The sequence below is a fragment of the Dipodomys merriami genome, unplaced genomic scaffold (genome assembly GCF_024711535.1).
Source record: "Dipodomys merriami isolate MVZ:Mamm:240054 unplaced genomic scaffold, mDipMer1.0.p SCAF_17, whole genome shotgun sequence".
Classification (NCBI taxonomy): domain Eukaryota; kingdom Metazoa; phylum Chordata; class Mammalia; order Rodentia; family Heteromyidae; genus Dipodomys; species Dipodomys merriami.
The window spans coordinates 18,538,239-18,610,327 of NW_027203048.1; the positions used below are offsets into that span (position 1 = coordinate 18,538,239).

The 72,089-nt window shown below is 38.7% G+C and overlaps 1 protein-coding gene and 1 non-coding gene across 2 annotated transcripts; one reads left to right on the forward strand and one right to left on the reverse strand.

Annotated features, from left to right (window-relative positions):
* Nucleotides 1-4,448: 4,448 nt before the first annotated feature.
* Nucleotides 4,449-39,196, reverse strand: Hnrnpll (heterogeneous nuclear ribonucleoprotein L like). The gene is made up of 13 exons (XM_070025407.1): nt 38,742-39,196; nt 30,539-30,657; nt 26,149-26,386; nt 24,246-24,326; nt 21,931-22,032; nt 21,775-21,847; nt 17,536-17,607; nt 12,343-12,560; nt 9,391-9,512; nt 7,767-7,968; nt 6,548-6,605; nt 6,366-6,464; nt 4,449-5,157 (listed from the first exon to the last, which is right to left on the reverse strand). The coding sequence occupies exons 1-13, from the start codon at nt 38,934-38,936 to the stop codon at nt 5,102-5,104; spliced, it is 1,635 nt and encodes a 544-aa protein (XP_069881508.1). The 5' UTR covers nt 38,937-39,196; the 3' UTR covers nt 4,449-5,101.
* Nucleotides 39,197-68,560: 29,364 nt separating this feature from the next.
* LOC138829344 (U6 spliceosomal RNA) lies at nt 68,561-68,667 on the forward strand. Its single transcript, XR_011372551.1, has one exon. It is a non-coding gene; the product is annotated as a U6 spliceosomal RNA (small nuclear RNA).
* The last annotated feature ends 3,422 nt before the right edge of the window (nt 68,668-72,089 follow it).

Here is a 72,089-nt window from a genome sequence, read left to right on the forward strand (position 1 = left end):
TTTTATTCACTAAAACTCCTGCTAAAATAGCAAAATTTAGTAGATTATTTAGTAACTCCCCAAATCAGCCTTACCTTCCTCAGAAAGATAAATAACACGTTTGTATGATTCTGAAACTAACATTTAGAGCAAATACATGACATGACCCCTGTAGGGACTCAAGTGGTGTTAATTTTGGCTCAAATCAATGAATATATTAGGCCTTTGTAGGACAAGTTTGGATTTCAATGGACAGAAATCCTATAAATGCTATTTATCCATCTAACAAATAGTCTGGCAGAAAAGCTCTACCATAATCAAGGTCATCAACATGGTCATCATTACTATCAATTATTTCCTACCGTGGGAAAATTTCAAGTTTCATCACATATCATCTTTAAGCACACAAAATACATTAGCTATCTCACTTAAGGTTAAAAAAAAAAGACAAAACCTTCTAGAAGACTTACAAATACATTTCACACATTAACACATTTTTATTCTACTGAATTCCTCAGCAAGATTTCAAAGCACCTATGTATGCTAGAATAGGGTCAAAATTGAAATTAAACTTGGCAGGTTAAATGAAGTAGCCCATGAATTTTTTGAGCAAATCCATAATAGACCGTATGTCCTCCTCCTAATACTTACCTGCCTGAGCAAGGTCCCAAGTTTGATCTCCAGAACCATAAAAAATAAAATCTTGAAGATTAATATCCAAACATGAGGTCAAATTTAACTTCATTATATTCCTTCCTAATAGGCTTAAATTTGGGCAGATCACAAAATCTGAGTCCTATCTAGTTTGTAATTTACTACACCTGGAAAAAGGACAAGGAAAGGGAGAAGGGCAGAGGTGTATAATTCTATAATCCTTAAAGATTATACACAAAGATTCTAGGATCAAAACAACACACATAGGTATTTATATGAATATCTATTGCAGTGCTCCAAGTCATGTACAACCAATAGTTCTTCCTAACCATGAAGTGTTTTTAGTGCCTTCTCAACAAAAGCACATTCCTAGCTAGGTGCTGGTGGCTCATGTCTATACTACTACTGGGAGGTTGAGAACAGGAAGATTGAGGTTCAAGCCCATCCATGCAGGAAAATTCTTCATACCTTTCTCAATCAATAGCTGGGCACCGTGGCTTACACTTGCCCTACTTTTGTGGAAGGCCAAGATTGGGACCATCAAAGTTCCAGGCTAATCTAGGCAGAAAAGTGTAGTCTCAGAAGCACTTGTCTGCCAATCCCAGCCTAAAATAGGTAGGTTGTGATCCAGTACAAAAATAAGGCTGCAGGTATGGCTCAATGGTAGGGTACCTGCCTAACAAGAACAAGACCCTAAGTTTAAACTCCAGTACCCAAAATTTTAAAGAGTAGCCTGATACACTACCAAAAATGCCCCTGCATTTTTGCCCCTTAAAAGGTACTTCTCTTAAGGCACAGTGCTAAAAATAATGGACTAAGACAATTAGGCTCACTCAAGCCTTTCTCTATGAATCTGGGTAGAGACAAGATGGATAACTAGTAATAGCCAGCATTACTAACTTCCTAAGAAGTTAAAACAGAATTTCAAGTGTTCTCCTAGACTTTTACTAGTTAAGCCCGTTGCATTTGTTCAAGTTCAAAGCCTGCTAAAAGTAATGTTAAGAGTGTTAAATTTATAGTAATTTACACATTTAAGAAGGGGATTTATGATCGTTTTAAATTTTTGTATGCCTGTGGATGAAATGCTAAGTTTCAAAAAAAAAAATCAGAATCATGGATTCAATATCCACTAGACTTAAAATCCCTAATAACCTTGGTCAGCACTGGAAATCATGTTGAGGAATAGAAGCAATGAACCTTCGTTTTGTTTCATCTAATAAATTACTTTTTAAGGCTTACCTTCTATGACTAAATGTGGAGTACCAAAGGCTTGCTGAATCTTCATGGGGACCCTTAGTGAACTGTGTTGCTCAAGCCAAATAGCCGTAAGAAAGCTACTGATATTCTTACAATGAATTTTCTCACCTAGGGAGGTTTTGTTTTTTTTTGGGTCCGGTCATGGGGCCTGAACTCTGGGCCTGGGTGCTGTCCCTCAGCTCTTCAGCTCAAGGCTAGCGCTCTACCACTTGAGCCATAGCACCACTTCCAGCTTTTTTCTTTTTGCTTATGTGGTGCTGGGGAATCGAACCCAGGGCCTCAGGCATGCAAGGCTCTACCACTGAGCCACCTTCCCAGCCGAGAGTTTTTTTTTTTAGCAAAGGTCCCCGGTTCTTTAGATTTTTAATCAAGAATGTTCTTGATTCAAAATGTCTTTATTCCAGAAAAAGATTCAAGGATCACTGACAGCTACTAAAACACCTAGTTACCTAGCCAATCCATTCTTACAGTAGGCACTACAAATTAAAAAAATAAAACATAACTGACCCTGTTTGATTTTTGTTCCAGCAGTTCATGTAACCAAACTCAGATGCTCTCATCAGATGCAGTTGCAAGTTTTTGGTTTTTTTTACTGCGGGATAGAACCCTCAGGAGGAGAGTGCAGCTTTTATTAAAAGGAAGCTAGCATTCCTAACAGCCTGGCAGATTTTTTTATTAGCTAAGTAATGAGATTTGAATGTGGATGTAGAATTTCCATATTAAAGTCAAGGCCCATTCACATATTTTCTTAAACGGCTCTGAAATGTGTTCTTCAAAGCAGAATAATAATGTGGGGAAGCCAAGGAAAAAGGAATGGGTTGTTCAAAAAAGCCAACTCCATTCACAGCAGGAATGCTTTAGGCAAATTGTCAAAGCCCTGCTAGTTCCACAGTTGAGCGCACACACACACACACACACACACACACACACACACACACACACACACACACACACACCCCTTCACACACACACACACACACACACACACACACACACACACACACACACACACACACACACACACACACACACACACACACACACACACACACACACACACACACACACACACACACACACACACACACACACACACCCCTTCTCAGTGTCCTTTGCCTGTAGTGGGGTGAGACCTCAGAGTAGAGATGCTGCCCCTTAAGACTTTTTAGCTCAAGGCTAATGCTCTACCACTTAAACCGCCGGTCTGCTTGCAGCTTTGGGGTGTTTATTATAGTCTTCCAGATTTCCTGGCTGGGTTGGCTTCAAATTGCGATCCTCAGATCTTAGCCTCCTGAGTAGCTGGAGTTACATGCATGAACAACACCACCAAGCAAAAAATTAACTAGTAAATTTAAAAAGTTTTTGTAACAGATAACTAGTTTTTAGAGAATGGGAAGTAAACAATTATTACATAGACTTATAAATTATCTTTTAAAATTAAAAGCCACTTAAATTTTGTAATGAAAGTATTTAAGGAGGGGGAAAACTATTGTAATAGGTAAACATACTTTCATTAAACTGAGATTGAATAAGAAACACACATAACCCAATATCCTACACTTACATATCATACCACCAAGTTACACTTGGCTTAATTTACTGGGATCCATGATGAAGGTCTAAAAAAACTCTAGATTTTTGAGTAAAAAAGGGATCTATTGCTGTCAAAATCCAATGGGAAGCCAGGTGCTAGAGGCTCACATCTATAAACCTCGCTATTCAGGAGATCCAAGGATCTCCACTAGAAGCCAGTTCAAGACTATATCTTCAATTAACCAGGAAAAAAGCTGCCAATGGCAGATATGCCAAGTGACAGTGCATGGCCATGAATTCAGGCCCCAATATATGAAGAAGAAAAAAATTCAAGGAGAAATAAATGTTACTGTGTTTCCAGTTTCCATCTAGCTTTTCTATTCAACAGCTTAGTTTTCAATTCCTGCCTCAATTCCAAAAGGATTAAGACGATTTTTAAAAATTAGAATTAGAAATAAAGTAGTAAGACTAAAATGGAACTTGAAATTTGTTTAAAAGTCTCAGGCTCACACACTGCTTCTGCCAGTTATCTAGCTAGATCAAACACATTCCTTCTTCTTTTAAAGATGAAAACAAAATAGCTATACCATTTATTACTGAAAAGCTGTGAATTTTGTAATAAATGCACTAATAGTTCCTACTTTAATATGCTTAGTTTTTAAAACTCATTTGCCTACATATAAGGTTATGTAAAAAGAAAAGAAACAGATATGGTGGGAGAATATTTAATAAATGGTGTTGAGACAAATAACTACCCATTTTGATTAAAAATAAAATTAGATCCTTAAATCTTGTACCATATAGAAAAATACACATATTATGATGGATCAAAGAGTGAAAATGAAAATGTAAATAACCAAAATTCTACACATAATTTTTGGGGCTCATGAGCTCTGTAAAAGCTATCCATGGATCTTAGATCTTCATATAGATGAAGAGTTAATTATAACCTCTACTAAAATCTCAAGGCCAGATATATTTTCAATATTAGGTCACATGCAACAAATGAAGATGAACACATTAACTCATTATTATAACTTTATAAAATCTCCAAACTGCAACTAGAAACAGAAGCATGTCAATACAAATGGACAATGACTTAAAAAAAATACATCAATTTAAATAAGTTTGAGTGCATACTGTACAAGTGTATCCATGTCTATTAGCCTTTCAAAAATATAAAATCAGCTAAATCTATAGATCTTAAAAGTCAGCATGTTCAATGTTATTCTCAAACTTGATTAAAATAATAAATACAAGTTATGTTTAATGTAACATACTTCAACATCTAAACATATGATAGGAATTCTATATTAAAATGCAATACCTTCACCTGCATTAATCTCACACAATGGAAAAATACTTGCAGATAATTAGCATTAAGAATGCAAATATATTTTACTGTGGAAGAAAAATTATAGTAATACAGTTAGAATCATATATGTATGTAATCTACAATGAAACTGTAGACAGTCTACATTATGATACTCTATCTTAAAATGAAAACAATATTTAAGTTTACAACCAATTTACTTGAGGCAAAATATGTTTATTACAGAACAGGATCTTAAAGTAAGCAAGGCAACAATAATTAGATCAACCATCTTAGATATTTTTTTAATTGTAGCTTCAAAACTGTAATAAAGATGAACATAAATTCTAACATGCTCTTCTCTTCTTATAAATGGGATGATGTAGAAAAGCAAAGCTTCAGAGTATAGGGATTGGAACCATCTGTAAAAAAATAAACAGTTTAATCACTTCAAACTTTCAAGATCATATTGAATTGGCAGAGTAAACTATTTCATTATTTTACAGTTTTAGAAACAAAAATTCAAAGGAGAATTTATCTGTACCATAAGGGGAAGTCTGTACAATAAAGGGAAGATTAACTACTAATTTACTAGAAAGTGAGTTCCATCAAACAGGCACTTTGTTCACTGCTACATTCCTAGTGTTGAAAGCCTTAAGAGATATTCTTTAGTGAGTTCATATTACAAATAAAAAAAAAAACCATGATTAAGTAGCAAAGTCCACTTTGCAGAAAATACATATATTTATATAAAAGCCAATTAAAAGACAAGAAGAGGGGAAAATTACAAAATACATTAAGATATCTATGATTTCCAGAACATTGGTTTTTGCAGGCTAGAAATCTAACCCAAAGCCTCACATGTGATCTAGCAACTAAGCTATAACCCCAGCCCAAAGGTTTGCTGTTTTAAGCTTCTAAATTTTATGGTAAATATACAGCAATGGGTAGCTAATACAAGGATGACATAGATTGTGGGATTCTATACTTTTTTTTCTGTCCGTCGTGGGGACTGAACTCTGGGCCTAGGTACTGTCTGTCCCTTAGCTATTCAGCTCAAGGCTAGCGCTCTACCACTTGAGCCACAGTGCCACTTCTGCTTTTGTCTGCTTATGTGATGCTGAGGAATCAAACCCAGGGCCTCATGCATGCAAAGCAAGTATTCTACCACTGAGCCACCTTCCGAGCCCTGGATTCTATATTTTTTGCCTCTCTGTATTAAAAATCTTGGGTGCCAGGTACCAGTGGTTCACACCTATAATCCTAGATATTCAGGAGGCTGAGATCTAAGGATCATAGTTCAAAGCCAGCCCAGAAAGTTAAGTCTGTGACTCTTATCTCCATATAACCACCAGAAAACTGCAATTGGCTCTGTCGCTCAAAGTGGCAAAGTGCTCTAGCCTTAAGCAAAAAAGCTCAGGGACAGTGTTCAGGCATTGAGTCCAAGCCCCACAACCAAAAACAAAACAACATCAACAAAAATTCTTCACAGTACAGCATACACATAGAATGTGCAAGGTTAATATCCTATATTCCCTCCAAAATGCTTTCAAATTATTGTCTCATGTTTCTGAAGATAAAGTCCCATTGAATAATTATTAGACACTCAGACACTCAGTATTGTACTTACTCGGGACTCTGATCTGGTAGTGATTAAGTGCAGTAAGAGCTTCTACTGCATCAGTTTTACATTCCCATTCTAATAGTCCGGAAAGTGTTTTGGCAGAGGCTAAAACAAAACATATGCCCAATTGTTATTTGCTTATCCTCAATTTATCTAGAAAACTTTTTAAAAAGTGAATGTTCACTTACGTTTTGCATCAAACACTTTATATTTGATAAATGTAAGAACTTCATGGTCATTACACAACTGTCAAAGAAAAGCAAAACTTTATTAAAAATATGGTCCAAATAAATAGCCTACCTTCACTTTTCTGAGTACAAAATCAACTGAATCCAATGTGTATTTTCAGGTTAGCATAAATTCCTTTGAGAAAAGAAATTTTTAGGGCTGAAAATGTGGCTTAGTGGTAGAGTGCTTGGCTAGCATGCACAAAGCCCTGGGTTCAATTCCTCAATACCACATTAACAGAAAAAGCCAGAAATAGTGCTGTGACTCCAGTGGTAGAGTGCTAGCCATGAGCAAAAAGAAGCTCAGGGGCAGGGCCCAAGCCCTGGGACTGGCGTAAAAAAAAAAATTCTAATAATGAACCTTCATAAACTATGTAAATACATTCATGCTTTACAATAAAAACAAAGTTTTTTTTTCATGTTCTCAGGGTTGGCCTGAGAATATATATTTAGTATCTAAGGCAAGGAGTCCAGAAAATCAACTATTTTCTGAAGCATCCCTATATATGGAAAATGACAAAGATGGATGAAGTTTTGTGTGAAGCTTAAAGTTATGGTAAAAATAAGTTTCTGAATGCAGAAGTAAAGGTATCTCATTATCATTCCAACTCTCGGACTGAGCCACAAACCAAGAAAGATTCATGAAGAACATAATCCAGAAAATGTAATAGTGAAAGAATGGCTATCAAAAAGTGCCAAATAAACAAAATACTAGTAATATCAAAAGTACCAAATGTAGTAGCACACACCTACAATCCCAGAACTATGGGGATGGAGACAGGATTGAAAGTTTAAGGTCAGGGCTGGGAAGGTGGCTCAGTGGTAGAGCGCATGCCTTGCATACCAGAGGCCCTGGGTTCAATTCCTCAGCACCACATAAGCAAAAAGAAAAAAAAAAGCCGGAAATGGTGCTATGGCTCAAGTGGTAGAGCGCTAGCCTTGAGCTGAAGAGCTGAGGGACAGTGCCCAGGCCCAGAGTTCAGGCCCCATAACCGGACCCCCCCCCCCAAAAAAAAAAAGAAAGTTTAAGGTCAGCCTAATTACACAGTAAGACCCTGTTATACCCACACATACATACACCCACACCTACCCCACCCTCCACACAAAACAAACATGGGCATTCAAAAGATACAAATCTTAAAATAGGAAACATCAATACACTACAGATTTCAGCACCTACCTTGGTGAAAGTCTCTTCTGTGACGCACAGTGGAACATTGTAATAATGTAGCACACACGAGGGTGGTTGGATTATATTCTTAGATGCTTGGCCAGCACTTGTAAAGCGATTATTTTTGCTCATGGCAAAATCTTTGTAGCTACTTGTACCATCCTCTAGCTCAAATATTTGACTTGGAACAACTGAATGTTGCTTAGACACACTGAAAATTGGAAAGGAAAAACATACACAATATATTGTTAGGTAAAAAACAAAATGCTTGCATGAATCTTAACAAAAGAAGGCATTTATGGCTTAAAGTATATTCATTTACTGTATCCTTGGGGATATCCTTTTGATATTCACGGGTATCAAAAATGCAAGTCCCTTATATAAGTGGCATACAATCTACATATAATCTATGCATGACCCCTCATGTTCTTTAAACCATAACTAGATTGCTTGTAACATAAAGTGCTATGTAAATGCTATAAGTAGTTGTTAACTATATTTAGAAAATAATAGTATGAAGAAAGTATGTACACCTTTTTTTTTTGAGTTTTTTTGTTGTTGCTGTTGTTTTTGTTTTTTTTCCAGATGGTCATGGAGCTTGAACTCAGAGCCTGGGTGCTATCCCTTAGCTCTTTTGTTCAAGGCTGGAGCTCTACCACTTTGAGCCACCAGGGCTGGCTTTGAACTGAAATCCTCAGATCTCAGCCTGAGCAGCTAGGATTATAGGCATGAGCCACCAACACCTGGCTCCCTGAGCATTTTTCATCTATGGTTAGTTAAACCCATAAGTATAGTTCCACACATATAACAGACTATTTGTATTTGGGTTATTTGTATCTGGTTTATAATCAATCATTCCTATAGTTTAAGGCATCAAGTGGAAAGAAAAATCCATTCTCATGTTTGAAAACATTTTGTGTCCAGTGGCTAGAACTAAGGTTTTTGGGTACTGTTTCTAAGCTTTTTCTTTTTTTCTTTTTCTTTTTTCTTTTGGTTGTGGGGCTTGAACTCTGGGCCTGAGCGCTGTCCCTCAGCTCTTCAGCTCAAGGCAAGCACTCTACCACTTGAGCTACAGCGCCACTTCCGGTTTTCTAGTGGTTTATTGGAGATAAGAGTTTCACGGACTTTCCTGCCGGGGCTGGCTTTGAACCTCGATCCTCAGATCTCAGCCTCCTGAGTAGCTAGGATTACAGGCGTGAGCCACCCGTGCCTGGCTCTAAGCTTTTTCTTGTCTTTCTTGTTTTTTTTCTTCAAGTGTAGTGCTTTATCACTTGAACACAGCTCCACTTCTGGCTTTTTTTGGTGGTTTATTTGAGTTAAAAGAGTCTAATGGATTTTCCTGCCTAGTAGCTAGGATTTCAGCATGAGCCACCAGCACAAGGCTCATGTTAGAAAACATTTAAAATAAATACTTGCCTATTTTAACATGCTGTTGCAATATCACAGAAGTAAAACCTAAGGATATGTGGGTAAATTCTGAATTACATTAACTCTAAAATTTGTCTATAATATAAAAACTACTACTGCTTATTTCAGATTCTGCTATTGTAAAATAGTCTAAAATTGAAATTAATGTCTTTAATAAAAGGACAAAAATTTTAAATATTTTTAAATAATCACTTAAGATAATTACCAAACATTAAGTCTTTTCCCAAATAATTTAACATTATTAAGATGTGTAACAGCTCTTTCTACAGCATACTCATCACCCATTTCTACCAGTGCTGTGCCAGGAATAGTCTTCATAAATTTTACCTGTTAACACAAAATCCCAAAAGAGACCATTTAATTACCTTTCATAGAAACAATTTCTAAAAGACAATATGATTTAAGTGGTAAAAGTAAAAAACAGAAGATCACCCAGATCTGCCATGAATAAGATACTCATCAAAATTTAATAAGGTTTAAAAAAAAGACTATAACTATATTCTATATTCTGTGCACACTGAAGATGAGCACTAGCTTATCCTGGCTCTTTTAATTGTTAATTATATAATTTGGAGACAATTTACTTGAGATACTAGCTAACCCTATAAAATGTGAATGACTAGATTTTTTTCACTATCCATTTATTCAATAAACAAGTATCTAAAATATTTTGATAAGCACTATGTTAGGTACTAGAGATTTAGTAATAAGCATACTCTTCCTAGTACATGGTCAAAAAATTTTAAGTAAATAAATAATAACTTCAAACTGATTAGAGGTTTCTGTTAAGACAAAATGCTCTGTAGTAAATAGCACAAAATAACACTGAGGCAGCATGGTCAGTAGGGCAAGTGCAAGATATGGGCAGTTTAAAAATAAGTAATGAATTTTCATGTCCTTAGGCAAAGGTCACACTTATTCTCTCACACTATTTTTTTTTTTTTGTCGGTCGTGGGGCTTGAACTCTGGGCCTGGGCGCTGTCCCTCAGCTCTTCAGCTCAAGGCGAGCGCTCTACCACTTGAGCTACAGCGCCACTTCCGGTTTTCTGGTGGTTTATTGGAGATAGGAGTCTCATGGTCTTTCTTGCCCGGGCTGGCTTTGAACCGCGATCCTCAGATCTCAGTCTCCTGAGTAGCTAGGATTACAGGCGTGAGCCACCAGCGCCCGGCTACTCTCACACTATTTTAATTATAGAATAATACTGTAAGAATTGGATGAGATAATTGGTTAAATCATTTAGCCTTGTCCTTAGAAAATCCTCAGGTAAACTAGTAAGTACCACAACTAACATGATACCAACTAGCTTCTTACATGTCAATCTCAAGAGAATACCAAAAACCTAAGACAAATCCTTATTGCTATCACTTCCATTTCTCATTGTAATAGGATATCTAAGTACTTTGCACTATACGTACACTTAAAACTTAATAGTACCAGAATTTTCAACTATACTTGAAGTCAATTTATCTTTATGGGCAAATTAGCTTAATCAGTAATATCTAACAAATCTAATAGTGACTAAATTTACAATATGTAATTCCCTCTAATATATGTAAATCTCCCTTAAAAAGTTAGGAAAAATTAACTCTCTCGATAGGTAAGTATCATAATCCTTTAAAGAAGTATAACTAGATTTTTAGATATATAGATCTATGTCTCTACATCTTTATTATATATAATATATATTATTTTTATTATATACAGATATGCCTATATCTTCAAGATAGACATATAGATCTATATCTCTATATCTTTATTATCTGTAATACATATTATTGTTATTAAATATCTGAAATGATTAAAAACAAGGTGATAGTGAAACAGATTAGAATTAGTCATAAGTTGTATTGGTTTTTTGTGGTTTATTTTTTAGTGCCTCTACTGTGCTTGAGCTCAGGGCCCTGCACTTTCAATTTGTTTTTTTTCCCTGAAGGTTGGCATATCATCACTTGAGCCACAACTTCACTTGCAGTTTTTTGCTGGTTAACTTAGAGATAAGTTTCATGGATTTTTTTTGTCCAGGTTGGCTTTGAACTTGATCCTCAGATCTCAGCTAGGATTATAGCAACTAGTGCTTAGCTTTGGAAAATTTAAATTTTATTAGAAAAACAAAAATATTTGGGGTTTCTAAATCACCTGAAACAGTTCATAACATAAAAGACAAAAAACTACTGAAGATATCAAACTGCCTAAGTCTGTTTTTATAGAAAGAGCATAAAGAAAAAAGACGCTATGTAATGAAAAGTTAAAATAAACATTAAAGCCTAGCTACCAAATATTCAGTTTTCAGACCTCAACTAAATACCTAGCTAAATACCTAGCTCTAAGATAAATACCTACGCCTTTTGATCTACTTAATCCAATGCTGTAAATCTATCTCACATATTCTTGGGCCAGTATATAAGAAAAACAATTCCAAATTTTATCCTCAGACCAAACAACATTCTTCTTCTTTAATACAATAGTTTCAGAGTTCATAAAAGCTGTTTCTACTTCAAGGAGACTTTAGAATTAATAAACTAAGAAGAACACTCAACTTTCCAGGCCATGTTCACCCTCCCATATTCTAGTGACTCAAATACTTGTATTCTGGTTTTTAATCACTGTGAAAAAGAACACTAAAATTTAAAATAAAAAAAAGTAATATTACAGTACTAACATTCTACCTAAGCAGGTCAGTTTCAAACACTAACAAAAAAAAAAAAAAAAAAAGCAAATTGTTCCTCAGATGGTAACTTACAGCATTTACAAGAATGCAAAAGCCCTAAATGTTTCCAAATTCAAGACTTCTGGCAAAGCTATGAGACGTGTGTGTGTGTGTGTGTGTGTGTGTGTGTGTGTGTGTGTGTGTGTGTGTGTGTGTGTGTGTGTGTGTGTGTGTGTGTGTGTGTGTGTGTGTGTGTGTGTGTGTGTGTGTGTGTGTGTGTGTGTGTGTGTGTGTGTGTGTGTGTGTGTTCTACTTTGGGTCATCTTAAATATTTTTATCACAATCTATACTAATTACTTATCAAAAATATAATCTCTGAAGTTCAGGCATATTGGATTTTTAGTTTATGTGGATCACAATACTGAAGTTAGATATTCCCAATGCAAGAAGATGTATGTCTGCATCCTTTTCAGAATCACTAACAGACATTCTAGCAAAATAAACCTTACCTTTTCAATATTTCCATATAAGCAGAATAAGTTGAAAACTCTTGAACAATTCATTTTTAGTTGATGTAATCCACTAACCATTACAACTGAACCAGAGGGATTTCCTCCATGCATATAAGAGGAAGATGCTTGTGGTAATGGATATGCAACAAGCTCAGGTGTATCTCGAGAGCCCATTCTGTAGCGACTCGGTAAAGGCAACAATGGACTATGGGATCCTACAAAAATGACCAAAGTAAATTAAGTAAGTAAATAAATACCTCCATTTGTAAATACTTTGGTAGGTTAATTTCAACATATATAAAAACTTTTTTTTCCTCAGTATTGGAGATTGAACCCAGGGCTTTGTGCATAAGGCAAGCACTTTACCAACCAATCCTCTAACCCCAATCCTCCCCAACCAAAATAAAACTCAGTATTAGCTAGGTTGATGTACAGACAAAACCCTTCAAGTATATGAATATTTAAGCATAAAATAAAATCAGTATTTATTTGTATCAGATACAACATTGACTGTACCTATATACACCATGCTAAAAGTTATTTTTTTTGTTAATTAATTAACTAATTAATTAATTTGGGGGGCATTGTCCCTGAGGTTTTATGCTCAAGACTAGTGCTCTGCCACTAGAATAATAGCTACACTTCCAGCTTTTTTGTGGTTAATTGAAGATAAGAGTCTCATGGACTTTCCTGCCTGGCTGGCTTTGAGCCATAATCCTCAGATCTTCACCTCCTAAGTAGCTAGGATTATAGATGTGAGCCACCAATGCCCAGCTTAAAAAAAAAAAATTTAAAAACAGTAACTGAACAAAAAAACTGTTAGATTAGGCTACAGAGCTGCAAGGGAGCCAATCCAACATTCTGGGCAATATATAAGTTATTCTATAATCTTACTATACACATAAATATTAGCTCAAATTTTAAAAACTGCGTTTTTTAGAGGAATAATATACAACAAAATCTAGAAAGCTATCTCTATACAAATAGAACAAATATCTTGAATATACTGTAATGTACTCTTAGGTTAGTATTTATTCTTCTAACTTAGGAAAACTAAAACCTATTAATATGCCTCATCTATACATAGCTGTCTTACTATCTCCAATCTCCATTTTTTGAAACATCAAGAAAACAGCAGGAAATGGTTCAATATCTACAACTATTTCCCCCCCCCCCACACACACACACACACTTCAAATCCTCATTAAGAGTCAATTCACTAACTTTAAAGTAGTTCTAAACAACTTCATATGATTTTCCCATCTTTGACTTGGGAGTGGGGTTGGGGGTGGGGGTGGGGGGAGGTGTACCCCCCAGTGCTTGAACTCAGGGACTGAGTGCTTTCAGGGACTCAGAGCTTTTGTGCTTAAGGCTAACACTCTACCACACTTGAGCAACAGATCCACCTCCAGCTTTTTTGGTGGCTAATTGAAGCTAAGAGTCTTATAGACTTCTTGCCCAGGCTGGCTTTGAACCATGATCCTCAGATCTCATTTTCCTGAGCAACTAGGATTACAGACATGAGCCACTAGCACCCAGCCCATCTATGACATTTTCAATCTTGAACTTTTCTCCAAGTTTCTTAACAAACAAAAGTAAAGTATGGAAGAGAAAATAAGTGTGGAAAACTGTGATACTCAAAATTAGGCACAGGACATCTTTACAGCATTAGAAGAAAGGTAGAAGTTTAGAAACTCCAAGAGGTTTAGAAACACACCTTATAAATCATAGGTCCTTCTGAATTTATGAATACTGAAGCACAACCTAGGATGCATGCAAAAGTCTTCATGATGTGCAGTCAATCAATAACAAAAAAATTTAAACCCAAGCCCTTTTCTCTTTTTTAAGGAAGAATATAGCATTACTGATGCTCATTTTTATATAGGACTAAGGGATAGCTGTCATCTACTAAGTATTAGTATTCATTACATGCTATCAGGGATTACAGTGAATTCCAGTTATTAGTATTTTAATAAAGCTTCCATTTATAATAACATAACACTATTGAGCACATACCAATACATGGAATTCCTGAAATTTTGGAGGAATATTTATCAATACATCATCACCAACTACCTTCATTTTAATGCTTTTTTTGTAATTCAAGATGTTGGAGATGGTACCCAGGGCCTCCCACACACTAAGCAAGCACTCTAACGCTGAGCTACACCCAAGCTTGCAACTGCTCTTCTTACCAACAACTGGTAGTTCATCAAAACAGTATAACTTATGGTGAAGTAAACTGTTAGAAATCATACATATCTTGGTCTCTAATTTAAACTGTTTTACATCTACCTAAGTTCCAACACCATGGTTTAAATCCCTATTGTAAAAGTACATCTTCATATTACATTGCCTACCAAACACTAACATTTGCTTACGTGCAGTAATGATACACACAATAATCACATTTTTTACCCTCATGGGAAGTCAAAAGATCTGTAGTACACTCATAGTACATTCACTCTGCTAAAGTTGTCTAAGGTCCAAAAACATTTGATATCCTAGGTAATAACCACTCAGTGCAAAGGTATACTTGTAATTATGACTTGACTACCAAGATTAAATGATCTACACTAAACTGTCAACTAAATTGTTTAAGATACGAAAATTTAGAAGTCTTCTGAAAATTCTCTGTCTTATTGCTTCTTTAAGTGAAAAAGACTTGATGTTTAAAAGAAAATGCTTCAGGTATTAAAAACTCTATTTGCATAGGGAAACAGTACATATATGGCATTACTAACGTTTTGAAAACATTTCCTGTATTTCAAACATAAACATCTTTGGTCCAAAAAAATGACATCCAAAGATGCTAGTGATGAATATATTAACTTTTCTTGAGCTTACAGCAAATAAATCTGTATTATATTTGTCAATGTTCAACATATGAGCCTCTACTAGTACTAGTTCATCTCACAGGGCTGAGCTTACCAAACAAGAAGATTTAGCTGGGTGTCAGTGGCTCACTCCTGTAATCCTAGCTACTCAGGAGGCTTACATTGAGGATCTCAGTTTGAAGCAAGCCAGAGCAGGAAAGTCCTTGAAACTCTTATCTCCAATAAACTACTAAAAAGTAGAGCTGTGGCTCAAGTGGTAGAGCACTAGTCTTGAGGAAAAAAAGCTCAAGAAAAGTGCCCAAGCCATGAGTTCAAGCCTTAGGAAGCACAAGCGAGGTGAGAGAAAGAGAGAGAGAGAGAGAGAGAGAGAGAGAGAGAGAGAGAGAGAGAGAGAGAGAGAGAGAGAGAGAGAGAGAGATTTTTTAAAGAATTGTGACAATTAGTATAGATATACTACTATAATAAAGCAAAAAATATATAATCTCTAATGGAAACTATGGATCTTGACTCATAATTTCTTCCATTTCCTCTTGCTTTCAGACCAACACATAGGAAAAACCGCCCATGATATAACTCCAAAATACAAATAAAGCTGTTTTGCCTAATTGCTGCTCTTGTGATCTGCAAAATTTATGAAAAGGCTCTAGATCACTATTTCATAAATCTTTTTTCTACTTCCTCATTTTATTTCTATCTTTTTATTCATGTTCTCTCTCTTCTTATACCCCATTCTGCTTACTTCTCTAGGAAGTAAAAACAAATCAAACCTCAGAGTCCAATACCTTAGTAACATAGCTCAGAATGGATACTCCTCTCTTACACAATCCACCACCTTTTCCCCTTTGCAGGACAATACAGAACTGCAATATCCCTATTTAACAAGTGCCATCCTGAAGAATTTTGCACTTCTCTTTATATAACCTTACATTATAAATATTATTCCCCTATGCAAAATGTTAAGACGTGAAGCTGTCAAAGATTTTCACAATTGACTTTAAAAAGTTCTTGTAGGGCATTTAATGTTATTCTATTTACCCATTAAAATATATTTTATATAGGTTCACAAACCTAAAAACTTATACCAAGAAAATAATGTTTCAGCACTAGCACTTTCTACTTCTTTGTCCATTTATTCTGTCAAAGATTTTTCTAGCCCTCTTTGACAAAACGTTTAACCAGTTTTTAGCATTCACTTGTCACTGACATAGTTAACTCCATGATTATACTACAAACTAGTATTCTTGTAACTTTCCTCATGCAAAGTACAATAGGTTCCAAATAGTTTCTTTACTACAAGACCAAAACAGCACAACAACCTATTTAAAATTTACTCTTACAGAAACAGCTAAGAAAAACAAGAAACATACTAAAAGAAAACTGTGCTTTGCCTATTGTTTTGACACTAGAGGTCTTTTCAACTCCTCTGCTATATACACTGACAGGACACCTTGAACAAATACTTCAGATGCACAATGAACAAATAAAATTTTTGGATTTTAAAAAGACACTAGAGAATAAGCCAAAACACTTAAGAAGGGCCATCGTTAAATATGGAAGAAACATTTAGGATAACAGACAACACCAGCAGCTCTGTGACAATAAATCAAAGAGTTCAATATAACAAGTTCTATTTTTTCTACCACTTCTAAGTATTGTTTTTCAATCTTAAAATAGAGAATGGGGGGCAACTGCCAAAAAAACCATTTTATTAAATTACAGCCAGCTAAAAACCCTTATTAATATCAATGTTCAGCATCTACTTATAAGAACAATAATCTGAAGCCTAACTCCAAGAATTACTCTAGGTTTTACTATATTAATATATTAATACTTGCAAACAGTAAAAGCCAAAAAGCCTTAAAAATAGAATTAAATACAAACAAATTTAACCAAAACCAAAGTATCAACTGTATAAAAGTCAAAACAAAAGTATGTATCCTTTTGTACAAATATCCCATTCTTTCTGCCTTCATTACTCAAAATTCCTGTCTGCTTATAATTGCTGAATGGAAATAAACTTACTGACTGACCAATACTCCTCCTCCTTTTTGGTCCTCTTATAGGCCAGAGCCCATTACAAATCAAAACCAAACCAAACAAAATATAACAGCAAAAAATTTTCAATCCCCAGCCAATTGCTCTGTTTATCTCAAGAATTATTTGATATATCATATCCTTAAAAAAAACAAGGGATTTTTGGACAACCTGAATACATTATAAGGGACTGATACCATAATAAACCACAACAGGTGAGCAGTAAAAATGCAGACAAGAAATGTGCCATTCTTCATCAGAAATACAAAAATTCTAATAGTTCATCTATACTACCTTCCTTCTGCCTTGACAAACTTACCATAGCCATCATGTCTAAACGAAGAAGGGTGTTCTCCCAAAATGGCTTGTCTCTGGCGACCCTTTCCTCTATCTGACACAAAAGTAGAAACATGGTTTTAACAATTTTGACTCAAATACTTAACAGAGTTCTCACATGGGAAACACCCATTCAAAACATCCATTATACTTCATAAAAGAAATAGGACTCCTGTTAGCTTTAAACATCCATTCATGTCCAATTTAAATACAAACACCAAAAGTTTAAGAAAATAATTCTATCTAACAAGTTCCACTTAACTTGAAAATATCTTTTTGGCAAATGTCAAATACAATCACACTTTCAAAATTAAGAGAATAGATACTTTGCAGAAAGTGAATGTACACAATGCTAGAGTTTGACACTGTACACAAGTTTTTACCAATACATGTCTTTAAAACAAGCTTTTAAGTGCAGTACTTTTGAAAGACAGTACCTGAATCATACTATTAGCTTCAACAGCAACACATTTTCAAAGTGGGCTTCTTTCAAGAAGTTTCAGCATAAGCCAACAACAACCTGTATTACATGGTTTCACAATCAGTAAACACAGAGTATTTTATATGTATATACACATATTTACAAACACCTACTGACTTGAGAGCTGAAATTTTGCACATCACTGGCTCATATTATGTTGTAGACAGGTCACTGTCTATAGACCTTAACATCAGGCAGAACTATGAGCAACCCCCAACGTTTAAATATGCCAAGATAAATATGCTAACCAAGGGGGCTACATTATTGGATGAAAATACTACAATACTCTAAAGGTATTTTTTATTCTAGCTATGTTTCCAAGAAAGACATGTCAATTTTCCCACATCTTGAGACATCAATAACAGTCTTCTAAAATATTACTTCCTATGTTGGTTAGTAAGTTTTTATTTTTTTAAAAAAGAATATGCTTTTAAAAGTTTGTTGATCAAATAATACTGTCCAATAATATTTTTTGCATATGTATCTGAAGACTCTAATCTTTGAAAATTCAGAGGTAGTCTTTCTGTTAGTCCTTAGTCACCTAAACAAATAAGGTTTATGGAAGATGAGAAATACTTTTAACTTTCACTTCAGTCTAGAAAAGTATAGTTTTAATTAATTATTCTAAGTATCCAAAAGGAATAAGGAGATCATCTAGTTCAACTTCCATTCAAAAACTCATTATCCCTACTAATTAGTCTCTACATACCCCAATACTTGGAACAAGAACCTACCTTAACATTTTCAGATATCTCTAATTTTAAGAAAATGTTTATAATCATAGAAACTGACTTGCACCCATATTACAATTCATTTGAAGCCTCATACACTTAGTATTTGAAAACTTTTCCAAATACTTGATAAGTTAATATGACCCTTCCCCCACTTTCCCAAAGTCACTGCATCTGTAGTTTATGCTGTTCCTTTTTGTTTTTTTTTCATATATGGCATTCAACATCTCTCATCATTTAAGTCTCAACTTTCTTGAATTAATTCATCCTGCTAATCCCTTCTGTTACTGCTCCTCTGCTTTAGCACAAGCCACCAAACATTGAATGTTTTTATCTGTTTCTAGAAATCTTAAAACTAAAACCACAATTTCATGGCTCAATTTTACTGATACAGTCAACAGTGCTATAAAGGAAAACAGAACTATGTTGGGAATCAGATGATTCTAATTTAATCACTAACTTGCTGCATAGACACAAAAACACAATCTTCATTCATAAAATGAAGAGCAGATTTCCAAGGTATCTTTCAGCCACTCACTCTCATTACTATTAATTTATATGAAACATTCACTATCTAATATATGGTCACATAAGCAAAGTGAACAGAACGAACACTGAATATTTCCATCTGTAAACAGTGGTTTGCAAGCTTTCACAGATTCAACTAATATCTGATTAAGCTATGCAATTTGTTAAAAAAAAAAAAGTTACACATATATAATATTTAACTTTTGTTTAACACTTTGGGAAGCTTCCTGGAGATCAAGTAAGGATTCTTTGTAGTAAAATGTAATCATATCTTCATATCTAAAGGACTTTTGAAAATAAAATTATGCTTTTTAAAATCCTATTTTTCTCATAGAAAAAGATATATGAAGGTTTTATTTGGGCATCGCAGACAACTTTAATTATCAACTTGACTTCAAGTTAAGATCACTTCAAAAACAAAAACAAACTCCTAGTCTTGTCAGAAAATTGTCTGTGAACAACTATTTTACTTCAATTATATTATTTAACAACCTATCGTGCATATTTCTAAACAGATCTCACCAGAATTGTATGAAAAACTAATCTAGCTTTGTGTTATAGTCACAACTTTTTCTGAACATGTTAACATTTAAAATCTAATCTATAAATGTCTTAAGATATTAAGAAAAATGCAACTAAAACTCACTACTTTAAATGAATGAACAAAACCCCAAACAAGTGTTTAAAACTGACAGAAGTGAGAGATTTCTCATCAACCACTTGTCCTGTTGTTGTTTGAGTGCTAAGGTTTTGTTTTCCAATAATGGATTCAACTGTACAAAGTCTAAGCTAAACAAATTTCCATTGAGTAGTAAAAATTTTGGGGTCTAGCCAAAGCTGTAGTACAAAACAAACTTATTTACAGCCTTAAGCAAATTACAAGATGATTTTCTGGAAATTGAGTTAAAGAAGCCAATCATCCTAAAGTCATTAATATTTGAATATACTAGGGACCAATACATTTTATTTTTATTTTTATTTTGATGTATGTATATGTACTAGATTAACTATGGCCCAAGATACTCTGGATGTCACAAATTATTTTTCTAGTTGAATTTACCTACTCAAGTTTTTCCAACATGGGTTCAAACACTGATATTGTAGTTGGGATGTAGCCAATACTGCAGCCCCCTTGTTTTTACAAGATCCGCATTTTAATTTGTATATTCCAGAATTGCCACACAGTTAGTTGAACAATTTTTATCACTCAAATCTACGCTTATTAAATTTAGCATTTATAGGTTTATATGTGAAAGTGCATCTCAAATGAAATGCTTACTTTCAGAGTTATCATGTTTAAATATATTCTACCATGAACAAACATGTTACTTTCACCTATATTTAAAATACCAAGTTTTCTAGTTACACAAACATTAAGTAATAACTTTAAATTATTACAGAAAGTGACAACTTATAAACAGCCACTTTACAAAAATCAAACCACACAGAAAAAAATCTTTTACATATAATACACTTTTTTCAATGTTAGAATTTCTGCTCAAGGTTAATAATTGAAGGGGGGAAAAGTAAACTTATATGCATCAAGTATGCACCTTCTTTTTTGAGGGGAGAGTGTTGCTGAGAATCACATAATCTTGTGCATGCTAAGCATGCTCTACCACTGAGCTATACCCCAGCGAAGTATACATCTTTCTAATCCACATATCCTTAGTATTTGTGTGGATTGGTTAAGCATTGTCAATTCCCAAGACCTATAAATAAATAATTGACCTTGGTTATTTTTCAATTAACAATTTGACTCTAAGCTGAAAACAGTTACAGTAATGGGCATTAACATTGTAAATAAACCCTAGTTTCCGTTAGTGAAGACTTAAATTCTACAACTGAAACTTTAAGGGAAATCAGACCAATATATACATACATATATAAATGGGCACAGTCTATCATGGTGTTCATCCCATGCAAGTCTGAAGTACTGTTAAAGTGTCCTCCTTTGAAAACGTGGGGTGGTGGTGCATGCAGTATGCAGTCAAGGTGAATTGCAAGTCTGAGTTTTTCAGAGGGCTTTTTGCTGATGCCGATGTTGTGCATGATGAAGTGTAGAGTCAGCCTGCTGGAGTCCTCTATCCTTCTTAATGCCTCGTCCAGCTTGGGGGGAAAGTCCTTTCCATGGAGAAGCAGTGTGCAAGTTTGCAGTTTGTAAGGAATATTCTGAAATCAGTTTCCTCTCCTCCAAAGAGAGAGAGCTGCTTGGAGAAATGCAAGTCCTTGAACTGCGCGCGTGCCTGTATGTGTGGGCACTTGTTGAACTAAATATAAATAGCTTAATACACACCAGTAGGGGGCACTAATGTTCAAGGTTATTTCCAGCGTACATGGCCTTTTGTAATAAAAGCATTCACCAACAAGATTTTCATTTGAATTAACTAGCCCATTTCAGAAAAAAGAAACCTAAATTCTTGTAAAAAAAAAAAAAATCTCAGCAGATGTAAGTACATTCTAAAATGTACAAAATACCTACCTCGTCTTCCCAAATATGGTTTAGTGTAGTCCCAACTGTCATTGTCATTCCTAATAACATTTAGACGAGTTGGCTGTTAAAATTGAAAATAAAGTAAGTTCAAATTATATACTTGAAGCATAAATATTTAATAAAGTATTGAAAAATAGTATTTACCCTTGCATATTCAATTTTTAGTGTGCAACATCCAGCATATATATCTGCTCCATTGAGTGCCGCCTTAGCTTTCTGAGCACAAAGGACTGATTCAAACATAAACTGTATTAAGGAAATGTAGTTTAAAGTATCCAATGTTTAATCATTTTTCAATTTCAAAGGATTAAAAATACTTCTGAAATGTTTTATCACATAAATTTTCACACAAATATGTGTGTATACACACACACACACACACACATACACAACACACACACACACATATATTTCTTCATTTTTGGTGGTAGTAGTACTACAAGGAGTGTGAACTCAGGACCCTCTTTTGCTAGGCAGGTATTTTTCCACTTGGGCCATACACCAGCCTTTTTGGTTTTCATTCTTTTTGAAAAGTCTCCTATTTAGGCCCAGGACTGGCCTAGGCTGTAATCCTCCTCCTTCTCCTACAGCTTAAACAATGGAGGCGGAGGCATGCCACCTTCTCCATATGTTATTGTTTAAAATTGAGTATTTAACTTTTTGCCCAGGCTGGCCTCAAGTCTCCCAATCTTCACCATCCTAACTATCTAGAAATACAGGCATGAACTACCACATCGGCTGAAGAATTTGTATTTAAGTTCAAGGGTACAAAAGAAAGCAGAATACAACCAAACTACCTACAATTTATCCGTCTAAGTCATAAGTACTATAAATTGGGGAATGAACAGGACAATGAAGCCTAGTTTTATTTCCTAGCAAAGGACAACCTACAAATTACAACAAAAAACCTTAAACCAAAATAAATACTTGATTTTTATATATTTCTTCTGAGCTGCAACAGTGTTATATAATCACTTCACTATCATAATTTTATTGTTTTTTTATTTTTTTTTTTGTCGGTCGTGGGGCTTGAACTCTGGGCCTGGGCGCTGTCCCTCAGCTCTTCAGCTCAAAGCGAGCGCTCTACCACTTGAGCTACAGCGCCACTTCCGGTTTTCTGGTGGTTTTATTGGAGATAGGAGTCTCACGGTCTTTCCTGCCCGGGCTGGCTTTGAACCGCGATCCTCAGATCTCAGCCTCCTGAGTAGCTAGGATTACAGGCGTGAGCCACCAGCGCCCGGCAATTTTATTGTTTTTTAAATGACTTCAAGGCCAGGTGCAGTGGCTCACACATGTAATCCCATGTAAACCCAGCTACTCAGAAGGTGGGTAAAAAAAATTAGCAAAACCTCATCTCATTAAACAAAGCCAGGAAGTGGTGATGCAACCTGTGATTCCCAGCTACTGAAAGGTGTAAGAAGGAGGCTGGCAGTCTAAGCCCACCCTGGACAAAAACCACAAGATCTTACCCTAAAAATAACCTAAAGTAAAAAGAGCTGAAAGCATGGCTTACGTCGCAACATTTACCTAACAAGCAGAAGGCCTAGGTTCAAAAACCACCAAAAAAAAAAAACAAAAAAACAAAAAACTCAATCTTAACAAGTAAATAAAACCACTCCAAGTGTATAAAATAATAAAACTAAAAACAAACATCTTACTAGAAGCAAGCACTGTTAAGGTTTACAATGAATCTCTACCTATTTCTATATGTGCCCATATAAATCTTTTAAAAATGTGCTTTATATTATGTATACAATTATATATAATATATATTATATATACACATATGATGTTGTAACTTGCTTTTTATCCAACATATTAACAAATTTAACAAATTTACCATAGCTTTTAAAAAGCAGATCTTACATTAATAATTTAAAAGAGCCAATAAAGATAAAGTTTTGCTACTTTTATACTATTTCAAGAAGAGTAAGAGAAGGTCATTTGGGTTAAACCGTAAAAATGCATGTGTACATGTTATGAAATAGTGTTACTTCACACTGGGTAGGATGAAGTACAGGGCTGTTGCATGATACCAAGTTATTCTTAACAAACAGTAACAACATCCTCTATGGGTACTGCAGGGTTTTGTTTTTTGGTCGGTCATGGGACTTGAACTCTGGGTTTGGGCGCTATCCCTCAGCTCTTCAGCTCAAGGTAAGCCCTCTACCTCTTGAGCCACAACACCACTTCCAGTTTTCTAGTGGTTTTGTGGAGATAAGAGTCTTACAGACTTTCCTGCCCAGGAAGCTTTGAACCGTGATCCTCAGATCTCAGCCTCCTGAGTAGCTAGGATTACAGGCATGAGCCACCAGCACCCGGCTCAGTTTCATTTTTTAAATCTATACCAACTAGATTGTTGAGGGAGGAAAAAGTGTCATTTGTCTAAAAATGGCTAAATAAAAAATGTTACACTGCATTCATAGACATAATAAATTTACATATAAAGGATATTCAACCATTGCCTGTATCCCATTTCTCTTGAATATAACAATGCGTTGTACTTTTCCAACAGGGTTGCAAACAGTATATAACACATCCTAGAAGGAACAAACAAAATTTTTCACATTACATTTAGAACATTAAAACTATACTCCAGGGGCTGGGAAGTTGGCTCAGTGGTAGAGCACTTGCCTTGCATGCTCGAGGCCCTGGGTTCGATTCCTCAGCACCACATAAGAAAAAGCCAGAAGTGGCGCTGTGGCTCAAGTGGTAGAGCACTAGCCTTGAGCTGAAGAGCTGAGGGACAGCGCCCAGGCCCAGAGTTCAGGCCCCACGACCGAACCCAAAAAAAAAAAACTATACTCCATTTTGTCTAAAATGTGACAATGTTTAAGACATTCCCATTTTTTTTAGTCTGTGGTATTAAGGATCAAACCCTCGGGGCTTCAAACATGCTAGGAAGGCATTCTACCTCTGAATTATGCTAAATCAAGCTAAAAAATTAGTTTTAAGACCTTTTAATATGTCTCAATTTTTTCCTCACCTACACAATATATCAACATTAGATAAGTTCCAATGAAACATTTGAGAAGCACTTTAATAAAAATTCTATTCATGTAACTTTGTGAAAGGACAAAGTAGCAGGGAAATATAAGTAAATAAGCTTTTAAATAAGCTACCTCAAGATAGATTATGAGCTGGGCATTGATGGCTCACATCTGTAATTCTAATGACTCAGGAGGCTGAGATCTAAGGATCAAAGTTCAAAGCCAGCCAGGGCAGAAAAACCTGTGAGACCCTTATCTCCAATTAACCACCACCACCCCACAGCACCACCCCCATGCCCACAAAAAAAAAAAAAAAAAAAAAAAAAGCAAAAAGTGGAGCTATGGTTCAAGTGGTAGAGCTCCAGTCTTGAGCACAAAAGCCTCAGGAGCAGCATCCAGACCCTGAGTTCAAACCCCAAGACCAGAACCAACAAAATTAAAAAAAAAAAAAAGGCTATGATATGTGTATCTTAATGCACTATGGAATCATTACCATTACTTAATTGATGCTTACATACATAGTTGGTATATTAACAAATGATATTCCTAAACTATTTCTAACAAGTCTGGTTTATAATTCCTTATCATCAGAAAAAGGAATAGATAAATAATTTTAAAAATTCTAATGAACCTACTTAATGACAACTGTGTTTCTTTTATTTTAGTGCTCATGATTTCTTGTTCATTAAACTTAGTAGTCAAAATTAAGATTTTAGTAGTCAAAATTAAGATTTTTTTTTTTTTTTTTGTCAGTCATGGGATTTGAACTCTGGGCCTGGGTGCTGTCTCTCAGCTCTTCAGCTCAGGGCAAGTGCTCTATCACTTGAGCCACAGCACCACTTCTGGTTTTCTGGTGGTTTATTGGAGGTAAGAGTCTCACGGACTTTCCTTCCCCAGCTGGCTTTGAACCTCGATCCTCAGATCTCAGCCTCCTGAGTAGCTAGGATTACAGGCATGAGCCACGGGCAACTAGCTCAAAGTTAAGATTTTTAATATTTTTTTAAATTATTTAAAAACAGTTGGCAGATTTAAAAAAAAAAAACAAGCTGGTTACTCTAGATATAGTTTGTCATAATAAAATACATACCACTGCCGGGCGCTGGTGGCTCACGCCTGTAATCCTAGCTACTCAGGAGGCTGAGATCTGAGGATCTCGGTTCAAAGCCAGCCCGGGCAGGAGAGACCGTGAGACTCCCATCTCCAATAAACCACCAGAAAACCGGAAGTGGCGCTGTAGCTCAAGTGGTAGAGCGCTCGCCTTGAGCTGAAGAGCTGAGGGACAGCGCCCAGGCCCAGAGTTCAAGCCCCCACAGCCGACCAAAAATAAATAAATAAATAAATAAAAGAAAAGAAAAGAAAAGAAAATACATACCACTGTGATCGGATAAAGAGGATTCTGAATTGACAGCAGGAGAACTTTGTTGCCTCCTGATGGATCATCAGTATTTCCTGGCCGAGTGATCCTTTTACTTGTAGAGTAGTTGAAAAAAGCCTGTTGACCAGCAATGTATACAGGCTCTTCTGCAGCAAATGTCACACATTCTTTGGCACTATCTATGTTTTCAAATTCTACTAGAGCCTGTCGTTTAAATGGCATCATCATGACATAGCTGAAAAGGGAATATCCAACGTAACAAGTTCAATTAACATTACTGATTCTCAATCAAGTAAAAGCAGACTTTAATAAAAAAAAATCAAGTCATACAGATGAATTTACTATTGTCCAATGTAAATCAATTCCTAATCATCCAAATAAATTGTAGGAGATCAGGTAGATTGTTCACATATGAAGTTTAGTGACCCACGATTGCTAGCTTATCCATTTCATACTCTCTTCTAACATAATTCCTTGTTATCAGTTACTAATGATATACCACCTAGTTTGTTCTTCTGCTAATATATAGAAATCACTTGAGATAATCTTTACATAAGGCTGGAAAACAAAAGCCCTAAACAGCCCAAACTACCCTATTTTTCTTAAACTTTCCAAATACATGCCCACAACAATATCTAAGAACTGATTATACTTAATTCTCTCTCCTCTCTCCCCCTCTTCTCCCCATTCCCTCCCCTTTCTCTTTCTCTCTCTCTCTTTTTCTCTCTCTCTCTCATCAGTTGTGGGGCTTGAATTCAAGGCCTGGACACTGTCCCTGAGCTTTTCTGCTTAAGGCTAGTGCTCTATCACTTGAGCCACTAGGTTTTTTTGGTGATTAATAAGAGTTTCACAGACTTTCCTGCCCAGGCTGGCTTCAAACCACAATCCTCAGATCTCAGCCTCCAGAGTAGCTAAGATTACAAGTGTAAGCTACCAGAGCCTGGTACTTTTAATTACCTTATCAAAAACACAGAACCAAAAGATAAATAAAAGCAACCAAAGACTGTCCAAAGTTCATATAATCTCTAAAGTACTTTTTCTTTTTTGGAGACAGAGTCTCAATATGTATCATAGACAAGCTCAAACCAGTGATCCTCCTGCCTCAGCCTCCTAAATGCCATATTTAAAGAAATTAAAAAAAAACAACTCCCCAGGCATAAGCCACCTGTACTTGGCTCAAAATACTTTCAAAGAATCCATGAAAAGATACAAAGATATCCACTAGAATATGGTAATCATGACTGCCTTTGGGCAGAAGGGTGAGGTGTTTACTTTTCATAATATATTCTCTTAAGTAAAAGGTATCCTAATACAAAAGTGAACAATAAAGAAATGGAGCAAAAGAAAAACCAACAGTATATAGCTCGAAACTGAGAAAACATGTTCTCAATTCACTGTAACAAGAACCTTAGTAATGACTAAAAACACAATCAACATGCTTGTTCTAAGATTAGGCCAAAGGAATCACATCAAGTCAGGTAATCAGTGCTTCAAAATCAAGATCTGCTTTTTTACTTTAACAGTTGAAAATGGTAAAGTACTAATAAGAAACTAACCACCCTACAGTATAGAAAATTATTATTCTAATAAATTTTAGCTTCCTTTTTTTTTTTTTTTTTTGGCCAGTTCTGGGGCTTGAACTTAGGGCCTAAGCTCTATCCCTGGGCCTCACTGTGCTCAAGGCTAGCACTCTACCACTTGAACCACAGCTCCACTTCCAGCTTTTTCTGAGTAGTTTATTAGAGAGAAGAGTTTCACATACTTTTCTGCCAGGGCTGGCTTCAAACCACCATCTTCAGCACAAGCCCCAGTACCAGCACACAAAAAAATTTGAGTCATAGGGCATGACTCAAATCTTAGCGTACTTACCTAGTGACCTCAAGGCCCCAAAATCATATATTCATAAAATATCAAGAATCCCTAAATGTACTAGAGGAAGGGTAAACCAGACATGTCATCTCATTATGACTCCACAAGTCAAGATACCACTTAGAAGATCTTCACAGAATGGAGTTAGTCTCACACTAATATGTAAGGATTAAAGAGTTGCTTAATATAAATATATTACTCTCCAAGACTTAACTTTCAATGACTTTCACTCCAAATGATAGAGAACTGTGAGTCACCTTAGTGTTATTTCAACATATGGGCCTTACCAAGTTCATGAGGCTTTTAATTAACACCCTTAAGGATACACAATCTCAACACAAGTATTTTTTCAAGTGTGTGAGCATTAAAGGTCTGCCAAGTCATCCACCACTTAATGAGGTCACCAAAGAAAGTAATAAAATGGCCAGGTGCCGGTGACCCACACCTGTAATACTAGCTACTCAGGAGGCTGAGATCTAAGGATAGCGGTTCAAAGTCAGCCTGTGCATGCTAGGCAAGCTCTCTACCACTAAGCCACATTACCAGCCCCAACACTCAAAACTTTTTATAAAATATTTTATAAAATATTTTCAACTACAAAATATTATCAACTACATTTTATTTCCTATTTACACATTTCAGTTTAGAGTGCCTAGAGATCTCAACAGCCCCAAAAAACACAACCAAAAAAAAATTAAAAATTGTTGCAATTTGTTTAAAAAAAAATCTCTAAATGGGCTGGAAAGGTGGCTCAATGGTAGAGCACTTGCCTTGCATGCCTGAGGCCCTGGGTTCGATTCCTCACACATAAGCAAAAAGAAAAAAGCCAGAAGTGGTGCTATAGCTCAAGTGGTAGAGCACTAGCCTTGAGCTGAAGAGCTGAGGGACAGTGCCCAGGCCCAGAGTTCAGGCCCCACGACCGGACCCCTCAAAAAAAAAAAAATTCTAAATGTACTAGAGGAAAAATAAAGTAGACACGTCATCTCATTATAACTCCATAGGACAAGGCACCACTTATTTACTATTAGAAGGCCCTTGAAGAATGGAGTTACTCTTGTGCTAATTCGTAAGATGCCTGTAACAAAAGTATCCATCGAAAAATATAAAACTCAATTCTAGATTATCCATAGTAAGAAGAGAACAACAGACACACTATAAAACTAATTTAGAATTTTTGGGTAGCTACCTTGAGCAGCATATTCACTTACTATGAATTCACTTACAATTTTTACAAACTTGTTACAGAGTAATAGTTCATAGACCCTCAAAATAAACCTATACTTCATCTTAGGAAGGTCAAAAATAACAAGCACTGGGGCTGGGAAGGTGGCTCAGTGGTAGAGCACTTGCCTTGCATGCTCGAGGCCCTGGGTTCGATTCCTCAGCACCACATAAGAAAAAAGCCGGAAGTGGCGCTGTGGCTCAAGTGGTAGAGCGCTAGCCTTGAGCTGAAGAGCTGAGGGACAGTGCCCAGGCCCAGAGTTCAGGCCCACGACTGGACCAAAAAAAAAAAAAAAAATAACAAGCACTGTGGAGTTATAACAAGCTGTGACAGCTCTGAGGCCTGAGTTCAAGCCCCACTATTCCCCCTCTCCAAAAAAAACAAAAACACCAAGCAGTGACATAGCACTTGCCTCGCATTTCCAAGGGCTTTGGTTCAAGCCACAGCATTGAAGAAAATAATGAGCATATAAGATTCCAAAGATAGCATATGCCTGTAATCCCAGCACTAAAAAGGCTGAAATAGGAGAACCAAAAGTTTGAAGCCATGGGAAAGGGGAGGTGGTGGGTAAAGAGAAAGAGGCTGTGGGTTTAGAGGGGATTGAACTAACGAGAAAGAGGATGAATACAATTGAAAAAGATTGTTTGCAACTATGAAAACAGAACCATAAAATCTGTTGAAATTGTTTTGGCAAAGCTTGAAACAGGAAGAGAGAAAAGGGAAAGTAAAAGAGGGATAAGATTGATTGGAATACATTGTAAATATGTGCAGAAATGTAACCATAACTAATGTAAGCTTATTTAAAAAAAAAAAAAAGTTTAGCCAGGCATCAGTGGCTCAAGACTGAAATCCTAGCTACTCAGGAGGTTGAGATCTGCGGATCGTGGTTCAAAGCCAGCCCAGACAGAATAGTCTGTGAGATTCTTCTCTCCAATAAAGTACTCAGAAAAAGCCAGAAGTGAAGGTGTGGTTCAAGTGGTAAAGCACTAACCTTGAGCAAAAGAAGCTCAGGGACAGAGCTCAGGCCCAGAGTTCAAGCCCTAGGACCGGCAAAAAAAGAAAAAAAATTTTTTTTAAATTTGATGCCAGCTTTTGCTATTATATATAGCAAATTCTAGGCCAGCTTGAGCTACATAGCAAGACTCTTGTCTCAAAACTGAAAAAATATTTTTCCTAAGAGATACATTCACAGGCAAACTTTACACATACAATGCTAAGCATCAAGACTTAGATCAATCAAGCAAAGTCTGTCCTATCATTCACTTTCAATTTGCACAAAGTTCCTATTATCCTTACCATATTGTCCCAAATTTTTCCAGAGCCTCCACAAGGTCTGCTTCCACCACCGATTCGCAGAGCCCCCGAACATGGACAACAGGTGAAACAGAAACTTTATGATGGCTTCCACCTGCCTCCTAGCAGAGAGAAGATAATTTCTTATTCACTTTGAAAGTCTAAAGTGCATCTTTTACCAAATTCAAAAAAAGCAAACATAAAAGTTCCCAAACCAAAATCCTACACCATTCAAATTATCAAACAGACCTAAGAATAAAATCATCAGTGTAATGTTTGGCGTGAAAATTTAAAAAAGAGCATTCTATCAAAAACAAAAGAAAAGCAGCAAAAAGTATTGAGCAACCAATTAATTTCAAGGAAATCTCAGGAAACAAAAACTTCAACAGATATATAGGCATGCTATGATTAGTAACTAATATTAATATTCATAAATTATTGTTTTTAAGCCAGGCCCCAGAGGCTCAATGCTGTAATCTTAGCTACTCAAGAGGCTGAGATCTGAAGATTGAGGTTAGAGGTTAGATACTAGCCCAGGCAGGAAGTCCTTGAGACTCCTATCTCCAATTAAATACCAAAAAAGCTGGAAGTGGAGCTGTGGTTCAAGTGGCAGAGCACTAACCTTGAGCAAAAAAGGCCAGAGTTCAAGACCCAGGACTGGTGCACACACACACACACACAAGAATCTATTAAAAAACATTTTTCTCCAATAGACTAATCTAAAAACACAATGTCTTACCATTAAAACAACTGTTTTAAGAAAATTAAGTCTTAGTACAGTTATTTTTAAATAATCATCAATTTTACTTTATTACAAAGGCATTATAACATTTAAATGGATTACCCTGCCAATATAAATTTATGCCAGATTTCAAAGAAACTGACTTAAATATATAATCACAGTATTGACAAATTGGACTAAATCAATCCTTTGCAAATATTAACTTGATCTCTGAAATACCATTTGAATTGGTATGCTTAAATCTTTTCTATGACTAAACAGCAATTAAATGCCATTGAGTTTGAATGTAATCATACTGACCACATCCTAATTTACCAACACTCTTGAAGCAACTCTGAACATGAGACTATCTAAGTGAAACTCAAATCAAACATGTTTATCATCATTAAATTCTTTGGTTGTTTTCTTTTTGTTTTTGTTTTTTTTCGTCAGTCGTGGGGCCTGAATTCTGAGCCTGGGTGCTGTCCCTCAGCTTTTCAGCTCAAGGCTATGGCTCCACCACTTGAGCCACAGCGACACTTCCAGCTTTTTCTGCTTATGTGGTGCTGAGGAACAGAACCCAGGGCTTCATTCCCAGCCCCTAAATTCTTAAATATAACTGGAGAATAGTAACAGGAAGAGATCACTAAATAATACATATTTACAGCATATATTTAATGTATAAATATCAAATTTTACTTTCAAAATAGATAATAAACTATAAGGTATTTAAGACAGTCATTTTAAGCAAATCTTAATAATCTGCTGGCAAATGCAAAATAAAAGGCAACAGAATAGCATCCTGGCCTAGAACTCTTCAAGACTCTACAAAAAACTAGTATCAAAATACAGTAAACTCTCTACATTGATACTACACAACAATCAAATGCAAAAAGTGAGCCTTCATTTTATAATAAAATTATCTTATGAAAATAGTAATGGTTATGTGAAAGAATGTCCGTATTCTTAGGAAGGTTGGCATATTTAGAGATAAAGTACGATGTTCACAACTTTCAGATCATTTTGAGGAAAAAAGTACATATGTAAATACAAATATAGAAAGATAAAACTCCAGTCAGTAAAATGTCTGAAAAAAACCACCTACTGAATGTTAAGCATGTATGTAACTGAACATTTTATGTAATAATGTTACAAAATTATTTCATTATATAATACTTAAGGACCTACAAAAAGGCATGAAGATCAATATAGAAAATACCTATTGGCCAGGTATCAGTGGCTCATGCCTTAGCTACACAAGGGGCTGAGATCTGAGGATCCTGGTTCAAAGCCAGCCCAAGCAGGAAAGCAAAAAGCCCAAAGTGGAGGTGTGGCTCCAGTGGTAGAGCACCAGCCTGCTGGCTTCAAACCACAATCCTCAGATCTCAGCCTCCTGAGTAGCTAGGATTACAGGCATGAGCCAATCATTATCTACACATGAAAATTGAATTATCCTGACATGATCAATATTGTATACAATTTATTGTATACAATTAATAAATATCCCAGAATTATGTACAAGTATTGTTTCATACTATGCATCCCACTGCACATTGGATTCCCAAACTACTAAATTAGTGTTATTCATCCTTATCTATATGCATCTTAAGACTTTCACATCTTCTCTAGCTTAAGGAGTTATTTCTAACTCATTTCTCACAGAGAAGCTTTTTCTTTTCAAATGTTTTGCTATCTACAATCTCTCTAGGTTGATTATATCCCTAACTTCCAAGATAGAAACAATATTCCAGGTGTATATCTAGCAAATAAAAGCATGCTTGCCAACATAAACTATTTCTGAAAATAAATACCTACATGTGTGTTAATTTTGACTACTACAGATTGAAGACTATTGAGAGAAGCTCAATAGTGTACAAATGAATATCTGGGAGTAATGAGAATTGCCATTTAACACCTTTCCTAAGCAAAGACAAATTTCAAAGGCTAGACACAAAGTCTTTAATGCTTTTTTGTTTTCCTTACATTTCATGCACAACACATGCTGAACAGCCATTGAATAATTTTCTCTACCTTTTTATAAGATTCCTAAAGACAAACTTCAAATTCAATACAACAGTCCCTGACACCAAATAATCACAGACTCACTGCCAATACCTCCAAATGACAAGAAATACAGAAATACACTAATTTCATGAGACTGGCATATTTTCAGGAAATTCTTCAAAATCTGCAGCCATTATCTGTCATTTGTAGTTTCCCATTCAAAATGGCTTCTAGAATCAAGACATCTCTGAATCTTTGAACAAATACTGACTCAATGATCTTAGGCTACTTATACTTTCTCTTTTTGTGCCTCAGCTTTTGTTAAAAAGAAAATGGATTGGAGGCATAAATCAAGTTGTAAAGCACCAGCCTCTAGAAGCAAGAAAGCTGAGAGCATGATTCCTAAACTCAAATCCATTTCAGCATACACACACACACACACACACACACACACACACACACACAAAGCTACACTAATTCTACATCATGAAAGACTGTAATAAATAATAGAAATATGAACAAAAGCCTTGGTTAACTGTACATATATTCAATATCTATAATTCCAGCACTTGGGAGGCAGAGACACCATCACCAGCCTTTAGCCACATGGTAAGACACTGTTCTCAGAGAAAATAAATCTAAACCTAGCTTTATCACCACGTGGAGGAAAGCAGAACTGAAACAGAAAAGAAAATGAAGTTCCTATGACATCATTTAAAAATTCCTGGATCCAACTTTTCTAAAACTAATATCAAAAACCTAACTTTTCCAGTTATACAGACCAATAAATAAATTCCCTGCCTTCACTCCCATTTTTTTTGGGGGGGAGGGTTTTTTTTAAATTTTTTTTGTCAGTTGTGGGCTTGAATTCTGGGTCTGGGCGCTGTCCCTCAGCTCTTTAGGTCAAGGCTAGCATTCTTCTGGTTTTATGGTGGTTAACTGGAGATATGAGTATTGCAGACGATCCTGCCCAGACTGGCTTTGAAATGTGGTCCTCAGATCTCAGCCTCCTGAGTAGCCATTTTTTGTGTTTTTTTGTTTTTTTAATTTAAGCTCATCCAAGTTGTTGCTGTGGCTATAACAAGCCTTGAAAATTAAATTCAATTTCACAGAGCAAAAAAGGTAATAAATGATGTAGAATCATAGATCTCTAGATATGGAAAATTTTTTTCTACTATTATATCCCCTATCACTGAGAACAGAACCTGACACAAGGTAGGAGCTCTCAATTACCTTTCTCCCTCCCCTCTCAACCCCCCAATCCTGGGGCTTGAACTAAGGGCCTGGGCACTGTCCCTGAGCCTCTTTGTGCTCAAAGCTATCACTCTATCACTTGAGCCACAGCTCTACTTCTGGCTTTTTCTGCATATTTATTGGAGATAAGTCCCGTGGTCTTTTTTGCCCTTCAATCATAATCCTAAAATCTCAGCCTCCTGAGTAGCTAGGATTAAAGGCCTGAGCCACCAGCACCAGCTTTTTTTCTTGTCAGTCATGAGGCTTGAACTCAGGGCCTGGGCACCGTCCCTGGTCTACCACTTCAAGCTACAGTGCTACTTCCAGTGTTCTGGTGGCTAATTGGAAATAAAGAGTATCCCAGGCTTTCCTGCCCCATCTGGCTCTGAAACACAATCTTCAGATCTCACAGTACTAGATCTTGAACTTAGGACCTCACACTTGGAGCCACATGCTCAGTTCTTTTAGCTTGTTTTTCAGATAGGATCACACTTTGGTCCTTGCTAGCCTTGGAGGCCTCCCAAATCAGTAGACAAGAGGCATGTAAAATCATACCCGGCTTGTTTATGAGACTAAATCTCACTTTTACCAAGACTACGGTGGAACCACAATCCTCTAATCTCCATCTCCTGAGTAGCTTAATAATGAAGATTTGTTCAACAATGAGGCTTGGTGAATCTAAATCCTGGGTGTTTTTGCTCTTTGAAAAATATGAACCAAGCCGGGCACCGGTGGCTCACGCCTGTATTCTTAGCTACTCAGGAGGCTGAGATCTGAGGATCACGGTTCAAAGCCAGCCCCAACAGGAAAGTCCGTGAGACTCTTATCTCCAATAAAAACCACTAGAAAACCAGAAGTGGTGCTGTGGCTCAAGCAGTAGAGCGCTCGCCTTGAGCTGAAGAGCACAGGGACAGCACCCAAGCCCAGAGTTCAAGCCCCACAACCGACCAAAAAAAAAGAAAAAGAAAAATATGAACCAGAAGTTACAGAAATCTCAAGGATGTCTTATTTCTTTTATCTAAAACATTCTCACTTCCTTTTACATCTTCAAACATCAAGATCATTCATAATGATCTAATTCATCTTTCTGGTTTTTGCTCTGCTCTTTTCTTTATTATTGTGAAAATATCGTAGAGAGGGGTTACAATTACATGGGCAAGGTAATAAGTACATTTCTTAACAAGCATTTGTTGCCTCCTCCTTTGTTTCCCCTTTTTGCTCTGCTCTTTAAACCTAGTTTTATTAAACGTAGTTTTTATTAAAGCACTAGCAGAAACTTAATTATGAAATGCTATACAATGGAACCCTTGAGGTTTCAGTTTGCAACTGTTTGCAAAGTTCCAATTAGATTTGAAAAGATTGTCAGTCATTGTAACTAATTTGAACTCATTCTAACAGTCTGACTTCAAAAGTATTTCTTCTCTGAGCTGAAGATCACTAAGGTTGGGCCATACTCTTCAGTTAGAAAAATTACCAAATTTCTGCATGACGAAGCACTAGATGAGAGGTAGGGAATGTCTGTCACATTCAATCTTCTGGTATGTATCAAGACAGACATTTAGGCTTCTTGTTATCTGCCCGTGGCCTGCACTGATAAAATTTTGTTTGGACTTTGAATGTTAGAAATACCCAAATAGCCCTTGGCAGAAAAAAACGGTTCCCTATCCTGCTGAGAGAGTAAACTTCTAGCCAAGGAATATCTACCTCTAATAATACAATGTTATTATTTGCAAGTTTCCACAGTTCCAAGATTTCAAAACAGTACCAAAAGTTTGAAAGGAAAAAATATTCTTGAAATAGGAAAAATAAGATTGCATAACTAAATATCAGTTCTACTATTAAATTTATAATGTGCAGGGAAGCAGTGCTGAGGATCAAACCCAGGGCTCGGCTTCACGCTTGCTAAACACAAATCACACCAAGCAAGCATTCCTCCAGTCCCATTATATTGTTCATGAAAAAGCAACTCATTTTTTCCTAAAAAACATAGCAGCAATAAAAACAAAAACTAGAATTCATATCTAATCTTCATACATTACTTCCTATCTTCCTAACTCAAAAGTGTCATGTTGATTACTTCAAGTAAGAAGACCTCCTATTTTGCAGACTAAAAGAACTCGAGTAGTAGTTAAAAGACTAGTTGCTTAGTATTAGCTATCTTAGAGGTAGAAAAAAGTCACTTTTTAAAATGAGATCTAGGGCCAAGAAGGTGGCTTAGTGGTAGTGCTTGCCTAGCACACATGAAGCCATGGATTCGAGTCCTCAGCACCACATACACAGAAAAAGGAGGAAGTGGAGCTGTGGCTCGGGTAGTGGAGTGCTAGCTTTGAGCAAAGAAAGCTCAGAGACAGCGGCCAGGCCCTCAGTTCAAGCCCCAGGATGGGCCAAAGAAATGAGATACAACCTGTCTGTCATCTTGTCATGTTTGAGAACACCAGGGCCTATTGACAGAGTATTCCACATATAAATTGAAACAAAATCTTTGAAAGGTTTCCAAATTGCCCCTTATTGACTAAAGAGGAGGAGGAGGGGGAGGAGGGGGAGGGGGAGGGGAGGAGGGGAGGAGGAGGGGGAGGAGGGGAGGGGGAGGGGGAGGGGAGGGGAGGAGGAGGAGGAGGAGGAGGAGGAGGAGGAGAAAGGGTGGGAAGGTGGCAGAAGAAGAGGAGGGGGGGGGGGGAGAAGGTGGCTCAGTGGTAGAGCGCTTGCCTTGCAAGCATGAGGCCCTGGGTTCCATTCGTCAGCACCACATAACCAGAAAAAAAGCCAGAAGTGGCACTCTGGCTCAAGTGGAAGAGTGCTAGACTTGAGCTGAAGAGTGGTACAGTGCCCAGACTCAAGAGTTCAAGCCCCACGACCAAAAAAAAAAAAAAAAAAGAAACATTTTAAACTAATGATAGAATATATGTGCATAACTTCATAAACTTCATAAAGCTTGCTGAATTAATCACAATTCAAAGGTATTAAGTGTTCAGAAGAACATCTAAGCCATTAAGGCAGGTAAAGAGCAAACAAAAAAGGAAAACAGTATTTGCATCACTTTTGTTTTCTTAAAGCCTCCATCCAACTGAAGCTGAATGCTTGCCGCAGATAATAAAATGGTTTTCGCATTCCTCCTGCCTCCAGCAAACGTTTCTGATGAAAGACAAGACTCTAGGAATGTGTTTAATGCAGCCCTGCATTCCGTTCCTTCTTTCGTGAAGGGAAATTCGGAGTCAATTCCCAATAAAGAACAGAAGTCATTTTTAAATGCCCTTTCGGTGCAAAGTCCTAACACTTGACAAAATATTTTCACAAACCGAGAGGTAAAATCTGTACTCATCAATCACCACAAAACTGAATAATAGCCCAGCATGCATACTCTGTCTGCAAATGGTTTTTTTTTTTTTTAAAAAGGTTAAAAAAAAAAATCAGCCGGGTGTCGGTGACTCTCCCCTGTAACCCGAGCTACTCAGAAGGCTGAGGGCTGAGGATCGAGGTTCGCAGCCCACGGGGGCAGACAAATAAGACCCCACTCACCTCCAATTTACCGCGCCCTCCCCAAAAAGCATCTCCAATTTAACACCCCCCCCCGCCCCAGTCAAAAAAGAAGCCGGAAATGGAGGTGAGGCTCGAGTGGGAACGCTAGCCTGGCGCAAAAAAGCCAAGGGACCCACGCGCAGTCCAGACCCTGAGTTCAACCCCAGGGCCAGCAGGCGCGCGCGCGCGCACTACCCAAGATTAGTAATCATAAAAAAACAAAACAACCACCCTTCTGCGGAACGGAGGCGCGGGGTGTGCACGGGGCGCTCGTCACGGCTCTCCTCGGGACCCGGGGCGAGGACGGAGCCCAGCGCCGGGATGCCGAGGGCCGGGGGGGGGGGGGGGGGGCCACAGGGGAAGCGGGCGGGCCGGAGGTCGCCGGCTCCCCCCGCCCGCGGAGTTCAACTAACAAAGAGCTGCACGCGCCCGCAGCCCCCCGGAGCGGAAGCGGCGCCTCCCCGCCCCCACCCGCGTCCCCGGACCCTCCCCAAGTTCAGGGCCCCGGCGGCGAGGTGGCGGCCAGGCCTCAGCCCGGGCCGGGGCCCGACTGGCTGCCGCCATCCAGGTGGCGATGGGAATCCAGCCCGCGGCCGCCTCAGCTTCGAGCGCGGCCCGCGAGGCGGAGGAGACGCCGCTGCCGGCTGCAGGCCCGGCCGAGCCCCCCCCCTCCCTCCCGGGCCCCCCCAAGCCCTCCGGGGCACCGCGGACGCAGAGCCGCCGCTTTGTTACCGGCTGCGAGAAGCTGCGGCCGCCGCCGCCGCCGCCGCCGTCGCCCCCGGCCCGGGCGGTGGCTTCCCGCCGGTTCTCGCCCTCCTCAGCCGAATAGTCGATCTCCCCCTCCTCGGTCTTGAGGCGCTTGGCCTGGCTCTCGTACTCCCGGTCCTCCTCGAACGTCTCCCTGGGCGAGGAGGAGGAGGAGGACATGGCGGCGGCTGGGGGCGGCGGGCAGCGCGGGCCTGGGGGACGGCCGGTCAGTCTGCGGCGGCTGGACCGTCCGCGAGGGCCGCGCGCGCCCCGGAGCTGACGGCCGAGAACAGCGGGCGGGTTTAACGGGAGGCGTCCCGGGAGGAAGCTCCGGAGCGGCCGCTCCCCTTTATCACGGGGCCCACATCCAGCTCCTGCCTCAGCCCTCGGGGAGAGAAATCTAAGGATCGGGACGCGACCGTAGCTTCCGGTCTTCCCTTCTTCCCCCCTCCCTCCCCCCACCCGCTTCCCCGCCTCCCAGGCCTAGCCTCCGCCCCAGAGGCATGCAGCCGCGTCGGATCGAATCCAGCCGCAGCCCGCGGGAAGCGTTACACTACCCCCCCACCCCCTCCCAGCTAAGGTCCTGTCTCCTATTGGTAGAGAGAAAGCCCACCAGGCTTCCAATTGGCTGTAAGCGCTGCCTGTCAAAACTCGCCGCGCGCGGCCCGGCCTCGCCTCGCTCCCGCAGCGCCTTCAGAACTCGACGCCAGAGCCGGCGGTGCAACGCCCGCCGCGCGCCGCCGGGGCAGCCGTTGAAGCCCCTTGGCGGTTGGCGCTGTTGGGCTCTTGCCTTGGCGAGACGCCGAATGAACGGGCTCCGGCGCGGAGGCGCGCAGCGGGGCCGGGGGCGGGGGCGGGGGGGGGGGGGGGCTGGCCTGCGGGTGTTAACCGCTCCCGCTAATTTACATCAACTTTTTAACTTCGGAAGAGGTTGAGGACATTCTGTGGGGAGCCGGCCTCCACCTGCGGGATCGGCCCGGGGGCGCCTGGAGCCCCGCAGCGAGCCTTTCCTCCTCCCCCGTGTGTGTACGAGATCGGGATCGCTGGAGAGTCGCGGCTCCCCACTGACGTCTCCCATCTTCATCTCTGTGCTGGCCTGACAGCCTCCACCGAAGGTTCTCGGCCCAAAGGACCTGAGCAGGTGACCAGGCCAGGCCCGGCCACGGCCGTTAACCCCCACCCCAGCCCCGAACCACCCGTTACATCAGCCCACCCTGGCCGCGGGCTGCCTTCGGCGCCCAGCCACCCCTGCCCTCCGCCCCCCTGACCCCTGCCCCAGCTCCCCTGACCCCGACACAATCACCTCTCCTGCTCAAGGACAGGCTTGCTACTCTGCATCCGTGGGAGCGAGCCTGACAAGGAATCTCTCTCTGGTCTACGTGGCGAATCTCTCTCTGGTCTACGTGGCTGTGTGGCTGCGGGGGTTTTCTGGGCCGGTGGCTTTCATCACTTCTTTTCCAAAGATTCTTTTTGCTCTTCCACGTGGCAAGCTCACTTCCTCTGTGGAGCTCTAGGAACACTTGTCCGGTTTTAGTTGCTGCTGTTTTTTTCTTTTTTTTTTTTTTCAATCGTTGCGTATATTTACAATAAGGCCCTTGGTACCTGCCTCTTAAGGTATCCTTATGAGGAGTACATTGCCGGTTCTCAGTGACCCCCCCCATAATCCCAGCTACTCAGGAGGCTGAGATCTGAGGATCCAGGTTGCACACCAGCCAGGACAGAAAAGTCTGTGATGCTCTTATCTCTAATTTCCAGCAAAAAGCAAGACGTTGGTAGAACAATATAACCCTTGAGTGAAAATGCTAAGGGACAGCACCCAAGCCCTGAATTCAAGTCCCAGTACTGGTACACCACACACACACACACACACACACACACACTAGTAGATAATTGACAATGCTGAATGAGTTGCCCTTGATAAAGGCCCAATATGTCTTTTAGGAGAAAAACTGGTAAATCTAAGGCAACTTATTGGCTCAAGAGTTTTTTTAACCTTTGGAATATTGCCTGACATCAGGAGTGTTGGTGTTGTATTTCCCTTGTACCTTGTTTCTCAGTCTAAATATGGCTCTTGTTTTCCTAACTGTGTGGGTGGTTTTCTCCTGCAGCCTAGTTCTTTCCAAAGTCATTTCCTTCCAATTTTTTTTCATTTATTGCTGACAATGTTGTACCATACATTTTCTTGTACTTTATAGTTTACTTTGCTTGTCACTTGAGACTCCAATACCAAGTGTTTCTACATGACTGTACAACCATAACCAGATTTGTATGAAGCTGCTGGTGTACATTGACAAAACTTTTTCTTACTTTGTAGGCCATGGGGCTTGAACTCATGGCTTAGGCACTCGTCCCTGAGCTCTCTTTGCTAAAGACTAATGCTCTACTACTTTGAGCCACAATTCCACTTCTAGTTTTTCTGGTGGTTAGTAGGAGATATGAGTCTCACAGACTTTCCTGCCTGGACTGGCTTTGAACTGTGATTCTCAGAACTCAGCCTCCTAAGTAGCTAGGATTACAGACATAAACAAGCATCCCCTCGCAAAATTAAAAATTTCTAAAGAAAAGAATTGGAGCTGAGCACCAGTTGCTCAAGCTATAATCCTAGCAACTCAGGAAGGTGAGATCTGAGGATCACAGTTCAAAGCCAGCCCCGGCAGGAAAGCCCATGAGATTCTTTTTTTTTTTCTTTGTTTTTTTTTTTGTTTTTTTTTTTTGTAAAAATTGTGTACAGAGGGGTTACAGTTACATGAGTAAGGTAGTGAGTACATTTCCTATCAGCTTTAGCTCCTCCTTTGTTTATCCCCTACCATCCCTTCCCTCCCCATCTCCCCAACTTCTCCCTCCACTCCCCAAAGTTGTAAAGTAAATTCATACATTCAAAGGAAAGAAACATAGGTCCTATGGTTTCCCTTATTTGCAATAACTAGTATAAGTCTAGGACAAGCAGAAAAGGTCAAAAGCTATGTACATATGACCATATAAGATGATGTTAAGTGAAATGAACCCCAAGATAGAGACAGATTTTTTCTTGTTTGCTATTGTTTTTAATGTATTTAAAATGTACTATGTGATTATTATTTTTTTGCTGCTTTTGTATGTGCTTCCCCCACAGTATAACCCCTGTTTTCACTGTTGGTGCCCTGTATCATGTATATACATTTTTCTAATTTAGGAAGGGGAAGGGAAATAACAAAATGATGAAATAAGGATACAGGTTTACCCATTGTAACAATGACACGTACAAGACAAGATGTTGCAAAAGTCCATGAGATTCTTATCTCCAATCACCAAAGACAGAACTGGAGCTGTAGCTCAAGTGGTAGAGCACTAGCTTTGAGCACAAAAGCTGAGGAACAGTACCCAGGCCCTGAGTTCAAGGCCCAGGACTGGTGCCTGCGTGTACACACACACACACACACACACACGATGCACCTCTCCCATTATTTGGGAGAGAAACCAGAATTGCTAAACATAGGCTGCTGTACTCAGCATTCACTATGAGTTAATCTGTACCATAAACCAGCCAGCCCTAGGTGGCTTTGAATCTAAATCTTTAAATATCAGCCACCTAAGTAGCTAAAATTACAGGTGTGAGCCACTGGCACCCAGCAAATTCATTCTTTTTAATAGCTGGTCATACTATGGAGTGTTGGGTTTTTGTTGTTGTTTTTTTTTAATACTGAAGGAGTAAAACCTAGAAAGCATTTTTTATAAGACATCAGTTCTTTGGCCCATGGGTAATATTTCAGCTTGTAATGAAGTTGTTCAATGACAGTAGGCTCTTTGATAAGGAAAATACTGGCTAGCTTATCTCTATATCCTGAAAAGAACTCAAATGGAAGGTCATAAATTATAGTCCAGTGATTAGACTTAGATGGGATAAATTACCCACTGCTCAGTAGATGAAAATGCTTAAGAAAAATAAGAAAAAAAAACTACATACCATGACCATTTGGAAGCTCTTTGTGTATTACAGCCTCCACTCTTTACTCAGTTTTCCAAATGTGTGGATTGGCTGTTGTGGAGGGTAGCGATCAAGAACTTCACTGTAGTAATGGCAGGTCTAGGAATAATGACACTTAAAGTCCTTCATAATCTACCCCCAAATTCTGCTTGATTTTAAATCTCTTTGTTTATCAGTGTAAAGTACAGACAAATTGGTGAGGTTATATAGACAATTTAATGAGCTGGTCCCTGCCTTCTCAAAGTTTACAGTCATACCTAAGGAAAAAGCTACAAGGCATATATATGTGATCATGCAATACAATAATAACCACATAGAAAATACCACTTTCTGTGCTAACCAATAAAAGGCCATGCCAATAAATTATGCCACAAGCCCTCTACTAGTATATCGTTCTTTCATTATACATTTAAAACCATGGTCTAGGAAAGGTTAAGAAACCTGCCATAGGGCTGTAGTTAGTAAGCTAGACAGCTAGGACTGGAAGCCAAGTAATCTGGACCTAAAGCCAGGACTCTTCATCAAAAGAATGATGGTTTAATCACTGTGACATGTAGACATAATTTATAGTCATGACACTAATTTATTCCCTAATTTTTACCAGCTGTTGTAATTCTGAGAATTGGTAAATAGATTACAGTTTCTGCCATTTTTATTGGTATAAGAAAAGTCAATTCAAAACTTCCTAATTGTAAATGCTCTGTATGGTATTTTCACAATTAAAAAAAAATAAAAGGATACTATAATTGTTCTTAGAGAAAAAAAAAACAAGTGCCCAATAAATAAGTGGGCTAAAGAGTTAAAGAGAAACTTCTCTGAAGAGGAAAGGATGGCCAATGGACACATGAAGAAATGCTCAACCTCTCTAGCCATAATCAAGAACTCTAATAACAGATGATGGAGGGGATGTGGACAGAAGGGAACCTTACTGCATTGTTGGTGGGAGTGTAAATTTGTTCAACCACTTTGGAAAGTAGTATGGAGGTTCCTCAAAAGACTCCACATAGAGCTCCCCTATGACCCAGCAATTCCACTTTTGGGCATTTACCCAAATGTTCACAAACAAGACCACACTAAAGCTACCAGCACGACTATGTTTATTGCAGCCTTATTTACCATAGCTAAGATATGGAACCAACCCAGATGCCCCTCAGTAAATGAATGGATCAAGAAAATGTGGTATATATCCACAATGGAATTCTATGCCTCCATCAGAAAGAATGACATTGCCCCATTTGTTAGGAAATGGAAAGACTTGGAAAAAATTATATTAAGTGAAGTAAGCCACGCCCAAAGAAACATAGGTCCCATGCTTTCCCTTATTTGCAATAACTCTTATATGTCTGAGTCAAGCAGAAAAGGCTAGTTAATTTGATGTTAGGGAAGTGAACCCTAAGATATGTATTCAAATGTTTTTTTTTCTTTCATGTGATTGTTTCTAACACATAAGATTATTTCTTTGTTGCTTTGTATGTCCCTGCCCCAAGGTATAACCCCTGCTTTCACTGTATTTGATGTTATAATTTGTGGAGGGGAAGGGAAAAAACAAATCATTTAAATAGGGATACAGGTGGACCCATTGCAACAATGAGATGTACAAGTCGTTATGTTGAAAAGGAACTTTACAGCTTTGGGGGGGGGGAGAATTCAGTGGGGGGGTGGGGGGAGGAAGGGATGGGAAGGGGAAACAAAGAGGCTACAATGCTTGATAAGAAATGTACTCATTATCTTGCCCATGTAACTGTAACCCCTCTGTACAGTATTTTCACAATAAAAAATATAAATAAATAAAAGTCAATTCACTTCTATAAGAAATTAAAACTATATTAATTTAAAATTTCTATAGCAAAGCAATTATGTCAAAATTGATGCCATTTTCTGATGTGAAACATCATTCCCCAACTTCAATAGTGCTGCTATTCCATTGAATACACAAACACTTTGGTTTTCTGCCTCAACTCTTGTAAAAGTAAAATCATGCACACATTACTGTGAGTCATATTCCCAAAGGAGTGGAGCCAGACAGGTATGTTATGATTGAGACCATGTGTTCAATATGAAACTCAGCTGTTCAGAAACAAGCCAATTTTTTTTCTATGAAATTTTGTTGTCTGACAGAAATTGCCAAGAAAGCCAGACGCTAGCCCCCACCTGTAATCCTAGTTACTCAGGAGGCCGAGATCTGAAGATCATGGTTCAGAGCCAGCCTGGGCAGGAAAGTCTGTGAGATTCTGATCTCCAGTTAACCAACAGAAAACCAGAAGTGACACTGTGGCTCAATGGAGCAGAGCTCTAGCCTTGAACAAAAAAACACAGGAATAGTGCCCAGGTCCTGAGTTTAAACCCCATGATGGACAAAGTAAAAGAACCGCCAAGAAAGAGGGCAGTGGTGCTGTTCTGCCTTTTATTCAACCCACCTTTGTTCTGTCATGGTGAAAAGCCACTGTTCCAGGAGGATGCACCCTACGGAAGTACCTTGAGCATGATTAGCTCTCAGTGCAGTGGAGGGTAACCACAATGAGCTATCATGAGCTATCCAGGAGCTATCATGAATATCTGTTTGGGGGTTCCTACTTGCACAGTGTTTGCCCTCTTTAAAAAAATTGCAATATCTTCAAAAATAAAATAGATCAACTTCAGAAACTCCCTCATATACCAGAAAATGAGATATAAGGTTTAGATTCGGTTATAACCACTTCCCTTCAACCTTAAAAAAATATTTAATTTTCACTTTCTCTAATTCATGTAAATTGATAGCACCTTCGATGTGGAAAAAAAATAGCCAGGCATAGGGGCACATTTCTGGAATCCAAGCACTAGAGAGTGATGTGTTCATCTTTAAGGATTACGAATTTCCATTATAGGTAATTTTATCTTCCCACTATAATATCATCAAAAGAAACTTCATTTAGATTATTGTAAAAATGTTTTTGTGGGCTGGGAAGGTAGCTCAGCGGTAGAGTGCATGCCTTGCAAGCATGAGGCCCTGGGTTCGATTTCTCAGCACCACATAAACAGAAAAAGCCGGAAGTGGCGCTGTGGCTCCAGTGGTAGAGTACTAGCCTTGAGCTGAAGAGCTCAGGGACAGCGCCCAGGCCCAGAGTTCAGGCCCCATGACCGGCAAAAAAAAAAAGTTTTTGTATTTTTGCCACTACTGGGGTTTAAATTCAGAGTCTTGCATTCTCAGCTATTTTGCTCAGATCTGATATTCTACCACGTGATTCATGCCTCCATTTCCTGCTTTTTGCTAGTTAATTAGGTAGTCTCAAGAATTTGGCTTCAAACATCAATTCTCAGGCTTCAGCCTTCTGAGTTGCTAGTATTATAGGCATGAGCCACTGGCACCCCGTGCAAACTCATTTTTAAGAAAATGTATAAAGCCAAAATTGAGGTGTGACTCAGATGGAGAAGTATGGACTGACTCATTAATATTGGACAGGATTATTGTTCTGCAGAATGCTTCTTGGAACTTGGACAAATTCCAAATTGTTACTGATTTTGAAGGAAATTTTTCTTAAAAATGAATTCAGAATTGTTTCATCACTGAGATGGAACACTGGATTTGAGTAAGAACCTAATGTATGTTTGGCATCAATGAGAAAGTTATTTAAAACATATTGACAATTTCTGATTTCAAAGAGGCATTATTGAATTACAGCATTCATTCATTTAATGGACATGAACACAAGAAATGAAAACAGTTATATATATGTGTTGAGTAATTCAGTAAGTATACAATATAGGAGAACATAATGTAGGCTAATATTGTAGGAATGGGAATGTATAAAATAATTGTAACAGCTACTAGACTTTTTTTTTCGTTTACAGTCCTAGGGATTGAACCCAGGGCCTTACATAAACAAGGCAAGTGCTCTATCACGGAGTTAGATCCCTAGCCCCACAGCTAACAATTTTTAAGCTGGTATTTATGAAACAAAGAGTAAGTTTTGTGAAAACATCACTTCTGCAAATACCATGATCATCACTCTAGATTAAAATTTACTTAGAACTACATAAATTCATGAGTTCATTCAGAAAGTTTAATGTTTTATATAGAAGGAACTGTGTGTGAACTAAAAAGCTTAGCATTGAAAGACTTTGTCAGACTCTATGAGTGAGAACAGTCTAATAGACAAAGGAAAATTATATTTGGAAAAGCAAAACTAAGGCAGAGCACTGAGAACCACAAAAAAGGAATAAGACAGCAGAAAATGTGGCAAAACAAAAACACTTTACAGCCCAAGCTTCTTCTATGACAAGTAGAGAAGAGAACAAAGCCCCCATCACAAGGTAAGCCAGATGTGACCTTGGTAGACCAGCTGACCTTGCTGTAGAACAAATCAGCACCTCCTGCAGGAATCAAATCCTAGTATAGGATTTGGTGGGTAAATGACCTCCCCAACATGCCTGGCCAGCATTGGATAGAGAAGCTTTTGGCTATAGCAGCAAGGCACTATCTTGTAGGTGGGTCTCCAGCTTGAGAGAGCTTCCCAGGGTATCAGATTTTATTAGCAAGCAGCCCCCAAGCTGCCTAAAGCCAACCAGGTTCTGAGACTGAGACAGTGGTTGGAAACAACCACTGATCATTTAGAACTATGGACCCCAGCCAGGATCTAGGTAGCTGACAGACATCAGAGGTGAGCAGAAAGAGGGAAAGTTGACTCCCTCTGCAGTGAGGTATACTTCCTAGTTCTATGTCAATTATTCCTTTGTCCAGAACACAAAAGGCCTAGCCTTTGCTGATACAGAGCTCTGAAATCTGAGAGATCAATTTACATTGATTGCTGGCAGGCAAACTTAGGCCCTCGCAGTATGCAGCTCTACTCAACAACTCTATTCTCCAGGACCATTTCAGAAAACTTTTTAGCCTCATACAGTTAATTAGTCCTGACATGACTGAGTGCAAACCACTTGTGGCTAAGATTGGTTTTGAGATTGATCTACAACTGAGGGATCTGAAGACAGAAAAATAGGTTTAGGCACTCCTAGGTCACCCAGTCACCACAAGCTACCAGTAAAGGCCTCTGAGATGGCAAAGGTATCATTAGAAGCAGTTGGACTCTGAAAATGCAAGCATGGCAGATATCTGTAGCACTTCCTTCCCTGCCTAGGAGAGAATCACAGAAACTGAGGACAAGGCAGCAATGATACTTTGGGCCTATTATCTGCATAGTACTCTAAGGCCATTTCCAGCTCTCGGTGCTGACTGCTGACAGAAACGGACCTCCCACTCAGATCTAAATCATATCGTTTCCATAGCCACTATTACCTTGAAGATGTACACACACACACACACACACACACACACACACACACACACACACACACACACAAGCACACCCAATTAACCACCAAAAAACTGTAGTTCAAGTGACAGAACACTAGTATTGAACAAAATAGCTCAGGAGCCTTACAGTACCCAGGCCCTGAATTCAAGTCTCAGGACCAACACCAAAAAAAATAAAATAAAATAAAATAATCAAACATATGAATCATAGGCATAGAAGAAAGAGAAGACATATAAAAACAAATTCAGTGAGAACCTAACCCATAAAATAACAGAGCTAGGCACCGGTGGCTCATGCCTATAATCCTAGCTACTCAGGAGGCTGAGATCTGAGGATCGAGGTTCAAAGCCAGCCCAGTCAGGAAAGTCCCTGAGATACTTATCTCCAATAAACCACCAGAAAACCAGAAGTGATGCTGTGGATCAAGTGGTAGAACACTAGCCTTGAGCTGAAGAGCTGAGGGGCAGCACCCAGGCCCAGAGTTCAAGCTCCATGACCAACCAAAATAAATTAATAACAACAGAAAACTTTCTCAACCTTAAGAAAGACAAAGGTGGAAGAAACTTATAGAACATCAGACAGGCAAGATGGAGGAAAAAGAAAGAAGCAAACATCATAAAACAGTAAAATGACAGGAGATATGGAATATCTTTAAACATAAACATGCTCATGACCTTAACTCTTCAATTAAAAGATGTAGAATTTGCCGAGTGCCAGTGGCTCATGCCTATAATCCTAGCTACTCAAGAAGCTGAGATCTGAGGATCGCGGTTCAAAGCTAGCCCAGGCAGGAAAGACTGTGAGACTCCAATCTCCAATAAACCACAGAAAACTGTAGCTCAAGTTGTAGAGCATTCGCCTTGAGCTGAAGAGTGCAGGGACAGCGCCCAAGCCCAGAGTTCAAGGCCCACGACTGACAAAAAAAAAAAAAACTCAGAGTTTGTTTTCTGATCTCTGAGAAGAGCTGAGAGCCTGAGGTAACAAGATGTGGACATGGACTCCAGGGAGTTACATGAAGAAGATTCCTGGTGATGTCTCATACACAACCCCAGCCCTCTTCTCATTCATGACTATCACAGGCCAAGCCAGGGAGAAGCTGGAGAACAAGCAGCCTTACTCTCTCCTCCAGGTCCCAGTCCCACGTGATGCAAAATAATTGGAACTAGAATCATGCATCTCCACCTTGACAGCCACATCCTGAAAAAAATGCCAGATCTGCCTTGCTGCCTATTTCTCTCTCCTCCTCTTTCCTCTACCCTAAACACACCCTGTAGCTTAAAAAAAAAAAAAAAAAAAGATAACCTGTGACATAGAGCATCCTGGGTGTCGATGTATCTGCTGAATGCAGATGCTGTTAAAACCCCCTATCCTGTGACTCAAGATTTCTTTCCCACCCTGCCTCTGTCTTTGCACAGAACCTCTTCCCTGTCCCCATCCTCTCTCTGCCCCCCATGCAAAACAAACCACCTCTGACATCTGTCCATCCTGACTTCACTTTCCTGCCTGATCAAAAAGGAGGCACATCATTTTCTCTTCAACCTTAGTGTCCTTCCCAGGTTTTCAGTCCAAATAAAACCTGTTGGTCTGTAGAGTTCACCTTTCTGCTCTCTGCCTCTTCTTACACCTAGCAAGCACATGTTCAACTTGATAAGGCTCCAAATTTACTTTTTTCAACTTTTTAAATTACCTTTATGTAAAATGATACATGATATGTATTTCAGGCAGTGAAATAGCAATAAATCCTCACTTGTCAGCTGAGAGATTATAATCTAGAACAGATAATGATTTTTTTAGGTTGTTACCACCTCATAAATACTAGGGAAAAAAAAGTGAAGACAATGAATGAAACATCTTAGGTGCTCCTATTCTCCAAATGTATGCAAGCACCCTCCATAGCTCAAGAATAACTTGTATTTGGGTTGATTTGTCCTGTAAAGAAATGTGTTCATCACTATGAAAGATAGATTGAATATGGTAAAATATAGGAGAGCTTTCTTACTAGGTGGTAGAATTATGAATAAGTTTTCCAGGATGGTTTTGGTTTATATTGTCATTATATCATGATGCCTGAGTATTTTTTTATGTTTCAAGGAAAAAAGTGAGCTTTGTTATCATATACAACCTAGCTCCAGGGACTGCATCCCAAGAAGGCCCAACTCATCTCCGATTTAACCTCCTGAGGATCTGAGGACACTGTAGAGTTCCACAGAATACTGTCAATTTTACAGGACCATATGTTTAAATCATTGAAGGATATCTTATCTTTCACATTTAATGTGAAAGACATATGTTTTGTTTGTTTTGCTTTTGCCTCAGCTTCTCAAATAGCTGGGACTAGAGTTGTATGCCACAGTGCCTGGCTTGAAAGAAAGTTTTTTTGTTTGTTTTTTGAGTTTTTGTTTGTTTGTTTGTTTCTGTTTTTTTGTTGGTTGTGGGACTTGAACTCTGAGCCTGGCGCTGTCCCGGAGCTCTTCTGCTCAAGCTTAGTGCTTTACCACTTAAGCCACAGCTCCACTTCCAGTTTTCTGGTGGTTAGTTGGAGATAAGAGTCTCACAGACTTTCCTGCCCAAGATTGCTTTGAACCGTGATCCTCAGATCTCGGCCTCGTGAGTAGCTAGGATTACAGGCATGAGCCACCAGCGCCTGGCTGAAAGATAGTTTTAAAATGGTCAGTGTTAAATCTTGGAAAACTGATATGCTTGTGGAACTGTCTTTTCAAGACTCACTGTGGGGATATTCTTTTGTTCTTCTAACTTTACATGACAGTTGAGCACCTAAATTGAGGATTTCTCCATTTATCTCTCATGAGGAATCCTCTTCATCTCTTTCTCATTTAGCATATTGAGAACATGCCACATGCTAAACTCTTTGTTAAATTTTTTGCTTATTAATTCATGTAGCCCATACAAAAAGCCTGGCTATAATATTATCACTACCCACTTGCACAAATAAGAACTGTGATAAAAGGAAGTTAACTGGCTAAGATCACATGCTAGTAAACAGATTGTTAGAATCACATTTCCTTATGATGCAAGCTCTATAAAACCACTTAAACTAAATTAAGCTCTACTTCCTATACAAAAAGGACATTTAAGAATACAGAGATGGTTATTCAGGAAGTAGCCCCAGGCAGCAAGAGTCAGGAAATGGAAATCTGTGGGAGTCAGAGGGTATGCCCAGAATTCATATATTCATATGTACAAGGGTACTCCTGTACTTCTATGGTTTAAGTGTTCTCCCTCTCCCTCTCATCCCTTCCTCCTTCCTTAGCCTCTTGACTCTTTCACTGCATAGTTCCTCCTATTGTTTCATTCTATTCTTTGTTCTAAGTGTACATTTTGTTTCTCTCTATATGTGCATGGCCAGTTGCTCCCAAGCCTGCAAATTTGTTTTTTCTAAATCCAATTAGTCACCATTCCAAATTCTAGGAGATCGAATCTGACTAATTTTGTTGTTTCTTTTAAGTTAATCAAATACTTGGTCAGTCAACTATCTAACATAAACTTAACTGTATGACACACTCCTCAGATAAGGAGCCCTGCAGCCTGTGAAGATTCCTAAAATATGTATGCATACTTCAGTGCTTTTCCGTTGTTTTCCTAATGGTGGTCTCCTTGGATACCTATGGATGCCAAGCATTTACTATATTTGTATTGCCTTATTATTTTAGCTAGATGGCAATTCAGCATAATAGTCAGTGCAATTTTTTGTACACCTTAAATATTTCACTGGGCAATGGCTCATGCCTACAATGTCTACTGTTGGGGAAGTAGAGATTGAGGGATATCATGATACAATACCAGACTGGAAAAAAATTTATCAAGACTCCACCTGAACCAGTAGCTAGGTATGGTACCTGTTATCCCAGCTACACAGGAAATAAAAACAGTAGGATCACATTCCAAGCTGAGGTATAAACACCAGACTCTACTCAAAAAGTAAATAAAGCAGGGCTGGGAAGGTGGCTCAGTGGTAGAGTGCTGGCCTTGCATGCATGAGGCCCTAGGTTCTATTCCTCAGCACCACATAAGCAGAAAAAGCCAGAAGGGGTGCTGTGGCTCAAGTGGTAGAGTTCTAGCCTTGAGCTGAAGAGCTAAGGGACAGCACCCAGGCCCAGAGTTCAGCCCCCAATAACAGACCAAAAAAAAGGGGGGGGGAGGGAAATAAAGCAAAAGGAAAGCAAAAGGAACAGGGGACATGGTTTAGGCATTAGGACATTTGCCTAACAAGTATGAAGCTCTGTGTTCATAGTTCTAATGCTGCCCAATTTGAAAATACTAAAAGCATCATTGAGATTTGAGGGGGGAAATATTTTAATAAGGACCAAGGACTTTTTTTCCCCCAATATGGTATCCAGGAAAACTCTCCCAATAAAGATCCCTTGAAAATGTTGGATGATGCGGGGGGGGGGGGGGGGGGGGGAGGATGGGAAGGGATGGGAAGGGGAAACAAAGGAGGAGGCTACAATACTTGATAAGAAATGTACTCATTATCTTGCCCATGTAATTGTAACCCCTCTGTACAGTATTTTCATAAAAAAAAAAAAAAGAAAGAAAATACTGGACGAGTCCTGAAAACTAATATAACTTTTGTTTTGTTTTTAGTGCAGGCTGATTAAGCTGTGACCTCCTTTAAATTTCCAAACGTGAAATAAAATGGCTACATGCAAAATCGTAAAAAAAAAGAAAATGCTGGACCAACACAGAACAGAGGTGGTAGTTGTTTTGATCTAAACTGCTTATCTATACTGTTTTGTTCACACAAACTACTGCCAACAATTTGATGTGTACTTTTCCTTTGAAAAATTAGGATACTATTGAACTATTGTCCACTATTGTACTATTATAACTACTTTTTAAGATCAATATGTGAATACTAAAATATTTTTTAAAAATTTTAATACTGTAAAAATTAAACAAGAACTTATATACAAAACTTTTAACATACTGCCTGAAAGTATCCAGTAAATAAGTTAGCTGCTGTAGTTACCATTATTGATCTGTTTTTGGATCAAATATCACTACCTATTTTATTTTATATCTTTTCTGTGAAAACAAAGAAGTTCCTGGGGAGATGAAAGGTAGAAACAACTAGGGAGTTGAGTGGAGTTGTGTTTCTTGAAGGCCCCTGCTGATCCCTGGTGACTCAACCATTGGGCTTTCATAAGCCGGGTCATGAGAGCAGCAGAAGAGGTGAAGTCTTTCACAGGACTGCAGGTCAAAATTGTACATTAAAGCATAGGGTACCAGTCAATGGTAAAAAATCCATGTTTAGCATGCTTGAAGCCAGACATTCAATCTCAATTTAGAAAAAAAGAGATGACCCACTACATAAATGATCTAAGAAGAAAAAAATCATCCAAGGAGAAGCACATCTGTTTTAGCCTTAAGAAATCTGAAGCCAACGACTCATAAGTTGTACTGCTGGGGTGAAATCTGGAAATTTAGCTTAAAAGTAGGCCAGGATTTGTAGTGGCAACACTTATGGAAGGTTAAAAACAAATACTCTTTGAACCCATGTTTTAGAAATTCCTCTAATACTCCAAAGGAGATGACTTCACAAGCAAAATCATAACACACAGGGAAATAGTCCACTGTAGGGCAAGTCATAACAGTTAAATCAGAAATAACCAACAGTAAAATCAGATTGGAAAAATATTTGTAAGTTATAGATTTAGGAATATATAAAATATGTTAAACCCCATGGTTTCCCTTATTTGCAATATCTAGTATAGGTATGAGTCAAGCGGAAAAGGTCAGATAATGTGATGTTAGGAAAATGAACCCTTAAATATGTATTTTAATGTTTTCGTTTCTTTCATGCATGTGTTTCTAACGCATTTATAAGATTATTTCTTTGTTGCTTTGTATGTCCCTCCCCCACAGTGTAACCCCCGCTTTCACTATATTTGATGTCAGTATAACATGTGGAGGAGATGGGGACAAACAAGTCGTTTAAGGATTCAGGTGGACCTGTTGCAACAATGAGAAGTACAAAATGTCATGTCAAAACCAGCTTTACAATGTCGGTGTGGGGGGGGGAGGGGGGTATAATTGGGTGGGGGGAGGGGGGTAAAATTGGGTGGGGGGAGGGGGGAGGCGGGGAAGGGAAGTGAAGGGTAAACAAAGGAGGAGGCTGCAAAAAATATATATATATAAAAAAAAATATGTTAAACATTGACAGTATCAATAAGAGACCCTATAATGTATCAAGGCAGATTTGAACAATTAGAATAATAACAATTAGAAAAAAGAGTAAAATGGTAATAATTTTATTGCATTTTTTTGATCAAAATAAAATCCAAATTAAAAACAGATGGAAAGAGAAATGGTAAACTAGAAGAAGAGATCAATATATTATACAAAATATAATATAAAAAGAAAAAAGAAGCCCAGTGCTGGTGGTTCACACCTATAATCCTAACCACTCAGGAGGCTGCGATCTGAGGATACCGGTTCAAAGCCATCCCTGGCAAGAAAGTCCATGAGACTCATTCCCAATTAACCCCCAGAAAACTAGAAGTAGCACTGTGGCTCAAAGTGGTAGAGTACCAGCCTTGAGCAAAAGAAATCAAGCAGCAACAGGCTCTGAGTTTAAGTCCTACAACCAACAAAAAGAAAAAAAAAAGAAAAGAAAAAAGGTTTTCAAAATCCCTCCAGCAGGTGATACAGTGAAGTTATTTCCATTAGAATCAAGAATGAAACACATGACACCCACCAGCATTCATTCTATTAAATATTGTATTAGGAAGTATAACCAAGGTATAAAGGAAAGCTAAGAAAGTAGAAATAAAACTATTCTTACTTAGAAATGTTAGATAATAAGAGTGATCTATAGGTCAATTTTCAGAATAAATAGACATTTGACAAAGTTTCTGGATACACAAACCCATTTACAAGTGTTAACAGCATTACTATAAAGAACAAAAAAAAATTCCAAACTTGTTTTTGTTTATTTTGCCAGTACCAAGTCTTGAACTCGGGGTTTAGAGCTCTCATGTTTCTTGTGGTTTTGTGGTTGGTGCTCAACCACTTGAGCAAAGATTTAAGCCGTGCTTTTTGCTGGTTACTTAGACATGGAGTTTTACAGATTTTTGTGCCTAAGCTGGGTTTGAAACCTAACCCTCTAGGCCTCAGAAACCCCAAGTAGCTAGGATTACAGGCATGAACACTGGCAGTTGGCCAAAATTAAGTTCCAAAATACCATTTAAAGTAGCAATGATCAGTGCCCAGGCCCAGAGTTCAAGCCCCACGCCCAGCAAAAAAAGAAAAAGAAAAGAAAGAAAGAAAAAAGAAAAAAAAAAGCATCAACACTGGAACATGATAAATAATGCAAGACTCTAACATTCACACACAGTGAGGCCAAAGGAGGATATTCTTAGGGGAGGATCACAAAACACAATGACTAGGTGCCAAGTAATAGTTCTGAAAACGAACTCCAGAAAACAGAAACATTCTTTGGTGCTGTTTTGTTTTTTTTTTTTTTGTCTTGTTTGTTCATTTATCTGTCTTGGGGAAGGTAAGCAGGGGCACAGAAATGGAAGGATAAAGGGCGAACAAATGCAGCACTGGTACTCACTAGACCTTATGTTGAAAATGAACTATATATAACTTGTGGGTGGGGATGGGAGGGAAAAACGGAGAGAGTGCGGGAAGGGATGACATTGTCCCAAAAGAAATGTACTTATTACCTGACTTACACAACTATAACCCCTCTGTGTATCACTTTTATAATAACAATAAAAAATAGCAAGGAAACTCATAAACCTGTTAGATGTGAATCTCATTAAATATTTTGAAATAGTATTATGTAGAGTAATATTGTACTGTATTTCTATAACAATAGCAATATAACATACTGCTATAAACGTCGCATTGGGCTGGGAAGGTGGCTCAGTGGATAGAGCGCTTGCTTTTCATGCATGAGGCCCTGGGTTCGATTCCCCAGCACCACATAAGCAAAAAGAAAAAAGCCGGAAGTGGTGTTGTGGCTCAAGTGGTAGAGCGCTAGCCTTGAGCTGAAGAGCTGAGGGACAGCGCCCAGGTCCAGAGTTCAGGCCCCACGACCGGACCCAAAAATAAATAAATAAATAAAAATAAACGTCGCATTTTAAAGCAAGTTTATTATGGTGTCATGCTGGACAGAAGTCTGAAATGCTCTCATGGGCTAAAATCTGGATGGCATAATTGCTTTCCTTTCTGAAGGCATACGAGAGGAAAGTTTTAATGACCCTTTCTGGGTTCTGCAGACTGATTGCATTTCTTAGTTGGTAGCTTCTTCATTTTCAGAGTGTATCTCCAAACTTTGCTTCTGTTGTCCTCTCTGATGAGGTGTTACTTTGGGTCTTCATTCTTTAGGAAAGTATCCAGGTCATGTAAAACTTGTACTAAAGTCTGCATGCTTATCTTTTGCTAAAAGTTTTTTTTTCTTTAACTGTGGAGTTTTGTTTCATTTATAGGCTTCTAGAAGTATCTCAGTATTTCTGTTTCCCCCTGCTTCCTGTCTTCTACCAGGCCTCACTTTTCTATCAAATAGTATTTTTCCTAGAAAAGTAAAATTTCTGTTCTGTTCTAATCATTACCTCAGGGTTATTGGTCACAACACTGAATAAGATTTCACACACACACACACACACACACACGCGCGCGTGCGCGCCTTAAAACCATTTTTTTAAAGTTAGGCTTTGATGTCTCATGCCTGGAATCCTGCTACTCAGGAAGCTGAGATCTGAGGATTGGGGTTTGAAGCCAATCGTGCAGGAGAATTTGTGAGATTGTTATCTCCAATTAACCAGAAAAACAAAGCCAGAAATGGAGCTGTGGCACAAGTGGTAGAGTGCTAGCCTTGAGCACAAAAGCTCAGGGGCATAACTGGGCACTGGTGGATCACACCTGTAACCCCAGCTACTCAGGAGTCTGAGATCTGAGGATGGCAGTTGGAAGCCAGCCCTGGCAGAAAGACTTTTACCTCCAATTAACCACTCAAAAACTGGAAGGGGCACAACTCTTGAGACAAAGAGACTCAGTGACAGCATCCAGGCTGTCAGTTCAAGCCCCACAACTGATTAAATGAAAAAGAAAAAGATTACATAAGTTAGACATTAGTTTGAAAGGTCTAAGGAGACTTTTGGGCAATGAAAAGTAGGAGAAAAGACTGGGGTTTGGCCATATTAGATACACTACAGTTCTTCAAAAGTCAGAATTGAACAGGGCCCTGGTGGTGGCTCACACCTGCAGTCTTAGCTACTCAGGAGGCTGAGATATGAGGATGAGGGTTCAAAGCCAGTCAAGGAAGGAAAGCCCATGAGCCTCTTCTCTCCAATTAACCACCAGAAAACCAGAAGTGGAGCTGTGGCTCAAATAGGTAAAGTGCTAGCCTTGAGCAAAAAAGCTCAGGGACAGCACACAGGCCCTGAGTTCAAGACCCAAGACCAACAGAAAAAGAAAGAAAGAAAGAAAGAAAGAAAGAAAGAAAGAAAGAAAGAAAGAAAGAAAGAAAGAAAGAAAGAAAGAAAGAAAGAAAGAAAGAAAGAAAGAAAGAAAGAAAGAAAGAAAGAAAGAAAGAAAGAAAGAAAGGAAGGAAGGAAGGAAGGAAGGAAGGAAGGAAGGAAGAAAGAAAGAAAGAAAGAAAGAAAGAAAGAAAGAAAGAAAGAAAGAAAGAAAGAAAGAAAGAAAGAGGACTTAAACCAATTATGTAACAATAATCCCTCAGTATATCACCTTTATAATAACAATAAAGATGCATAATAAAAAATAATTAGCTTTCAGCTTTGGGAGTTTGCCACTTGCCTGCATAAATGGTGCAGTGTGGCTTTTGATGGCATCTTATGGACAGTTACCTGTAAAAGAAGGTTGAGAAATAATGTAACGAAGAGAAGTCAGTTTGGCCATGGGCACAAGCTCTACTAGAAAAGAAGCTCAAATGGGGGCTGGGAAGTTGGCTCAGTGGTAGAGCGCTTGCCTTGCATACCTGAGGCCCTGGGTTCAATTCCTCAGCACCACATAAGCAAAAAGAAAAAAGCCGGAAGTGGCGCTGTGGCTCAAGTGGTAGAGTGCTAGCCTTGAGCTGAAGAGCTGAGAGACAGCACTCAGGCCCAGAGTTCAGGCCCCACGACCGGACCCAAAAAAAAAAATAAAAAAAGAAGCTCAAATGGTGCCATTTGAGTTGTCTACTAGTTTCTACTACTTGCATAAACATTTTGGCTTGCATCCTTTGCTCTTGGGTCCTGAATGGAGACTCTGAAATAAGGTACATGAAGCATCATCTACTATAACAGTCAGTGCACAACTGAGTTTTAAGCCAAGGACATAGGAGTGGAAGATCATGAATGAGTGTTAAGTTCAGTCAGGACTACATGACAGAATCCAGAAGTGCAGGTGGGCACTTCATTTTGAAACAGAAAAGGTCAGCAAGATTGAATGCTCTGGGATAGAAAATTATAAACATCATCAATTTTTACTTACATAAATTTCTATTAAGCACTTGAAAAAAATAATTAAACCAAGCTTGAAAATATTCCATCACAACGAAACAAAATTCATAGACAACTTTTTCCAATCTTTAGCAAGAAACTGAAAGTTCCATTGTTACCAGATAAAGCAGTGAATATGGGAAATAGGGAACAGACAAGTTCAACTAGGAAACTTGAGCTGACATTCAACCAAAGTAAATGGTTTTAAACTAGATTTGTTTGTTTGTTTGTTTGGTTGGGTTTCATTGTTGTATTCAATTTGTGATCACTTTGGAATCCAGGAAGGGCAGGACTAATGATAACTTCTTTGAGGACCATGAACCCCAAGGAAGGGAACAACAGGGCCTCAACAGGACAGATCATCCTTCAGACAACTATAACTTGTTTATCCTGACTACAATTTCTCCCCGTTAGTGATGAGAGCAATATCAACTTCTCTTAAACTCTTCCATCATGATCAACTAATCCAACCTTTGACCAAAACTACTTCATATTATACATACTTCTCTCTCCTACCCACAGTTCTTTATCTATTTAAATCCCAAGCTCATGCCTACACCCCGAAGATGGCTGAAGTTGATTTGAAGTGCCCTTCCTGTGATTCCTCATGTCATATAGTAAATCACCATTTTCTACCCTTCATCATTTATATATCTCTATTTGGCATTATAAAGGCAAGTAGCTAGACTTAATGTATGGAAGCCCAGGATTAAAATTCTGCTCTCAGGATAAGCAGAAGTGTTGTGATATTATTAAAGAAGGAAAGAAAACTGACAAGACTGGCCTGTCTATAGGACACCCAGTGATTAGGTGTCAGAAAAATGTCAAAGACTCAGAAATAAGCTGGTTCCTTATAATAAGATGCTGGGTGCTCCTAGCGACATTCCAGGAATGACTTGACTCCATGGGGTATATAACTGGGATTGGTTATGATTGATTGAGCTATTTAACAACTTTGGAGGAGCATAAGTAAAGAAGTAGAAAATGTTCAACATGAGTTTTCCTTCTCCTGAAGAGGATGTAGTCTTCCATTTGTGACTATGCAAGGAAGAATCAATGTCCTATATCCCTCCAAAGTCTTATTGATTAGTTCCCACCACAAATGTCCCAGGCATGTCAGCATCTTGGGTGACTGCAATCTGACCACTGTGTATTTTTCTCTGCATGGTCACATTTTTCACAAGAAGCTCTAGATTTAATGTCCCCCGGGAACAGATGACCTAGGCCTCATGAAGGGCACTTTGCAGTGCCCATCCATAGGACAGCCAGCAATCTCTTCTGTCACTGGGCTATTTCTTTAAATGTGAAGTCTCTAGTATTTTTCTCTTCACGTTTAAGGTTGGGGAGAAAGGAAGCAAATCTAATTTGGTGAATCTATCAAACTCTTCAGAGAAGGTAAGAGTCTTCAGGCAGATTTTCTTTGCTGATATCCTCATCTACCATGTCCTCTGGAAGAACAAGTTCTAGCCATCAGAAACCCATGCGGGCTCAACTGGAGTTTCTGTCTACGTCTCACCAGGTTGAAACCAAGATGGCAGCCATCCCAGTCCAGGCCCTGGAGAAATTCCTTTGGACTGTTGGAAAATAGTTCTAGAGATTCTATACCCCTGTAGGATGTACACACTCATTCTCTGAGATGTTCTCTGGTCTTACGTGTGCCCACCTCCCCTTCTATCTTCAGTCTAGGACCCTTCATCCAGACCTTCCCATGCTTTAAATCAGTCTCCAAAGAAAATTATTTTATTTTGAGAATTAAAAATTTCAAACTGATAAAGTTTAGCACTACTCACCAGTAAACCACATAAATGGGGGCAGAACTGGTAAGAAGTTTGGATACTTTGAGATGGAGCTGTAAAGTTTTTAAAGAAAGCAAATTTCCCCTTGATCATACTATGTCCTATATCAGATGACAGAGAAAGACCAGTAAAGAAATTATAGCCTCGCTCTGAGATTGACCTTTCTCAAAGGAGAATGTGGTTTTGCTAAAATAAGAAGAGGACCTATCAAAGTCATGCTGTACTCGATTGTTATCTTACAAAATCTAGCAGCAGATTTGTCCTGAATCTATCAGCAATGCTGACAATTTCATAGAATTCCTTTCAGTCATATGTATAATTTTAGCAAGCTTTGTTGTTTGAGGAAAACACAATTGAAAGATATGTAATTTTAATTTCTATAGAAAAATTTAAGTAACTTTCTGAAAAAACTCATTGAAGGAAAATTTTACTAAAAAAAATCTTTCAGGGAAAATTTTATATGTAACATAAATGACTTCCTCACATTGGCCGGTTCTTATAACAATTCTTTTTATGGACTGAAACTCTGTGTGTGTGTGTGTGTGTGTGTGTGTGTGTGTGTGTGTGTGTGTGTGTGTGTGTGTGTGTGTGTGTGTGTGTGTGTGTAAAGAGCATGCACAAGACAGAGACAGAGACAGAGAGAAAGAGAACATGAGCTCACCAGTACTGGGGCTTGAACTCAGGGCCATAACTTTTTTGGTAAAGGCAGGTACTCTACCACTTGAGCCATAATTCCACTTCTGGCTTTTTGATGGTTAACTGGAAATAAGAATCTCGTAGACTTTCTTGTCTGGGCTGATTTCAAACCATCATTCTCAGATCTCAGCTTCCTACATAGCTAGTATTACAGGCTTGAGCCTCTGTTGCACAACTTGACCAAAACCTTTTGAACTTCATATTTTTGGGAGGAAGGAGAAAAGAAAGGAAGGATTTAAAATCTAGGGAATTAGGGAAGCAGACATAATAGGGGTTCCCTTAGGAAAAATTGCCTAAGTCCAAAAGTTTTCTTTTCTTCTGCTCTCAGTATCTCTTTCAACTTGACATGTTTCATAATATTTAAAACTATTGTTCCCAGTCTATGTCAAATATAGAAAATTACCCATTAATCAAACCTTCCTTCAGATGGTTAACCCTCCCAAGAAATATTCAGATTTCCAAAGACCAAAAGTTCATCTAATCTGTTACTTGTTGCTATGTTAGAGAATCTGAAAGGCTTGTGGACAGAGTAAATCAATATGCACCTCCCTGACTCATACCATAGAGGTCAGTCAAATTGCCATCTGCTTAAGGTTAGTTCCAAGTCCTCAAAATACTGTAGGGAAAGAATTTTCATTATTTCTACCTTCAAGGATTTCCTTGGAATTGTTTAGAGTAAAGAAAGAAAGAAGCAGTTTGGAAGTGTGGCTTACACTGTAGAGTACCTGCCTATCAAGAAAGAAAAAAAGTAAGAAAAGAGGAAAGGGGAATAGAGAGAGAAAGAAAAGGAAGATGGGAAGGAAAAAGGAGGGGAGACAGAGAAGAGAGATGGCCATATATCCAAGTAATTCACTAATTAGACAGGATTATTATGCATCTTAGAAAAGAGGGAATAAAATAAATCTGTAAAATAAGTTGGTTGATTGTTTTGTTTTGGGTGGTTTTTGATCTCAGGCCTTGTACTTGTTAGACAAGTACTTTTACCACTTGAGCCATGCCCCAAGTCCATTTTGCTTTTTCAAATAGGGTCATGTGCTCTTCCCCAGGCTGGCCTCAGATCCTGATTTCCTACCTCCACTTCCCAAGGAGATGAGAGCGCAGCATGTGCTATCATGTGTAGCTTGTTTAACTTGCCTTGAACTATGTTCTTCCTGCTCTACCTCTCAAGTAGATGGGATTGCAATTATGAGTCACTATGCCCAGCTGTAGAGCGTTTTGTTTTGTTTTGTTTTAGATGGGACAAAAGGAAAGTTTTCCCCAGAAGAATACATGGTAAGTAGCTGGTTATATGATTAAAATATACCTAGACATTTTGGGCTCTGTTGGGGTGCCTATTTGCATGAGTCTGTGGTTTCTGTAAAAATTCTCCCTTCCTTCTCAGTTCTATTTTGTATTAGTGTCCTTTTCTTTTTAAGAATACTTTGCTGTCTTAGGATATTTTGTTTCCTTGAGCTGATTAATAGCAAAGCCACCGGATACAGGACAATAGATATTGTTACTGCAGCTGCAAAATCCATCTACACTGTAAACTAGCATTTAAATTTGTCTTTTAGAGTTTGAATAACTCATGATTTCATTACGATGCTATTGAATACATCTATAGTATGAGTATTCACAAACACCCGTTCATAAATAAGATTTTTTAATTCTCCTTTACTGTGTATACTTGAGGTCTGTTGCCTGGTTCAAAACAACCTAAAATATAAAGTCACATTCAGGTATTTTATCTTTTAGACCACAAAGAATACAATCATACCAACAAATTTCTTTTGGAAGGGAGGAAATACATTCATTTTCTACTTCATTACTGAAGCTTAGTTCTTAGTGAATTACAATTTTTTTTCCAGCGAAGATGAACAGGGAAATTCTGATGCAGATAAAACATTGAAATGATGGGACGAAGTGAAAACACCCAAATCACTCTGAAACTAAATAACAGTGAATTATGACAGCTTCCAACAATTACTTAGGAGAAGCAATTACCATGGTAACATGGTATCAAATTTCTGTGAAACAGGTCCAAAGTCATACACCAAAAAAAAAAGGGTGGGTGGGGAGATAATGTATCTTCTAGGCCTATATTTGTTAAGTCAATAGGCAAAGGAATAGTTAATAGTAATGATAAGAATGAAGGATGAAATGGTAGTCTTGCTGTACAACACAATAATGGTAACAATAAAATTTTTTTAGAAAAAGAATGAAAGATGGTACTTTATCTGTACCATCGTGTAAATGCATTTATTGTGTATTCAGACAGATGAGAGAGACCCATCTTTCTCTGAGCCACTGGGGCAAGAGTTAAGAATTGTTAGAACTCTGTTGAATACTGTCAGATCACTGTTAATAAGTCTTTATTGTAAGCATCCCTTTAACTGGAAGTCCTTAGGTCCCTTCTCTAGTGCCAAATTGTCTTGAGTAGAGAACTATCAGCTAAGTAGTTAGCTGGACTGCTCTTTTTTTTTTTTTTTTTTTTTTGTAGTTGGTGGGGCTTGAACTCTGGGCCTGGGTGCTGTCCCTCAGCTCTTCAGCTCAAGGCGAGCACTCTACCACTTGAGCCACAGTGCCACTTCCGGTTTTCTGGTGGTTTATTGGAGATAAGAGTCTCACGGACTTTCCTGCCTGGGCTGGCTTTGAACCGCAATCCTCAGATCTCAGCCGCCTGAGTAGCAAGGAGTACAGGCGTGAGCCACAGGCACCCGGCTTTGGACTGCTTTTTCAGCTACTCCACAGACCTTGGAGAATGGAAGAGACCAGATGGGTGGTTAGACCACCATCCCAGGTGATAAATAGAGGATAGAGCAGAAGTTCAGGGTCCAGAGTCAGAGCTGTTCCAAGGAAATATGGCCAAGGTTTTTAAGAACTGCTTGTCAAGGCCAATAGGCTTCTAGTCAGAAGCCAGCAGCACATATTGTGAACAGGTGGACAAGGCAGAGGACTGTGCCAGGGGATCCATCCTGAGGACTCTGGCTCCTCCTGCTGTGACAAAGACTCATAAGCCACCTGCTCCCTCTTCTCCATACACCTGCTCACCCTGGTAGGACAAGGACTGGAAAGCAAGGGAGTTTCACAGGCTCTGTATTTATATCTAAGGGAAACTGAACCTATCTAAAGAAATCATTTCAATTATTATCAGTATATTGCTTTTTAAAAACAAATTGGGCCTTTACCTAATACTAAGCCATTTTATAATAGACACTTAAATAACCAAGGATTTTGTTATACCCAAGGAACCCTGGGAACCAATCCCCATTGGATACAGAAGAACAACTATATAGAATAAATTTATAAACCAGACACCTGTAATCCTAGCTAGTCAGGAGATCTGAGCATCGCCGTTCAAAGCCATCCTGGGCAGGAAAGTCTGTGACTCTTATCTCCAATTAACCACCGGAAAAACCGGAGGTGGCACTGTGGCTCAGGTGGTAGAACACTAGCCTTGAGCTGAAGAGCTCAGGGACAGTGCCCAGGCACAGAGTTCAAGCCCCACAACTGACCCCCCCAAAAAACCCATATCTATATATCTATATCTATATCTATATCTATCTATCTATCTATCTATCTATCTATCTATCTATCTATCTATCTATCTATCTATCTATCTATATATATATATATATATATATATATATATCAGTCTCTTAAGAATGTAACAGTTGGGGCTGGGAAGGTGGCTCAGTGGTAGGGCACTTGCCTTGCATGCCTGAGGCCCTGGGTTTGATTCCTCAGCACCACATAAAGCAAAAAGAAAAAAAGCCGAAGTGGCGCTGTGGCTCAAGTGGTAGAGTGCTTGCCTTGAGCTGAAGAGCTGAGGGACAGTGCCCAGGCCCAGAGTTCAGGCCTCACAGCTGGAGTCCCCCCCCCAAAAAAAAGAATGTAACTGTTATTAGACTAAAAGCAGGATGAATCCTGGGACACTGACAAGACTGAGCTCTTGTCACAAATGCTAAGGACCAGACTAAGGACTCAGGGGTATGTTCATACTCTGGTGATGATTTGGCCAGAGATAACCCCACTCCCTTCTTGTTCTGTCCCTTCTGATGTCATGTCACACTACCAACTTCAAGGATGGACAAAAAAATTTCAATCTGGATACTGGTGGCTCACACCTGTAATCCTAGCTACTCAGGAGGCTGAGATCTGAGGATCACAGTTCAAAGCCAGCCTGAGCAGGAAAGGCCATGAGACTCTTATCTCCAATTAACTGCCAAAAAAGCTGAAAGTGGAGCTGTAGCTCAAGTGGTAGAGTGCCAAACTTGAGGGAAAAAAATCTCAGAGACCATGCCTTGGCCCTGAGTTCAAGCCCTAGTACTGGCACCAAAAACAAAGTCAGAGAGCCTTCAGAGAACTAGAAAATAATTTGGCCAGGTGCATGTGTTTCCTGGCTTCACCTGAGCTTGTCACATGATATACATTAGGTAGGTTGGCCATGTTGCTCACTTAGTGACTCCCTCTGAACCACTTCCCATCTATATTCCCTTTCATTTGACCCCCTCTGAAGTTCTTGCTGATGCTTTTTACATTCTTTCTGCTATTTAAGATTTCTATTATAAACAGGCTATCCTAATATTAACTAATCAAAGCATAAAATTTCAAAGTTCTAATTTGGCAAAAATCAGGCTTATTACATTTTGTTGAATATCATGCAAGATTAGATAAATACAGCTGGGCCCCAGTGGCTCATACCTATAATCCTAGCTACTCAGAAGGCTGAGATCTGGGATTGCAGTTCAAAGCCAGCCCGGGCAGGAAAGTCCTTGAGACTCTTTTTTTTTTTTAATTTAATTTTATTTTATTTGTGAACATACTGTCCTTGAGACTCTTATCTCCAATTACCCACCAGAAAACCAGAAGTGGCACTGTGGCTCAAGTGGTAGAGCACTAGCCTAGAGCTGAAGAACTGAAGGACAGTGCCTAGGCCCAGAGTTCAAGCCCCATGACCGACAAAAAAAAAATAAAAAACAAAAAACAAAAATCTGTCCCAAAACAGGAAATTAGAACATCATGAGGAGTGTCTGCCATTTGGGACCCTAGAACAAGTGTCATATGCTCATTTAAAAGGCCACACCAGAAGTAGAGTTGTGGTTCAAGTGGTAGAGCACTAGCCTGGAGCAAAAGAACCTCTGGGACAGTGCCCAGGCCCTGAGTTCAAACCCCAAGACCAGCACACACACACACACACACACACACGCACGCACGCACACACACACACACACACACACACACACATACATATGCATGCATATATGCATATATTCTTAATGGGCTAGAATCGTAGCTCAGTAGTATAGCATGTGCATGATCTGGGTTCCATCAGCACTCACCCCCAAAACAAAACAAAAGCAAAAATAATGTAAGGAGCAAAGGAAGAAGTTGCATTGTCCAAAAAGAAATGTACTCATTGCCTGACTTATGAAGCTAACCTCTCTGTACTTCACCTTTATAGGTAATACTGAGCTAAGCATTGTGCCATAGCCTGTAATCCCAGTTCTCAGGTGGTAGAAGTAGGAAAATCTTGGAATTGAGGCCAGCTTGTGCTACATAGTGAGTTTGAGGCCAACCTGAGGTGCATAGTGAGACCCTGTCTCCAATATATCTGTGCACTTATGCACCAGCGCGCGCATTTTGTGTGTGTGTGTGTTCTTTTTTTCTAAATATTTCTTAATTGATTAATCTACATAAATTTTATAATACTGTGGTATACACTTAATCTACATAAATTTTATAATACTGTGGTATACACTTATCTAACACCACAAACACCTTTCAATCTTCACAATGATACTCATCATTAGCTCTTTTTTTTTTCTTTTTGGTCGGTGGTGGGGCTTGAACTCTGGGCCTGAATGCTGTCTGTCAGCTCTTCAGCTCAAGGCGAGTGCTCTACCACTTGAACTACAGCGCCACTTCTGGTTTTCTGGTGGTTTATTGGAGATAAGATTTTCACTGACTTTCCTGCCCGAGCTGGCTTTGAATTTTGAACCTCTATCCTCAGATCTCAGCCTCCTGAGTAGCTAGGATTACAGGTGTGAGCCACCAGCACCCGGCATCATTATCTTAATCTATATAGTTTATGAACTCTATGACCTTTAACAATAAAACTATTTCTTACAAATTGGGTGATATGTACATTTCTTTCCTTTTGCTTAATATCAGCTGTTCCCTCTTTCATTACTTCCCTCCTATCTGTGTGTGTGTTCTTAATGTTTAATTTCTCTACAATAAAACTCTGTATACTTTTTCTTTTTTCTTTTTCTTTTTTGTTGGTTGTAGGTCTTGAACTCAGCCTGAGCACTGTCCCTTAGCTCTTCAGCTCAAGACTAGCGCTCTACCACTTGAGCCACAGCGCTACTTCAGATTTTCTGGTGGTTTATTGGAGATAAGAGTCACAGAGTTTATTGCCTGGGCTGGCTTTGAACCACAATCCTCAGATCTCAGCTTCCTGAGTAGCTAGGATTATCTGTGTGAGCCATGAAAGCACTTTTTCTTATTTTTAATTTCTAATATGGTCATAATTCTCTAAATTTGCCCTCCCCCCCCCATTGCTCTCTTGGGTGTATATTGTTTTTTATTGCTCAGCATGCATTCTCAGACTAGCATCCAGAATTTTCCTTTCACCTATCTTCACTCACAATATATCGAAGGACAGCTACTTATTGTTGGATCAATCTGGCCTTTCTTTATCAAGTAATAGGAATCTGTCTAGAAGAGAATCTAAATCTCTAAAGAGAATCTCTGCACAGTGAGATTCAACAGAGGACTTCTACCAATATTGTAAGGAATGTTTTTATACTGATTGCTACTGTAGGGCAATAAAAACCTAGGGATGCTATAAATCATTAAGTATAAAGTATAGTGATGAAAATAAAGCCAACTTCAAAAAAAAGAAAAAGTGGGTAAGAAAAGCCAAGTCCTACTGATATCATTTTAGCCTTGATCCATCCATGTATATAGTGAAAAGTAAGACTTTTCACTCTATTAACCAATACATTTCCCCTGTAGCCTAAACCAAGTTTGAAGTGGTTTATAACATTTGGAACTAAAAAGTTATGACTCTTAAAGTATTGCTGTAACAAAAGACATCTACAAGTGGCTATATTGTCTCTATAAAAGTGAAGAATTAGCTGGGCGCCCGTGGCTCACACCTGTAATCCTAGCTACTCAGGAGGCTGAGATCTGAGGATTGCGGTTCAAAGCCAGCCTGGGCAGAAAAGTCCATGAGACACTTATCTCCAATAAAAACCACTAGAAAACCAGAAATGGCGTTGTGGTTCAAGCGGTAGAGCACTTGCCTTGAGCTGAAGAGCACAGGGACAGTGCCCAAGACCAGAGTTCAAGTCCCACAACTAACCAAAAAAAAAAAAAAAGGTATAAATTCAGAAAGATACAACTTTCTTGCTTAGCTAACAGAGTTTTTCACAGCTATTGTAAGGAATAGATCTAAAACATAGAAATGATTAAATATATATACATACATAGAGAGACACACCCAAGAACTTATATTCTTCAGATGTATGAAAAGCTTAGTTCCCAGCACAATAATAATTGGTTAAAGCATAAATCATCAGCACATATTAAAAACATTGGATGAATGCTCACGTCAGCAGCAGCTATAATAAAATTGGAACGATACAGAGAAGAGTAGCATGGTCCCTGAACAAGAATGACATGCAAATTCATGCAGTGTTTGACACTTTTCATGTACCACGGAATTGAGAAAAATAAGGGAAGGGCTGGGCTGAAGAGGTGAAGATGTTGAAGGGATGACACAGATCAAGATGCATTATTCACATAAGCTGCTTTGTTACATGACAAAAATATTCAATGCATAACCTAAAAGTCAAGAAAAGTGAGGGAAAGGGTGGGTTGGGAGAGGTGAGTGAGAATGTTGAAAGTGATGACATTGATCAAGATGCACTATATTCATAAATTGCTTTGTTGAATGGCAACTCCGTTTTAAAAGCTTCTTAAAGATAATTAAAAATTCCAAAAATAAATTAAAACACTAGATAAAGGTTTATGAGGCAACAGAAAGCATAGGATACACTGAGACTATTCTAGAATTAAAGGGGATTTATATATATTTATATATATGGCTGAGATATGAGGATCATGAGGATCAGGTTCTGTCTAAACCTGCACAGATAAATCTAAGAGACTCTTTATTTCCCATTAACCAGTAAAAAAGCTGGAAGTGGAGGCATGGAGTACCAACCATGATTGGAAAACGCTGGCTTTGAGTTCAAACTGTAGACCAACACACACACACACACACACACACACACACACACACAGGCAAGAGGGCTATATGTCATACATAATTCTGGATTGGATGCCTATTAATAAGTTCCTAGGAAGGACATTCTTGGAGTCAAACTTGAATATGTGCTATATGGACAGATAATGAATTTTGAAGATTTTCCTGAAGTTTTTATGGACAATAGAAGTGAGAATTATATCACATTAAATTGTAAGCTCCTTGAAGGTAAAAAAATCATGCCTTACTTATTAATGTATAATCAGCATTTAATGCAGTGCTTGGCACATATTCAGTGAATAAACAATATGCTATACAGCTAAATGTAGTCCATTTTCCTAAATAACTTCTTACGTACTTCCCATAATGCATTCCTGGCAGCTGCTCCAAAATTGTTGATGAAATCAAATTGTATTGAACCATGAAGAATTTTACCTCTCTTGAAGTTGATGGAATTCTCCTAGGTATTCTGGCTTCCAGATACTGGTATTTTGAATCTAAACAAAGTGTAGTGAGTTTGGGTTCATATATATATACATACATACATGTGTATATACATATATATAATATACATATATATAGTCAAAATATTGAGTCAAAGAGCCAATAGTTTAGAAAACAATATAAACAAAACTGTTCTCCTGGAAAGATAAGGAACTATTCCAGACAGTGAATACTGAGTGCCAGAACTGACAATAAGCCTGAGGAATGAGAAAGGGAACAGGTGCACAGTAACAGATCAACCGGATAGAAGAGAATCTGTGGCAGGTGTCTTTTAGATGAATTATAAGTTCATCTGTTCCTATATCTTAGAGAGTTTTCTCAGTATAACAGCCCTGTTACACGGGACTGAAACTTACAGTGCTTCAATCATTTGTAGCATTCCAGGGGCTGAGAGGTTCTGGGAGCAGCATACCCTACATTTCTGTGTGGCACTGAGAAGTGGGATCACCTCAGGCCTGCCTGGCTTCTTTTTTTGGGGGGGAGGGGAGGGAGAGGCAGCTAACCTCCAGTTGAGCAAAGCAGGCTTTATTGTTCAACTGCACTTTCCCCTCTGGTTAAAGGAATAATTAAGTAAACTCTCTTTTACAAAAAAAAAAAAAAAAAAGTCATAATCTGCTGGGCACCAATGGCTCATACTTGTAATCCTAGCTACTCAGGAGGCTGAGATATGAAGATTGCAGCTCAAAGCAGCCTGGGCAGGAAAGCCCATGAAACTCTTTATCTCTAACCAGTAGAAAACCAGAAGAAGCACTGTGGCTCAAAGTGGTAGAGCCCTAGCCTTGAGTAAAAGAGCTCAGAGACAGTACCCAGGCCCTGAGTTCAAGCCTTACCACCACCACCACCATCAACAGCAGCAACAAAAAAAGCTAGAAGTAGAAGCATGACTTGAGAGGGAAAGCTCTAACCTTGACTGGAAAAAGCCAAGTAAGAACATGAAACCCTGAGTTCAAACTCCAGTACTGGCACAAATAAAAGGATGAATTTGAGTAGAGAAAACCAAAAGTTCCTGCCTGACAGCTAATACTCCATGTATTACTGTTGGGTACAGTATGCTAAACACTTCAAAACAAAAAATAAAATGCATTCCTTACATCTTAAAGACATAGCATGGTATATTTCATTTTCTAACCAAATCAAGCATTATGACATCCTCTCCTCGCAATACTTGGTGCTAGCCACTCTTTTTCTGTGGCAGCTAGAGCTTGGTAGAACACTGAGCATTGGAGGCTGAGAAATAAAGGGTGAAGATTCTAAGACATCTTTACTAACACAGCATTGCTGAAAGGGCTTGTTTGAGTCAGGCCCAAATGTTAAGTGGGCTGATGAGCCTTACAACCTTGATGAGGACCTGGTGAAATAACACACTGTGTACTTTTCGGTTCATTATACAAAGGTACTGTGGTTTATCATTTGACTGTTTGGGTCTTTTTGTTATTAAATGCTGTACTTCACTGAAGCATTGTTGCAAGCGCTTTTCCCTTTGCTATCAGAGTTCCCCAGTTTTCTGGGGGAACACTGAGGATTTGTGGCACGAATGTTAAATATTCCTTCAAATTTCACCCACAGAAATGGTTGAGAGGCAGTTATTATGTTTCATTAGCATCTGATTACAGGAAAAGGATCTTAGTTCTCCTAATTTCCTAACACAGACATACTTCCACACTCTCCACAGTCTGGTTGGAGTCCATCTGAAAGTCCCAGTAAGCAAGCCAAAAGCAGAGCTAGGCAAAGACCCACCGTGCAGATGGATTGAGTAAAATCAAACTTCAGGTTTCCAACAGCATTTTCCTTCCTAGAATCAGTATTCTTCCAGAGCCGCCAGATTTAGCAAAGATATAAAAAGATGTCTAATATTTTAACCCCAAACGCATCAGTAGTTTTATCTTAGTCTCTACCATCAGAGACTAATTTCAGAAATTTTGAGTCATCAAACCTTAGAGAAGCATTTCTTTAAATCTGATCCCAGATCATCTATATCAGAATAGTCTGAGGGCACCACTGGCTCAAACCTCTGATCCTAGCTAGGATGTGAGAATTGAGATTTGCAGCCAGCCTAGGCAGACAAATCAGAGAGATGTGTATCTTCAATTAGCTAGCAAAAACAAAACTTAAAAAAACATAAAACAAAACAAAAAACAGAAAAGAAGGTGTGGCTCTGATGGTAATGCCACACCAGCTGTAAGTAAAAAAAAAGCAAGTGGAAAAACATTGCTGTTAAATGGCAACTCGTTTGTACAATTAAAGAAAATTAAAATATATTAAAAATAAAAATAATGCGATTTTAAAACTTACTCTACAAAACATGAGGGAAAAACTAATAACCATTGATGGTGAAAGTAATCAACCACTATGTATTTCA

Coding starts and splice junctions, on each gene's coding strand:
- Hnrnpll (XM_070025407.1), bottom strand. CDS start 38,936: ATGTCCTCCTCCTCCTCCTCGCCCAGGGAGACGTTCGAGGAGGACCGG. Junction 30,658..38,741: donor GCCGCAGCTTCTCGCAGCCG/GTAACAAAGCGG, acceptor TCTCTCTGCTAG/GAGGCAGGTGGAAGCCATCA. Junction 17,608..21,774: donor ACCATATTTGGGAAGACGAG/GTAGGTATTTTG, acceptor CTTTTGTGTCAG/ATAGAGGAAAGGGTCGCCAG.